Source organism: Nicotiana attenuata, chromosome 2, assembly GCF_001879085.1.
Source record: "Nicotiana attenuata strain UT chromosome 2, NIATTr2, whole genome shotgun sequence".
NCBI classification, from domain to species: Eukaryota; Viridiplantae; Streptophyta; class Magnoliopsida; order Solanales; family Solanaceae; genus Nicotiana; species Nicotiana attenuata.
In genome coordinates this window covers 29,807,946-29,863,479 of record NC_031990.1, presented here as the reverse complement: position 1 = coordinate 29,863,479, position 55,534 = coordinate 29,807,946, and the positions used below count along the sequence as shown (strand labels likewise).

At 39.4% G+C, this 55,534-nt stretch overlaps 3 protein-coding genes across 5 annotated transcripts; 1 reads left to right on the top strand and 2 right to left on the bottom strand.

The window, feature by feature from the left end:
* On the top strand, positions 6,413 to 8,451 carry LOC109206379 (U3 small nucleolar ribonucleoprotein protein IMP3). The gene is made up of 4 exons (XM_019369209.1): positions 6,413 to 6,639; positions 6,741 to 6,848; positions 7,477 to 7,551; positions 7,770 to 8,451. Exons 1-4 carry the CDS (start codon positions 6,506 to 6,508, stop codon positions 7,999 to 8,001), a joined length of 549 nt encoding a protein of 182 aa, XP_019224754.1. The 5' UTR covers positions 6,413 to 6,505; the 3' UTR covers positions 8,002 to 8,451.
* On the bottom strand, positions 9,676 to 30,101 carry LOC109206359 (auxin transport protein BIG). 3 transcript variants are annotated; one of them, XM_019369198.1, is made up of 15 exons: positions 29,953 to 30,101; positions 29,582 to 29,826; positions 29,391 to 29,497; positions 29,120 to 29,285; positions 22,946 to 29,025; positions 20,646 to 21,263; positions 20,364 to 20,544; positions 20,003 to 20,237; positions 15,353 to 19,903; positions 15,044 to 15,266; positions 14,087 to 14,494; positions 13,740 to 13,883; positions 12,442 to 13,467; positions 11,087 to 11,593; positions 9,676 to 10,845 (listed from the first exon to the last, which is right to left on the bottom strand). In XM_019369198.1, the coding sequence occupies exons 2-15, from the start codon at positions 29,820 to 29,822 to the stop codon at positions 10,024 to 10,026; spliced, it is 15,309 nt and encodes a 5,102-aa protein (XP_019224743.1). In that variant the 5' UTR covers positions 29,823 to 29,826; positions 29,953 to 30,101; the 3' UTR covers positions 9,676 to 10,023. The 3 variants fall into 3 exon arrangements, with proteins under 3 accessions (XP_019224743.1, XP_019224735.1, XP_019224748.1); XM_019369190.1 differs by having other exon boundaries at positions 29,582 to 30,101; XM_019369203.1 differs by having other exon boundaries at positions 14,087 to 14,491; positions 29,582 to 30,101.
* LOC109206348 (vegetative cell wall protein gp1) lies at positions 32,009 to 34,060 on the bottom strand. Its single transcript, XM_019369180.1, has 2 exons — positions 33,593 to 34,060; positions 32,009 to 33,285 (listed from the first exon to the last, which is right to left on the bottom strand). Exons 1-2 carry the CDS (start codon positions 33,780 to 33,782, stop codon positions 32,264 to 32,266), a joined length of 1,212 nt encoding a protein of 403 aa, XP_019224725.1. The 5' UTR covers positions 33,783 to 34,060; the 3' UTR covers positions 32,009 to 32,263.

Genomic DNA, 55,534 nt, shown 5'->3' with positions numbered 1-55,534 from the left:
GGGTCGTCGAGGTTTACTTGATCTAACGGCTCAGAAGTGAGGGCCACTTGGTATATAAGTGTCTGAAACCACCCCCTACCCCCAGTCATCTCTCTCAACTCCTCAGAGACTCCGCCGAGCTCCGCCCTAAAACCACCACCTGCCGCCCGCCGGAAATCGCCTACGGCGGCGGCCGGCGGACAATCGTGCCCAAATTTACGCCAGAGCATCTCCTCACTCCCCTCTTTCCAAATCTATAGCCCTTTACCCTCGAATCCCCCCTGAATTACTCAAATATTGAATCCGAGGTCGAGTTCTAGATTTTCAAAATTAAACCCACGCAAGCAAGGTCATTTTTCCAGATTGCTTGGTTTAGTCAAGTTTGTTTCAACACAAAATAATGATGCTCGTTTGTTCTCCACCAAGAACAAACGTTTGACATTATTTTGGGTTGACTCGGAGGACCAATTCCAAGTTCGAGCATAGTTTGGTGAGTTTTCTCATTCGTTCTTGCATTGCTTCAGTCTTCCTTCCTCCTCATCTCTTCTTCTCTCCTCTGGTCAATTTCAACTGAAATTCGATTAATATTCTGGTTGTGAATAAATTTTGTTCTTATGATTCCTCGTTAGTTTTATTTTTTATTTTTTTGTTTGTTCAAATCTATTTCTCGGATTCTTTTAGTCCGAAGTTTTCTGGTTTGCTTTTGCTTGGTCATTTAGGTAGATTAATTAGGCCCATGATTTGGTTAATTTCTTGTTCTGTTAGTCAAGTTGATAGATTCATTCACACCTGTTTTTGTTTGGTCACATTTCTTAAAAGGCTTCCGAGTTTGTTCTCTTGGGAAAACTTTGGTTAGATTTTAAAGTTGGAATATTTGGGTAATTTGAACTGGACTCTGAAAGTAAAGGGCCTAAGAGGGATTCCCACTTGGGTTACAAACCCGCATCAGTTCTGATTTTGGGTTGACTTGGCCTATTTGATCTGCTAAAGGTAAAAAACCAAGGGTTCAGGGGTAATTTGGGTAGATTAAGTAGGGAATCTTGCAATAACCACCTGAAGAAGCTTCTTAGAAGCTGAAAAATAGACTTGCTTAGCAAGCAAGTCAGTAATTTAGGGACTAAGCTGCAAAAAGAAAAATTCACAAAGGGCTCAAATGCAAAAAATGAACCATTTCAGCTGCCCTAGTAGCTTGCCTATAAAGGCACTGCTAAGGGAAAGCTCATTGGAGATTTAAGAGCTGAAAACACAAAAAAAAAAAAAAAATACAGATGTCTAGAACTTTGAGAGAAAAAATACTGTTCTATTGAATTTCCTTCTTTGATTCCTGAAGTTTTCAACCTCTGAAGCAACTTGTTATTCATTTTGGAGTTTTATAATGGTTTGAATTAGAAGTTGGGACTGATTCTCTGGGATTTGAAAAAGATTTGTCATTTTATTGGTTTGGATTTCAAAAATGGACTGAATCTGTTTGGTTGAAGAGTTTTTACTTGAGTTTGGTTTTGTCTTACGATTCTCTTGCTGGGGGAGTTGATTTCTGCTGATATTGTCTCGTTGCCGGCATGTTTTTGTTGTTCATTGCTTTCACCTCTTCTTCCTTTTGTAATTTCCAGGTACACTATCAAAACTTGTCATGGAACTAAGTATTGACTAGCATGTATGAAGATTTGAAAGTTCAAGTTGAAGTTTGAATAGACATCTTAAATCTCTGATGTAATTACTGTTAATTACTATCATTATATGTGATTAGATGCTCCAGTATTGTGTAGTTCAATTTTTGGGTTGTGCTGAGTGTTGGTTCATGCTAATAGCTTAAGGTGATTTAGTTGCTTAGATTTAGTGTATAATTTCAGAATATTGGGTGTTGTAATATTGTCGAACTCTAGTTGCATGAATGGACTGTTCATAACAGAAGGACGAATGCATTCCAGAATTAGTTAAGGTTTAGATGTAAAGTTACTCAGTTAATTCTGTACTTGATTGCATTTAGATTTTTGCATCTGGTGTGTAGCTGTTGAGCATGAGTTTTTCTCATTCGACAAAGCCATGTATTCCGTGCATGTAATCAGGTCTACTCCTTCGGGAAGATTTGAAATTATCTATGATGCTATGGTCTTTTTAGCTTGATGAATATTTGAGCTTTAGTTGCATCCACTCCCTGTTCAAAAGCATTGTATTTTCGCCATATCTATCAGAGATTCATGTTATACTTCCCTGTAAAAGGATGCACCACGGCCAAATATTATGGAGCTGGTGTTTTGAGTTTTTTGTTACCTGTCATATGAATGCTCTAACCTAGATAATTAATTGAGAAAAGTGAATTTGATGGCCAGGTGACTTTAAAACTTGAGTTCTTAATGGCAGTGCATTAGTTAGAGAAAGATGGGCATATTTATGGGATGCATTGAGTTAAAATGTGCCGGAGTTCTGTGTGCTTAAGTGAAGCCATATGGTTAATAGATACGAGTCTTGGTCCTTGCACATATTGTAGCTTAGTTAATTAATAATATTCGTAGAGCAGCCTTTAGGGTCGTTAAAAATATAATCCGGAGTATGCGTTCGCGTAACATGATCACGATTCTAAAAATCAATTCGGAGTATGCGTTCGCGCAACTTCGATCAAACTTTTTTTAATAATAAAAAATGGGTTTTCATGGGCTATTAATTAATTTTAGTTTATATAGCTCGAGGTGTTCCATCATAATTAAATCACATATGGCCCTCGTATTAATTTCTTATGACTTAGATATAAAATGACAAAATATTCGTAGTTTGCTTTAAGCACGTTTAATATACTATCGTGGTCGTGGACACGTTCTCGTGACATGATTACGATTCCTAAAAACAAAACCGAAGTATGGGTTCGCGCAACTTCGGTCAAACTTTTCTTAATAATAATAAAGCGTTATTAATTGTGGACACGTTCGCGCGAAATGATTTTTGACGCGCCAAACAAAAGGGGTACACGTACGCGTGACCCATTTCAAGATAATTTTTCTTAATTAAAAGCGGTAAGAGGTAAATGCACATGGGTTCTAAAATCAGTAATTAAATAATTTAATAGGCCAAGCATGATCAAAGCGACCGTGCTAGAACCACGTAACTCGGGAGTGCCTAACACCTTCTCCCGGGTTAACAGAATTTCTTACCGGGATTTCTGTGTTTGCGGACTGTAATACAGGGTCAATCTTTTCCTCGATTCGGGATTCGAACCGGTGACTTGGGATACCCTTAATTATCCCAAGTGGCGACTATGTTTTAATAAGATTGTCCTTTAATTGGAAAAACTCCTTTATACCCCTCCGGGGTGTAGTAAAAAAGAAGGTGTGACAGTGATTTTTGACCCTCCCCAAGTTTTTTTTATATTTTAGCATGTAAATAGTTAATTTATGCCTAATATCGCTATTTCAACTAATTTCGACTCTTTTACTTTATTTTATTACAAGAAAAGAATAATTACAAAAAAAAAAAATAGTTTCATTAATATTTTGTAGTCATTTTTAATCTTAAAAAATACAAAAAATAGTTTTGTTTTAATGGTCAGTCTTATTTTAATAGTTATTTTACTTAAGTAGGATTAATAGTAAATGAAATCGTATTTTTAGTCTCATTCGCGGGGAAAAAATAAAACTTGGGCTCAAACGACCTATTTTTAGGTTAAAATAGCATGGTCTAGCCAATTTTCGGACTGGTCATTCAAAATAGCCAGTGTTTACCAAGTCAATGAAAAATAGCCACTATTTTGCTACAACAGAGACCGCTCCTGCATAATATACTGGAGTTCGGTGCACATGTGTATGAACTTCCAGCATGTTATGCTAGAACTCCAACACACGGAAAGTTCCAGCATAATATATTGGAGATTCGAGCACTTGTGTATGAACTTCCACCATATTATACTGGACCGGTATACTTTGCTGGAACTCCAGTATATTATGCTGGAGTTCTAGTGTATTTATGCTGGAACTCCATCATATTATGCTGGAGTTCCAGCATACTTATCCTGGAACTCCAATATAATATGCTGGAGTTCAAGTATACTTATGCTAGAACTCCAGCATAATATACTGGCGTATTTTCCGGGTTTTAAACAATGTTTTCGCTCAGATTTATCTTTACATGAAAAGTGGCTAAATTGCGATTACTTTTGAAACTGGGCTATTTTTGAACGACCACTTGTAAATCTGGCTATTTTTAAATTTCTCCAATAGGCCTAATTTTCGAATCTAGCCCGTAATTCTCAGGGATATTTTTAAAATAGCCAGATTTACAACTGGTCGTTCAAAAATAACCCAATTTCAAAAGTAATCGAAATTTAGCCACTTTTTATGTAAAGATAAATCTGAGCGAAAACACTGTTCAAAACCCAGAAAATACTCCAGTATATTATGCTGGAGTTCCACTGTTCCAGTATAAGTATACTTGAACTCCAACATATTATACTAGAGTTCCAGGATAGTATGCTGGAACTCCAGCATAATATGATGGAGTTCCAACATAAATACACTAGAACTCCAACATAATATACTGGAGTTCCAGCAAGTATAATGGTCCAGTATAATATACTAGAGTTTGGAGCATTAGTGCTCCAGTCTCCAGTATATTATACTGGAGCCAGCAAAGTATAACGGCCGAACTCCAGTATATTATGCTGGACCGGTCTCTATTGCAGCAAAACGATGGCTAATTTTCATTGACTTGGTAAATACTGGCTATTTTTGATTAACCAGTCCAAAAATTGGTTATACCGTGAAATTTTGGCTAATTCTCAAGCTCATAATCCCTAGGCCCATACCCTTAAAAAAAAAAAAACCTAGAATCCTTATACACTTAGAACCCTAGTGGCAGAAAAACAGATCCGTCGTTACACAGATTGGGAGCCATATTTTTTTCTTTTTTTTTTATATTCAAAACACCCTAGATCGGACCCAATACAGACAGTAAGAGAGAAGCTGCGCGAGCTCCTTCCAAAAAGAACAGAAGCGCCATTTCCCATCCCCCTTCTTCTTATCACACAAAACACATCAATACAAGACCTAAGCCTTGAACCTAGGAGACACACCCACAGACCCGTTTTCCAGCCATCGCCACCCCTCGCCGGAAACCACCAGAGCAACACTGTCCAGTAGCCTGTCACCCACCAACGCACCACTGGCCCGTCATCTTTCTCACCACAAAAACCAACGGACGCAGCAACAGCCGAACCAGCTCACGGACGTCTCCATAAAATCAGTGGCCTAAAGCCAATTTTTAATAAGATACCTTATATTTTTTTATTAGTATATATACACACACACACACATATGCAGAAAAAAGTTAGTGTTGCCAATTTTTTCCTACATGTTATTTATAGTATAACATTCTTAAATGATAAAACCTTTAACTTCACATAGTAGTATTATTATTATCTATATTAGTAAGAGATAACTTAAATAAAAAATATGTTAGACATGTATTTTCAATATATTACCTTTGATATTGTTGTAAAAAAAGTATTTACTAATATGAAGATTTAAGTAATTTATTTCAAACTTCTAAAGTATTTTTAGTATTAAAGAGTAGATAATCTTTCTTTCTTTCTTTTGTCCAATTTTTTTTGTACTTTTTTTTGGCAAACTTTAATAGTCTAAGTTGAAATAAAAACATAAAATCCATTATTAAGAAATTTTGGAAATCTAGTCAATGCGTTACTAATCACCTACTTGAGTATTCTCAATCAAATTTTATAGAGTCTCAGTTAAGATAAAACGGCAATCAGTGAATGTGTTATTTAGTTACTAGATATGAATGAAGCTGGTTGAGTAACACGTTCATAGGACAGTGATCTATAAATACTTGTTGATAATTAATCATCACGGCTCAACGGAATTGGTGGCTTAAAACTAAAATATATTAAAAGACCCTGAAATTTCTTTCATAAAATTCACATAATATTGAGACAAAAAAAAAGTGTGAGAGAACAACATATAATATGTGGGTTAGGCGCACGTTATATGGTATTGAACTCTCCCCTATAAAAATATAGCATTAAGTGAAAATGGTAAAAGGGTTGAGCCTATAATCGATCTTGTTTTGAACCTTATGACACGTGTCTCGTGGATTTCTTAGTTTAAAAAAGTGAGACACAAAAGAACTTGCTTTCTGATATGTGAATCAATCAAATGTGACAAAAAAGAATAGCTAATTTAGAGAATCTGAGTTGAAATTAGAAAGTAAAATAGTAAAAAATATGAAAAAAGAAAGAAAGAAAAATAGAATTGCTGAGAAGATAAATATATTATTTAATTTAGCGAGAGAAATATTTTATCCTATTAATTCATTCAGCTACCTCTACCAAATTTTAAGAAAATTTAAAATATTTTATTAATAATTGTATAAATATAAATGACATACTATATAATATTATAATATAGCAGCACTTTATATTTTTTGGGCCTTAAATATTTGGGGGTTAAGGCAAAAGTTTCATTTGCTTTGCCCTAGAGCCGCCCTTGTCGAAATCGATAGCCAAACTTTCCGATAGCCAAAGATGAGGAAGCTAAAAGCTCATGAACAGAAGCTCCTAAAGAAGGTGGACTTTCTACAATGGAAGAGAGAAGGAGGTCACAGAGAACCTAATGTCATGCGTCGCTACCACGTTACTGGCCGAGACGACTACAAAAAGTATGTCTTTTTGTTCTCCTATTTCCATTTTAGTGGCTTAAAGAGCTATTTCTTTATTTGTTTATGTATTTATGTTTTTTTCTTTTGTGTGTGTATGTTAGGTACTCGGGTTTATGCAGAATGGCGCAGAAGCTGGTGAATATACTGAAGCAGATGGACCCAAGAGATCCTTATCGGATTGAGATGACTGACGCCCTTCTAGAAAAGCTGTCAGTGCTTTAGCCTTATGTTATTCTGCTTTGTGTATTAAGTTTCAAATTTTGGAGTGCCTGAGAGAGGATTTGCCAAGTGATACTAGTTAGGGATGCGATATCAACTTGTTATCGTCCTTGTGTAGGCTAATTGCTTTAGACCTATGATTTTGTTTAGGATATATAGTTTAATGTGGCACGATGAGAAGAAAATGTTGTAGGAGTGAAGAAAACCTTAATTTGTTGTAGCTATTTAAAAAAAATTCTCCAACTATTAAACTATTGTTTTCAATAAATAAACGTCGGATACTAGGCAAACATGTAGTGTTTTTCTGAAACGGTCGACAACTGTATATCTCGGCCTCTGATCCTCCTTTTGCTTGGTTTCTATGTATTATATCATATGGGCTTAATGTATAGATGACGATTAGCAGTATAATGTATGTGCACAGATGTTTCCCCATCTCCCTCTTTTCTAGTTTGAGAGATGAGATTTTATTGCTTTTGATAGCTTATAAAAAAAACAATTGCTTTTGGTTTTTCTTTTGATAAAGATCTTTTCTCAATCAATTTCAGTAATCTGTCTTTATTATTGCCACAGATGTCATGTGATTACAAATTCTGATAGATGTCTCCTTAATTTCAGGTATAACATGGGTGTAATAACTACGAGGAAAAGCTTAGCTGTGTGCGAGAACTTATCAGTTTCATCCTTCTGCCGGTAAGTGAGTTCTATATTCCATATTAAGCAGTTCTATGTGGATGAGAAAAAGCTCTAGCCCACATATCTTCCAAGCATAATCAATCATTCTGCAATTCTTTACGGATTACTGATTGAGACAAAGTTTCAAGTCACCGTTAGTTGCCCATAAATGGGATCGTGTTGTTGCATGATATTATTATGGGTGGTAAATAGACGGATGTGTTCTTCATTTGCAGGCGTAGGCTCTCCACTATCTTGGTGCGGCTGAAGTTTGCCGAGCACATGAAGGAAGCAGTGACTTATATAGAACAGGGTCATATTCGAGTTGGACCCGATACAGTTACTGATCCAGCATTTCTTGTGACAAGAAATATGGAGGACTTCATCACGTGGGTAGATACATCCAAGATTAGGAGAAAGGTCTTGGAGTACAACGAGAAGTTAGATGACTATGATGCAATGAATTGATGACCAGTCAGCAATTTGTGAAGCATTCCAGAATAGAATGATAGAAAGGGAAAATATTCTTGTTGGCTGGTGTGAGAGTTTTCCTGTAAGTTTACCTCATGCTAGATTGTCTTATGCAACCACTCCACATTTTTGCTCGTTTATGTTGCAAACACATGATATTCAACAGTAAAGTTCAATTGGAACATTGTATCTTTTCAGTTTCTACTGAATGGTAGTATAGTAACTTAAATCAGTCTACCTCCAGTTGTGGCAGATGTGTCGTGATTTTGTTAATCATCCAGATTGGTCATTTGGAGTTCAATTTGCTACCTTAGTACTAGCGTCATCTGCACTTGAATTTCAGCCGTCATCTTGTATTGTATTGTGGCTGAGGATGTTTACATTCATCTATTGCTGCTAGCTGTGTTTTCGTAGTCTATTATTATTATTTTTTACTGGTATTCTCCAGGCTTTTCTTTCTTCTCTTTTATATTTTTTATATCTTTATTTTTGCGAGGGTTGGTTTTGCTAGCAGTTGTTTTGGTACTTTGTAGTCGCTATGGGATCTTATTTGTTTTTCCCAAGTAAAGGTACTTTATTTGCTAAAATTGGTGATTTTAAGTTATGCTGCATGTTCTTTGGTTGTCGGTTTTCTTACCAATTCTGTGCTTATGCTCTCTAGTGCCATTATTTTTCTTGTGCAAGGGTCTCCTTGTTGCTCGCTTGGCTGCTAGAATACTGCAGTCCATTTACTTAGGATTTAGGGAGGATCATATGTACTTTCTCAAGGACATGAAGAACGCTACACTCAAGGTTATCCCATTAAAATGCGCTAGGTAGGCAATATAATAGCAAACTTACATTACTATCCATCCATTAACACTCCTTCAATGGTAACTTAGTTATGAATCCTATCCTACTTGGTCAAACTAAAGCTAAAAATCCAAGTTGAAATTGCAACATATGATGATGGACATGGTGAGGTGAGCTGTGTACAGTGAAGGGCCATATATTGAACTATTGCAAAGTATTGTCGAGTAGATAACATCGCCTATGAGGGCAACAGAAGCAGCGCAGGACCTGGGTATAAAGAGTCAATCCCTATATCCATGCTATCTCTAAGAATTGTAATCCGTCTATGTCAATGGTGATAAGTGACTATCGTGGTCCTGATGTTGCTGGCGTTATGGCGGCGTGAGCTGATATGCTGCAGGCTGTTTAACCTTCGTTCAGGAAGCAACTTCTGAAAATGGAAGGATCTGCGATTGGGGTGATTCAATTCCAATATATTGAGGTGGAAGAATCCAATGTCAGAGCTCCTCTTGATCAGACTTCATCAAGTCAATTTAACAGTCTATTATACGTATTGTACACCTATTTCAATGATTTTCACAAATTAGGAGGGGAGGACTCCTGTCATTATTATCTTCATTCGCTTTAGCTGCATGACTGAATATCGGACATGCTCATCTGAAGTTAAATTACAAAGCTTCATATTGCTCTTAAGATAAATAAATTCAACAAACAGTGAAGCTAGTTGTTCATGTAATGCTGTTACTGTCATGAAAACTAATATTTACCGTATCAAAATACTAATGCCCGCACAATGAAAATTACTAATAAACGGTAGGCAACTATCTAGATGGGTAAATCATTCGCAACATACATCAATAGATTTAGTACACGATGCAGTAAACAAAAGAACTAATTGAAGATCGCATATTTGCATTGACAATTATTCACAGCATCAAGAATGATGGCAAGTTGGAAACAAAACTGGGGGACTCTTCGAGGGTTCACTCGCAAAATCATTCCAATTACTATACGAGCAATCTGTGTATACAGTGGAACAAGAGATGCACCTACAAAAGAATATGACATACACTCAAACCAAAACTCTTGGGAGTACAATACCGAACCAAGAAACAGCCTCCGGCAAATCTGCAGTTCTTCCCACATCTGAGTGAAGCATGTACATAATACTCACATTGACTGAACCCAGAAGGCCAGAGAACACATCAACAAGACACTTCTGATAGATCAGTTTTTCCCACCACTGATTGCAGCATGTACATAATCCTCGCATCGACTGAACCCAGAAAGCACGTCGCCCAAAACACCAAGAATATCAAATGCCTCCTGGAAGTTCGTCGCCGATGTCATGTCATCAAGCCACGATAATAGTTCCGAGGAGAAATCTGCCATTTCCTTCACATTTAATAATCTATCTTTCATGACGACCTCCCAGCCTTCTAACTTTCTGCTCTCGTCATCCTCTTCAACATTCTTAGAAGTACCTTGGGTTCTCAAGATGGTCATACTCGATAACTTTTTGACCTTGAAAAAGCGCTGCATCTGTTCTATCAAACCAGTGTAGACAAGCATCGGGTGGATAGTTGAGAATAACTCAACTGACCCCCCAGCCTCAGACGCAGATGCACTTGTACTTCCTGACTCTGGTTTCAAAGCCCCAGACAGATTGCGTGAAGAACGAGGCACAGGCCTACCGTGAGTCCGCTGGATATATGCATGGTATATACCTCGTTGTAAAAAGGAAGAGCGATGCTGCAACCACGACTCATAGGATTCTGAAAGAAGTGAGGTAACCATCATGAATTGGACAGTTTCCTCTGTACCAGCAGATGTCTGAGTTCCAGCAGTAGTGGAGGCTCTGGATTCTGATGTGGGAGAACTTAAATAAGTTGATATAGACTTAATCATGATATGCCGCTGAGAAGAATCATGATCAAGAAGGTGACGAGCCATTTGCATCATGAAAGGCAAAAATCGAGCATTACTCTCTTTTCCACCACCTCTGCAATCTGCACTAAATGAAGCACCAGTTGCAAATCGAGCAAGCATCTGCAAGTCACCAAAAAAGATTTGTATTTGCATCAACAGTCTATATTGTAAGAACCTTCACCTATCTCATTGTCCAAAAAAAACCACTAATCCCTCGACCCCATCCACAAAGAAAGGGAATGATAAAAAAAGAAAGGAAAAGAAAAGGGGGGTGGGGGGTGGGGTGGGGGGGGTTGGGGGGGGGGGGGCAGGAGCTGATAGATGTAAACATGGAAAGGAATAACGAAAAATGGCAGCTCACCAGAACAATGTCGTAGGTTAACAACCGGAGCCGACTTCCATCAGCACGCCCAAGAGCATTGAGGTAATCCCAGTATTGATCAACATAGCGTATATATTGGCCCATTGGTACTGATGGACCTCTCACTGGGAATAGATTATTGCATAGTGTCTCGTTGTTTCTTAGGGCCGCTCCATCCCATTCTTTTTTAGGATTCTTTAAGGCTGCATCTGCCCGTTTAGCCTCCTGATGGCACTGAAAATGTATTATGTTGAAATGGCTGACTGTTGTGTAAACACAGTCTCCACGAGCATTTCCAGAGCTTCCAATACCAAGGTTAACCCGTTTACTGTAAGTGTAAACGCCAAGCAAGTCTGTAGGGCGCAAGCGGTAGCCTTCACGACAAACCATGCAAGCCAATCCTTCCTCCTCCTCGTCCTCAACATCTTCCAAACCTTCCAAGACCGGTCGCGCAACAACAATACGTTCACCACCATCTGAGGACAGTTCTTGCCGCATACCAAGTCCCTGGTATAGAAAACGAAAAAAAGCTCCATAGTTATGATATTGGCAACTGAAACAACTTTAGAGAATCTATATCTCAATTAGATATTAGATGTTGATCCTGGACAAATCTCTAAGCTTCAGTAAACAGAACTCAAGAAACACATGAATGTAAAGAAGCATATCGTGCCACTAGACCAAAAGATATTTTTACAAGAGAACAATTAGATGCTTGACAGAAAACATATCAGAGTTAAAAGATCAAGTTGGGGAAAATACCACAGCTGCTACCAAGAAAGTGAAAAATTAGCAAATGACATGCTGTGCCACAGAACTATTCTCTGTTTTAGCATCTGCATATAACAATATGAACTGCCTATGCACGTTGAAGGAGTCCTAGGTTCAACTTCAATTGCTTCCTAAAAGATAGATACTGTTGCTAAGCTTCTCTACTATCTCTGCAGCATCTCAATTATCTTTCTCAGTTCTTACATAAAAAAAAACTGAACTTCTATCTTCCAGTTTAAACATATATTTAGTAACATGTTTCAGGTACTTAGATATATTCTAAGTATTACTCCTGTTATGTCTATTCCCCTCGGATCTCTAGTGCGGGGAAATGCTCTGATGCCAAAGAGGAGACTATTGATATGCAATTTTCCTGGAAGACGCTTTCAAACCAAAGAGGAGGCTATTGATATGCCATTTTGTTGGGAAGATTTGACCATAAAATATGCTTCAGATGAAAACGGGTAGTCTTTTATCATTACTAAGCAACAGATCAAAAGCATTAAGCCAAGACAAAGATGAAGACGCAAAGGACATTAACAAACAGCATAGTGGAGCGAAGTGCAAGTAGTATGACAAGGAACCTGCAGCAGTTCTGTTCTCTTCCTCAATGCTCGTCGCCTCATCTCATCCCGCGTTGCATGACGTAGTTGGTGAACTTTCTCGGCTAAGAACCCATCACCTTTTCCCTCCTTATCAGAAAGTGTGTCCAACAAGTTTTCAGCCCTGGCTCCAATCTCATTTTCACCCGAGACACCCTCCAAAGCATGAAGCAATGGCAAGATTCCTCCTTCATCTATGCACTTTTGAGTGGCCAAATGGCCCATGGACAAACCCCTCAGCATGGATAAAATAAGAGGAATAGATGGGAGCTTTAAACCCGATGCCCACTCCACAGTTGATTTGAAACCAGCCTGTCCAGTGAAAGCAAAACTTTCTTTTAGATGGCTGACTGCAGCCCCAGTAATCCCCTTTTCCAGTATAATATCCTTCAACCTCTCCCCACAGGAACTTGTCTTGAGCGATTCTGAAACTCTAACAAAATTCTCCAGGGTGTATTTTTGCTTTGAGGCTTGCTGCGCAATTGTTTCATCTTTCATATTGTCTTCGTAAAGTTTTTGCAGCCTATCAAATTCGCACCAATTCTGCAAACACGGCTCAAAATGCTGTACAAGAGCTTCCATTGCTGCAGGCTCCCCGTAAGTCAAGTAAGGCAATATTCTTGCAACCATCTCAGTGTTCCTCTGCTGCTTATTTGACTTTTTAAGTCCAGACGGATGGGATAATCTTTCAAGGAAAAGTAGTACAATTTTCTTGGCCTGTTCACCAGCACCTGCTTCATCACTGGAGACTACATTAACGCCTGGAGTAATGCTGATGTTATCACTCTCATTTGCTTCTAGCGTTAAGCTCTCTACAATCAAAAGAATACCCTCAGCTGGTTCCATAGCATCCACAAAGAAAGCACGCCTAGCTGTCTCAAGAAGTAAGCCTAAAGCACCCAGCTTTAGCAATGCTTTTCGGTTTTCTCTTATCTTGCAACAAAGCATGAGCAAATTAAGCACTGCAACCAACTGCTCTTGATTGGACTTGAAATCATCTTGCAAACGCTGCAAAACAAACCAGTAGAAAGACATGAACAAGGTCATAAACAGAATGTCATTATCATTCATCACCAGTATGTAATTTGTTTAAGCTACAGAAATGAATGTCTTTCTTGGGGAGTTTCTTCAACTCAACATCCCAAATACATCCCACTTCCAACAAGAGGAAATAAAACTGAAAGAAAAGGGAATATCAGACAACAAAAGAACAACTAGAAGGAAAATGAGCTACATGTATAAAAAGAATAACCTGCTAAAGTTTGGATCAATACTTTTACCTGAACCATCCCTAAAAGAATTTCCAGTCCACCACATTCCCGCACTGCACCAGCTATGGCAAACTCCACCTCTGGATCTTGGGTCTCCTCTCTATCCTCATCAATTTCTTTAATCATGGGCTCAGTAGCTTCACCATCTAATCCCTGAATAGAAGATAGGGGAACTGTTAAGTGTATCAAAGAAGCTATAAGAATGCCGATTAAGCATAGACGTAAATCAAAATTTCGAAGGACAAAAAGAAAAGAAAAAAGAACATAACAGAAAGCCATGGGAAGAACCATTTTTTCTTTTAAGGTGTCATCAAGTACATTCTACAATAAAATGGCAGCAAAAAGAGTAAGAGAACCTGTAGTCGGTAGGTCACTGTCATTGGGGGACAATCTCTGCCTGATACAGCAGCACTGGAAGAAAGTGAAGTTGCCGCGGCAACTACACTTGCAGACTGACTACTGGATTTCTTCCACACTTGCTCAAAGACTTGAGCAATACTCAAATCTAAAGAAATAATATTCCCAGCTACTAGCAATTCCATGCCATAATCATCTTCAATAAGACCTAAGAGATCAAGCTGTTGGCAGATTTTATTTTTGACATCACGCATCAATGGACCAATTTCAGCACTTGAATATGGATTCTTTGTCATCGATCCCCTGATAAATTCTTCCTGTGTATGAGCCTTGTTCAAGATCAAAAGATACACAGGCTCTGGTTTTGAAGGGCTAATCAGATTGCAGAGCTGCTCCAAGATGAACTGCTTGTAAAGACAAAATAGAACAGTGTAAATCCACTGATTAAAATACTATGCACCAAACAGATAGTGGAGGAAGACGTCGAAATGACTCCCTATATAACCAAAATATATAGGAACCCAGGCAGTTAGTATACTGCAAAAGAAAAAGTAAGGACTCCGCTCTGCCTTATAAAATGGGTCCTTCCCAATATCAACTAAAGAGCAAATATTACAGCATTATACTTTACACTAACAAAAGATGTGAACTGATTCTCATCTGGAGCTGGGAATATCTGATGCAGAACCTTGAGAAGAAAGAAATTCAAGAGATCATGGACAAACTGTTCCATTGGCATTGAAATTACCATCCTTAATTAAGTAGCTTGGCATGTACAATCTGATTCTCCAGCAAAAGAGGAAATAAGATCTCCTACTCACTTTTCTATTGTGTGCCCAAAATAAACCGAAGAAGAAACAGAAAAGCAATAGTTGGAAATCACTTCAAAGACCAGAACACTTTACTAATATTGCAACTTTTTTCTTTCGGGAAAAATTAAGAAATTCATTACGTACCAAAGAAGTTCGCCCTCTATTCTCATCTCCGTGAATTTGTAGACCAGAGATGCATGCCTGGATGAACTGACGTTTATTTTCATTACTTTCTAGCAAAAGACTATCAAGAAGATCTTTGAGAAGTCTATTACAGTCATTTATTAGTTTTGTCTTCTGCACAACCAACCCCCTAATCACAATGAGAGCCTCAAGAACCTCGGAAAGCAAATGCTCTCTCATGAATCTACAAGTGAACAGTCAAGAAAGATTGATCAGCAAATATGTCAACAGTGAATAATTCAATATATTAAGGATGTGAAGACTACTTGCCTGGATCTGATGTTTGGAACCTCCAAAAACTTGCCAAGGAGCTCGATAAGTTTATGAAGAATAAAGCCCTGAGATATGTCAACATGCAGGCTCCTCTCCAACTTTTCAACATTAACCAGTTCCTGAGTGATCAACTTGCATATTGTTGTCAAGCAACCACGCACCGTCAAGAAAAGACGAGCATCCTCTGTGTCTATCATTTTAAACAGCAGTTCAAAGTACTCAGCAGCATTTTCTCCAGCAGCAAGAGTTGCCGATAACAAAGACATGAGCAAGTTTAGCAAGCGAAACCGTCGTGATGAACTCTGGCCACAGAGTAAACTAATCAACATACACATCTCTGACCTAATAGACTGCGAACAAGCACTCAGTATGAGTTCTGTAACCCATGAGCCCAGTTCAAATGATGATATCTCATTTCGAGCTGTCTTTGAAACACGTCGCTTCCACTTGAGAAGATATTTCAGCGCCAGGTAGTCCTGCCTCTGAAGACGGGATCTTTGACCACTTTTCCCAGCCTGAGAAACCTTATACTGTCGCCTCACAAAGTCTAGATAGGAGGCTCCTTTTTCCCACTCTGAATAGCTTAACAGTTGTATATCTTGAGCCTTCTGAGAACCATTCCAACTTTTCTCTGACGACTCTGACATTGACTTACTTCCACTAACAAGGCTGTTAGACCCAGAAACATTTGAACTGTCATCTTTCACTTGCGTGACATGAGAAGATTTTCCAGCTCCTTGCTCTTTGTCAACACCATCAGGCTTTGGAGGAGTACAAGCCTGAGATATGATCCTCAGGCAAGGAAGAATCACATGTTCAGATATTGCAGGATGTTTTGCTCCCACCTTGATAGATGCAAATAACAACTGGAAAACGACCCTTAATCTTGATTCCCAGAATTCATCCGACAATGAACACACATCAGAAAGCAGGGACAACTCTTCACGTGTAGCCAACGCGATGTCCATGGAGCGGTGATGTTCAAGGCAATACATTACCTTCTTCTGTATTAGACTGTTCAACTCAGCTACCGCATTAGTGTCACCCTCAGAGAAGGCACAAAGAGCTCCTCTAGCTTGGACACGAGCAGTTTTGGGGCCCTGATGGATGTTATTTTCGAACAGCTCAGACAGAACACCAGCAGCAACAAGTTGCCTCTTGGATGCTGGATTTTTTGATAGCACCTGTAATATCTCCAAGCATTGGGTGACAAAAGTGGAAGCACAACCATAGCAACTGTTAGGTACCCTCGAAACAACAAATCTGGAGGCTGGACCGACATTATCTGATTGTTTCTGATGCAAGTAATTCATCAAAACTCGCCTCAGACCTTGGAGGGTCTGAACACTCTTACTGACAGAATCAAATGCTGCTTTGCATTTCTCACCATAAAGGACACCAAGAAGAGCAATTTTACGGTTTATCTTGCATGAAGGTCCAGGCAAAGAGACCATCATTTGTTGAACCGAATCCTTTTGCTGAGAATCCATCTCATTTTCACCAACACTAGACACAATCTTCAGCAAAGGTTTTTTGAATCCTAAAAGCTGCTGATATCTACGATGAGCATTTTCTGACTCTGCCTCTATTGCAGTCAATCCCCTCTTCATGTCTTCTTCATTTTCCATGCTATCAAAAGTGAAACTTGGCTTTGCCATAAAATTAAATTCAAAGCGACCATATTTGCTGTACCCACACTCATTGCATAAGAAGGAATCAAGATTTTCATAGTTGATGTTCCTGCACTGTCTGCATTGATAAGCATTCTCATGACAATTACTGCAAATACCGTGCTTATCAGTCACAGCCCGACTGCAACGGGGACACTGCAACGGCTCGAGGGACAAAGCTTGAAGATTTTCATAAAATGAATCCAATTCAATCATAAAATTACACGCTGTAATTGGGATGGCAAAATCAACTTTCAGCTCAGTTTGATTAAAAGCAAGATGGCAGCTTTTTGCACGCTTCCAAAGGGACCAATTGTTTTTCAACTCTGACAAGTCAGCCACAGGCCTGTTATTGTAATAAAGGTTTAGAACTTTCACTGACTTGGATTTACGAGCATCATGAACATTCATTGCCACACTCTGAATGGTGTAGCTACCAGTACATTTTACTATGATGCGGTTGTCGGTAAACTTCGTTTCTGACTTCAAACTTTCAAGCTTCATCCTACTATACGGTACCTCGGGGGAGCTGCAAGCTACACAAGGCTCACTCTCAAGGTAGTAACCGTCAAATTCCACCAATCCACTCAAAGTGTTGTATATTCGAGAATTTGGATGGTTCGCCAAAAGCTCGTTTTGTGAATGAAGTGTCTCAAATATGCAATTAATCACATCGGCAGTCAAGCATTTGTCAACAACTTCAGCACTCTGTAGCTTCGCACCATGATCAGGGACCTTCCCTAGCAAGAATGTAACAAGTTCTGTATATTCAATGATGTTCTGCCCATACATTGGTAAAGATTTTACCTTCTCCAAAAGTGCAGTTAACAATGTTTCTCTGAATGCCGGGTTCCCGTGATGCCAGACACCGAGGAGAACTGATTTGGATTCTGAGCGCACAGAGCTTGAATTCCATTCCAATAAAAAGCAGTCAATAAATTGTTTCAACACATCACCACCTTTTCCAATGAAAACATCAACCACTGCTTCCATATCCAACTGAGTTTTCTCAACACCAGATTCACTGTCTTCCCCCTTCTTCTTCTTTTTATATTCAGGAGCTTGTGACCCTAACTTACTCGCAGTTGTTCCAGCTTCCGCTACCTCAGCTTTCTGTGATGAGTGTGTGCTATCTTTCCCAGTATAGAAGGCCAGATTCAGAAGCTTCAATGCCTGAATAACACACTCTTCCCCAAAGTAAAATATTCCATTCAGAAGGAAAGGAAGAAGATCACCATGCCTTAAACAATACTTTTGCCAATTTCGAGGACGAGCTGCAGCCACTTCAGCCATGGTCGTTAGGCACCTTACTATCTTCACACTTCTTTCATATGAGATAGACCTTTGAAATCCACCAGATTTATTTATGTGCTTATAGAGCTTTTTAACTTCAGTTGAGAACTGCCAAGAGTCTCGAACACTGTAGTAGTGTGTCTTACTACCACAGAGATGCAGAAAAAGCCTCCTGGCGTACCTTCTAACATAACTGGTGTTAGGATTGTTGATATAGCTGCACAGGACATCTTGATATCCATCTAGCTTCAAATCCTTACCAGAAGTCATCTTGTGGATCTTCTCTTTCTCCCCAGCCTTGTCGTGCTTTTCTGGTCGTATCAAGCTGTAGAGCAGACGGAAAGTGTTCTCCAACAACAGCCTATGGTAGTCCACAAATATGTCCGCACGGTGTGATTTTGCATACGAGTCTGAAAAGAATGGAGAGAAGTTACCCGCAGGCACTTCCCTACGGATTGTCAACAAAGCACCACAACCAGAAGCGGTGTTCAACCCAGAAGATGCATCTGTGCTAATAGGTGGAGATTTAAAAACTTGAGTTAGCTCCTGTAGAATGTTCATCAGATAATTGACAAATGCTTGCTGCCTAAGATAGCTACAAGCACGAAGTAAATGGGAGATAAAGTCAATTTTCTCTTGACCATCTAAGGTAGGTGAAGCAGCAACACAAGTGGAAGGTGAGATATGCAAGGCAGCTTTGTCATGCGCTTCAGTCACACCACCAGATTTAGTTGCCGAACCATCAGTTCCTGGCTGGTGCCAGTTTCGCAGCATTAAGGTAAAGAACATAAGTACCAGGATTGTAACTTCTCCAAATGGGGTACGGCTTCTGGCTACGAAAGGTTTATTCAGATTTATCTCATCCAAAAACCACTTTATCAAATTCTCCAACCCTATGCTTTCAGGTTCTGAACTGTCAGCAAAGGGTCCACCAACCGCTGAAGACAATCTGTAGAAGAGCTGCATGACTGGAATAGCCCCAGTTCCTGAAGTGGTTTCCATCCATCCTTTCAGTTGCTCAAGTAGTTCAGAAAGAAGAAGAGAGTTAACAGCTCTTTTGGATGCAGAAATAGTAACAGGATCAAGTATCGACGGTGAAAACTCTTCCGATTCATTTGGTTCCAACTCGTGGATTGATGGCGCAGAATTTTGCACACCAACATCAGATGCAACTGTCAACAACCCTGGATCACTTAAATCATCAGTAGAGAAATGAATTTCACTTCCCTCACCACCAAATGTTTCCACTTCAATTGGAATAGCTGTCATAGGATGATCTCTAGAATGTGGTGGTGCGAGACGGTCTGCATCTAGCACTTCATAGCATGCCTCACACAAATCGAAATCTGGGCAAACAGTACAGTGCCATCTTCGCCTTAGGATAGGAACAGTAGAGCAACCATCGCAACAGTATTGAACAGATGATGTGATGGAGTCTTCTTCAACCATGACCTGAGTACTTCCACTAGCTCCAGCGGAAGCATCAACTCGCGTAGGAACACAGGAAGGGTTCTCCACGTCATCAGTACCTATCATTGTTTGCTTTGGGAACGGAACCTGAAGGAATCTTGAAGATATAGCCAAGCTGGAACCAAAGAATAGAAGATTTGGAGACATAAGCGAATGAAAATGGGAATATCACAGTTATGCTTTCACAGAAATTGGTTCAAGAGCTATTAACAACCTGCTGGAAGTTTGAACAGCCTCATTGGTAGAGAACAACAGTTTCTTAAACAATGAAACAGCAGGAGCAACAGAAGACCTGCCTCCGTCTTTTCCATGCAATGCTAAGCACTCGGCGTAACAGTAAATAAGTTCGACGGACGATACAACAATATTGTTCATAGTCTGTGTGTCAGGTTGCTCTATGTCTAAAATTCCCCAAAGGACGTGCATAAGTCCATCAACCACTTCAGAACCTACATTCAAAAGAATAAATAAGGAATTGCCCACGCAAGGAAGCCCCAAAATTTGTTTTGTGAAGGTAAAATTCGCTGAACTCTATTATAAAGAGTAGCTGTAAACAAAAGAACAAGAAAAAGTACAATTCATCTCGAGAAAAGAGGCAAGGTTTGAGCGACGATGCAGCGCAATCTTGGAAACCACGTGCATCTGTGCAGTAAATTCCTCAATTATCCACCCAGCAGCGGTCCCATCCACACCAAGTTTTGATGAGAGCATGGCAGTGGATTTCACGACACCAGCCAGGCGCATGGCATCCTTAACCTATTCAGATACAAATTTCCGGTCACAATAAAATATTTGGCATAAATAGAGAAAAAGCAAGATTAGTTCACTCATTTCACACATATAGCCTGGGCAGTTACTTGGTAATATATCTCCCTCTTTGGGAAGACGGATTGCAGGACACGATTGGCAGCTGCCTGCAACAAAGGCTCTCTGTCACTTTCAAATATAACTTCTAACAAGGGTTTGCACCTCAATTTGCTCAGCTCCCCCTTAGCTTCCTCAACTTTTGAGCATCCTTTCGGTTTGCACAAAGAGTAGATTCTTGACAAGAGCTTCAATCCAGCAGCCACAACCAGCTCCTGCAGTGGTGCAGACTGTGTTGCACGGCACTTCCTCCTAGATCCAGCAGGCCACGAATTACAACCAAGTACACGAGCCTCCATGTCCAGAACAGCATCCATCTTTTCTTTCCAACCAAATTCATCCTTAGCTCGGCCATAAATTTCTAAGGAGTCTATTCGGGGTAAAGCAGCTCCACTGAATGTTGGTCCAACAGATACTGTAAATTCTTCATCAGCAAGAAGTGATTCGGCGACTGTAAATGCAATATCATACCAAGAACGCATTCCCTCATCTAATTTTATCACTCTCTGAAATACAGTAATCTCAGAAGGAATGTGATTCGCAGATGTGTTACCCACATGCAATCGCAGACCGACCATGACAAGGTCGGGATTCGAATTGGAAACAGTTATCTGGAAAAATGGCACACATTATAAAGCTGAAATATACAGAGCTATGATCCAGATTCCTAAGTAAAGTGCTAGATACAAATCAAAGAAAACAACGACAACGACGACAAAAAGTGGAACATTGGGGAAAGTAAAAACCAAAAACACAGAGCTCACAGGAATATCAAACTGTACAAGTAAGAATACTACTGTATTAAAATGTTAGTATTTCTCTCCTTGAAGATAATAACCCCTCACGAAAAAAGGTAGAGATGGCTGAAAAGTGATTCCTAATTGTGTTATCCACATTGCCAAAAGAGCGAAAACTGATGAATTCATATTCCTGGAATGATCCTAGTCTACTTAGCCCCAAGTTTACCATATTCTCCAAAAGGAAAGGATGAATGCATATTCCTGGAATGATCCTAGTCTACTTAGCCCCAAGTTTATCATATTCTCCAAAAGGGAACGATAAGTTCTTAAAAGTTAAAACCAAAGTGCACTAACATCACCAATTCAACTCACTTCTGAGAATACCAGCTAACATATTCATATGTTTATTCAGCTCTCCCCATCAATTATTACTTACATTTTTATCCTAGTTGATAAAAATATGAGTTTGCACAATGCTTCTTGACAAACAGATCTGAAGCAATTACAAAGTGAAATTGAAACAATTGCAATGTCAGAACTGCAAAGATGCACAGAGCATCTGTTAAATGAAAAGCATGGAGAAGGGTAAGTTATACGTGCATGTTACGCTTCTTTTACACCAAAACATTATCAACTTTGTCCAATCACTTGAGTGCAAAGGAACATACCCTAGAAGCTAGAAAAAGGCTACCCTAAGCATTTGTAATAATTGGTTTCATTGCTATCCCTGGTATAGAAAATGGCAATATGGTTATGATTAGTGCTGAACTGGTTTAGCGTACAGTGGATAATGGTGATGCTACACCGTTGGGACTACGGAAGAAAGACGAGAAGACGCGAAGTATGGGATGTTGCCTGACTAGCTCTTATGTGGGTTACATGGAAAGAGGAAAGAAGAGCCTTTGACGGTGTGCAGAATGGCTTTGTAGATACAAGGAATAACCTCTTGCTTCTTGTTTCCTTTAGGTGCACCCATGAGTGGTTCCAGTCTGTACAGAAGATAGGTTGCACTCATAAAGAGCCATTTTATGTGTAGGCTCTCTACTTGGTATACTTTTTTGTACGGAAAGCTTTTCATATTAATGAAATTATTTTACCTTATCCCAAAGAAAATAGTAAATGCAATCACACAAACAATCATATTCAATTCAATGGATTCGTTTAATCTTAAAGTGGATCCATATAACTATGCATGTAAGCCTTACTTCTTGGTCTCGTCCACACTTCACCTGGCACTCTCTTTCCAGCAAATAACCTTAGCTAAAATTTTATCAAAACACTAGCACTTCAAGTCACTTAGAATTCAACAGGCAAAAGCAGGGATAACAACCTCATATAATCATGCTCTCATCTCTTCCCAAATCTCCTGGTCTGTGTAGTCAGACCACCAAACACAAAAGTTGGGACAGGCAAAATCACTTAACTCCGGCTTGACATTTTCATATGTGAAAGATTTTCCACTTAAAGAATGAATCTCAAACAGTCATGTCCAGAGAGAGGAAAATTTAATGAATTAGGAGACAAATATAACAGAAACAACAAGAAAGTAATACCTTGAATCCTCCGGGGTTAGGACTCTCTAAAAATCCATCTTCAGAAGCCAGGGTTTGTTTAGCTAACTCAGAGTCACCATTCCTTATAGCATCACTGCTCAGCTTCACATCTTGCGTTATACACACAGTTTTCTCAAAAAAATCAAGTGGAAATTCTGGTTTTGCACCTCCATAAGCCTTATTATTGAGTATCCCAGGGCCAAGCTTTTTAACCTTATCACTGATGGCACTAACACCAGAGTCTACACCAGCAGGAACATGTGAGTATATCTGAAGGCTTCCATCTTCATGTAAAACAAGACAGTGGATTTTGTCTTTTGACAAAGGCTTATAAGCGGCAACCCCTACAACAGGAGAAGCTGAACCCACTGAATGTCGCAAGTTCTGTACGAGTACTTGATGTTCACCAAACGAGACAGCACATGCGGCATTTGAATTCAAACTTGAGAAGGAAACAAACAAAGCACTGCCACCAAATAAATCTCTCCACCGGTGCAATCCTGCTGGCCGAAGTTTACTGTCTGTTTCATTCTCCAATATGGCAGAGACCTCAGTTAGAGAAGTAGCATCTGGATTTACTCGGCCAACCAAGGTGGTCCCATCTTGTAAGGACAGAAAGAGTAAACGATGCATTGATGAAAAATATAAGGAGGAACCTTTCGCGTGTCTCTCTTTACCCTCGATTTGCATGATTTCCTTCAATGGCTTGGCCCCAACATTCCCTTTTGTTGACAACTCCAACCTGTACAAGCTACCATGTTCTGAAAGGACAATCAGAAACATCCTACCCTGTGAAGCCACAATGAGTGCAGCATCCATAATCATGCCATCAGGCAAAGTGAAATAGTGCACAGGACTAATGTTGTCAAGGGATAAATCATATATTTTAACAAATTTGTTGGTGACCACCATTAGCTGAACTTGAGATCCAGGGACCCAGTCTACATGTTTGATATAAGCACCTTGTAGAGCGAGTTCAATGGCTAAACGATCACTCACCTCACCTCGATGATTTACTGTGAGAACCTGGCAATCTTCATAGCCAGCCACCGCAAGGTAATTTTCCACAAGTGGATTGAAAATGAGATTTACAATTTCAAAACGGACAACATTCTTAGAAAGAGGCTTCACATTGGTCTTGTCTGCAGTCACAGGAGCAACAGTAGCTTGTCCAATAAGTTGTCCAACATCAAATATGGCTACCTTGTCACCCTCTCCAACAGCAAGCCGACCTCGTGTGCTAACACTGAGCAAAGATTTAACAAGAGAACCACTAGCCAAGTGGGATTTAAGTTCTTTGGCATTTGAATAATCAGCCTTTATCTTCAAATCTAACGATCCACTTTTATATGCCTTCTTCAATTGCAAAAGATCAACACTGTTACAAAGTACTTTCTCATTACCCAGGAAAATTTTCCTCTCTCTCGGAAGGCTAGAATCTCTCCGGCTTGTAATAGAAGGCAACAGTGAAGAGCAAAGTCTCACAACACAACTTTCAAGATCAAGTTCGTCTAATAAGATCGGCATCCCATCTTGAAGGTCCTTTGGAATAGACATCTTGATAGAGTTATCTGCTTCCACCAAAACATCCTCATCAATATCTGAATCACTGTCAGGAAGTTGATCTCCATTTTCCGTGAAAGGCAGAAAAGACTGGAAGTTACTAGCACCACGACTGGCTGTGTTGTTACTTCCAGCAAATTTTCGAGGTTTCAGACATTGACAATTGCTACCACGAACACCTCCCGCACCACAGTCACAGAAGAAGCGACTGGACCTAGAATAAACCACACGATGACCTCTGTGACAAACTTTTGCACAAACAGAGCAACAGCCTTTGGACACGGTCAGATCACATGTATAGCAGAAGTACCAGTGTTGCTCCATAAAATTGCTACCACTAGATGTAAATGTACAAACTTTAGAGGCGAGGGCCCTTTCACTGTTATTATCTTCCTCTTCATCCTTGTCCAGGCTACCGTTCTCGCCATCAGATGTTCCATCATCCTCGTCTTCATCAACAGAAGTTGCATCACACTCAATTGCGGACGCACCTTGACTGGAAGAAAGGACCACAGCATCAGCATTCTTCCTGGAACATATAGATCTAGTAGGTGCAGACCCCACCGCAGAACTACTGCTAGAGATAGACTTTATGAAAGATCGTTCAGTGGCACTTTTGGCAGAGCAGCAATCACTCAAGACACTTGCAAAGAAACCAAAGAGATACTTCAGCCCTTGAAGCAGATTCTCATCATCAGCCAGCTTCTCAGTCAGCAACATCGTCTGCCGCATAAGTTGCTTGATTAAATTTTCACCTCCAGAAAGCTGAACAAGAAAATTGAAATAACATTTGGCAACAGTGAACTCAAATAGCAGAAAAGCCTTATCAAGTGAAATCAGCATAGATTTCACCAAATGCTTATGTAGTTCCTGTGAAAGGATTCCAGAGGACGGAGACAACAGGCATGTGATAAAATTCATAGTTGATTCTCTTAGAGAAACTGAAGCTCCTGTTGCACATGCAACTCCACTAGATTCTTCAGTCACAGATCCTAAAAGCCTGGTTTCAAGCCACTTTGACAGGTAGACCATGTCGATGTGAAGGAACTTCTTCTGCAACTTCTCTTTGACATGAGCATACATATCTCCAGATAAAAGATCAACAAAAAAGTTGAGAACCTTTATAGAGACCTGCTCAGAGTTGCATCTGTCTAAAGCATCAACAAGAACCAACAAATCACCGCGTTGTGAACCATAAAGATCCTTTATCTGTTTGGAGCCATCCTCAAGAGAGAGAAAGTATTTCAAAACCCCAGTACCAGAAGGCTCTCTTTTTAAGCTATCAACAATATCAATTACCTTGACAACCAGAACTTCATAAATGCCACTAGTATCTCCACCATCTCTCTCATTGACACACCTTAAAAACTCCTCCATGTGCTTTAATACGAATAAGCTACTGTAGTCAACTCCTCCAGAGCCTTCGGTCAACCGTTGATAAATAGCATTACATTTTCCATGAAGGTCTTCAAATATACTGTCACACTTGATCCTACAGACCAATTCAAGAATCTGAGAGATGGCCTGTGTCTCCAAGCAAAGAACTCCTCCAGCATCAATGACCTTCATTAGCCCATCTATACAATTTACTACTCCTGCAACATTAAGGATAGACGAAAGCAGAGTTCCACTTGGAGGTTGAAGAAGACAAGGGAAGCCATGCAGCAAAGATTCCCATAAGATTTTAGAATGACTTCCTAAAGATAACTTGTCAAGAGCAGTATCCAGCCTTGACAAAGTTCCATAGAGAGGCTTATACTGGCATGGATCAGAACCCATCTTCTCAAGGAGTTCGTCCTGCTTGCATTTGTCAAAACCAGCATGCACAAATGACATTGCAGGTGAAAGTCGGTTGGGTGAAAACTGATCACCGTCGATCGTCATAATTAAAGCTTTCTGATAAACTTGTAGGTATCTCTTCAACAAAGATGACAATACTCTAATCAACCGCTCAACTTGATTAGTACCAACTAAAGTAGAAATAACACCTTCAGTGAATGCATAAAATTTGCCATCTCTTGATGTCTGCTCTGGTAACATAGGAACAGCAGAAGCTAGTGCCTTATCCATGCAGTGTCCAGTAGTACCAGCAGTAAGCAATGAAAGTGACAGAGATAACCAAGATCCAGCCCTTAGAAAATCCCATCCGAGTTCTCCCACATCCTCTGATACGTGTAAATCATGCAACCGATGAATCAAATCCATCAACATAACAGAAAGATGACTGTAGTTAATTTTCCCCATATCACCAGAAAATAATTGGCTAAAGTAAACAAAATGCTCAGCATTTGAGAGTTCAGGAACTTCAGCACTAGTTAGCCAACGATGCAGATGTTCTGATGTGGATTTCACGACTGGTAGATCCCAACAAAGCACAAAAATGTATCTTTCAAGTATCAGGTCCTCCACTTTTTCAGGTTTTTTACCTTCCCAAAACCTCAGAATCCTGGAAAAAGAGGCACATATGTCATTCCAGGACAAGCCTAGGCATTCTATTGTTGGATCATCTCTACATGAAGATGGAGGAAGAGGTGTGATATCAATCAGATGGCTTAGCAAGGCATTGCAGGTAGGTGTTTCTTTAATGAAGCCACCCATCACACCTTCAAACAAAATTGAGACCCAAGATGAGGCACGACTGCCACTGACACGAGGTCTCAATCTTGAGGAGGAGGCTTCCCTCAGCTTGGTCCTGAACTCCAAAAGCAGGGATGATGGACAAACAAGAGGATAAAATAGCATGTGACGAAGCATTACTATCAAACGTGAAACTAATAGAGCCCAACATGACAATTGCGTACTATCAAAACCAGCAGATGGGACAGCAACGGCTTTAAGAGCAGAGAATACCACATTAGCCTGAACAGCCTTTTCATCTTCTGAAGACAGGTGAAAAGCCATTAGCAGTATCTCAACATGAAACAAAGATGGAAGGATCCCCAAAAGCTCGTCCAAGTTAGGACACTTTGAACATATAGTCTTTGCCTTCTCACAGACAAAATCAGCAAATATATTGTACATTTTGGTCCTCAAGCTGCTGCCAGCAGAATCTACCAGACAGACAACAGCATGCGCAAGTAAACCAAGAGTTAGATCATTGTAAAGAAAAGCACCATTTTCAATAACAAGGATTTTCTCGACAAGTGATTCTTCAACTCGATCAGACAAGACATGACGCGATAGGAGGTTATGGAACAGATCAAGGCAAATTTCACTGAGATGCCGATGACCAAGTTTCATTTGTTCATTTAGAGCTATCCCAGCATCATGACCTGTTGCTTCAGCATCACATCCTTCGGAGCTAAGTACAGAAAGCAAAATATCAATGTGGTAGCTTGTGAATTTTCTGCACCCATCTTCATATACAGGACTACACCATTCAGGTGATAAAATGCAATCATTCAAAAAGCTGAGCAATTCGGTAGCAGCCTGAATGGGCGTGCTGCTTGTATTTGAACTATGTGCAACAGCAGGTTGATCATACCCATCCACAGATCCTGCTGAGCGACCGCCCTCAGAGAAAAGGTCCCCAAAGAGGGCTTCATCTTCATGGCAAGCTGTGTTTTCAGACTCAGAAGTAACGGATGTTTTGGTGACACTGGAACATGACCTCTCCAATTTAGGCTTCAATTTGACACCCTCAGAGTGAAGGAACAAGAGCAGTTGCATCACATTATCCACCCATTGGACTGATGGTGAGAATATTATTCTCAAAAGTTCCTCCACTGAGTACTTCTTCAGCAGGTTGACCTTAGCTGAGTGAACCTGACATAAAGGAGGCTCCAAGAGTTGGCTGGTACTCACACCTTCAACATCGAGGCCCTTGTACTCGAATAGCTGATATGTTCTATTCCTGACGTCTAATATTAGCTTGAGAACATAAACAACCACACGGGGGCAGTAGGCCAAAGGAGGCCTTGGGTTAACAGCACTACTGTACTTCCACACGTCAGGATCCAAATGATCCAATATTAAAGCTGCAATGCATGCTTGGATGTTTTGAAACACGTTGGTGTTGCAGAAAATTGTCTGTACAATTTGAATAAACTCTTCCAGCAACAGCATTACTTGACTATCTAAGCCACTCTCAACTGCAGGATATCCACTTACGAAATCAAACGGCAGCTTGAACAGGGTGGGCAATACCTCAGTGAATGAAGCAACAGCCCGGAATAACTTGGCATCAAAGTGAGTGTATGAGCTATTTTTAGTAAGATTACCCAGTAACTTGAATACTTTCACACAAAATGAAAATCTCTTCCTCAAATTAGGAATGGCAGATTTCTCATCAGATGGAGCGGGAAGTCTTAAAAGGTCCTTGCAAATAGTAACAAGACGATGAACACACTCCAAATGTACAACTGCCCAATGCTGGGACACATTGATCAATTTATTACAATCATAAGGAACAGACTGCCCAAGAGTGGTTGTATTCACATTGTCAGGGTGCATCCATTCAGAAGCTAACGTCATTAGAAGACTATCAGCTGCTTTCTCTTCCTTTGAACATCTCCCCCCTGCAGAAGCAAACCGAAAAAAGAAAGGTAAAAACACACATTATAGACCATGTAATTCAACATACAAGGCGGCTTTAAATGGATCCAAGAATACCTTGAAGCATGCATCTCGTACCGTCCTGCCATTTACTACAGTTATCTTCAATTAGAGATATTGGCAACATATCCATGCTAGCATTAGACGAACATGGCTGCAACAGATCTAGCTCTTTATCCGTTTCATCAACTAGTGCTATTTCCAGTAGCTGCAGGATATAGCTCTAAATATAGAGAGAACGCGAACATTAAATATAGCACAAAATATGGTGCATAAACAACAGCCTAACAAACTTAAAGAACAGATTCCACTACAGTAAATCCAATACCTGAAGCATTGAATCATCACTGTTGCAAATCCATTTTTCCAGATAGCATAACGCAAACTCTACAGAAAGCTGAATAGCCGCCACAATTACAGGTTCAACTCGCTCGACTGTAATAATATTAAATTAAGTCACACGCATAAAATTTCTCGCAATTATATCCATGAATACATAAATTATAGTGCTAAGAGTACCTGATAAAGATCGAGTGGAGTTGACGAGTGCAAGTGCGAGGGAAGTGACTGCTTGAATCTGCGACTGATCCCAGAATTGAAGCCCTAGCTTGTTGCCATCGCCAGCGACGGGTTCTACGGCTTGCCGGAGAATTGAACAGAGTTTCCGGAACCCTAGATTGAGTGATGAATCAGCGCGAAGTCTTTGTGAGAGATCATCGCCAGATGAGAAAACATCGACGAGCTTGGCGATCTCAGCCATCACTCTGATTATTATCACAGAGAAATCAATCAGTGCATTACAGTATGATTGATCGGAGAGCAGAGAGCTCTCGCGATTAGAGAAGAAATATAGGGTTTGAAATGGAAATGAGATTGAAATATGCACTTACAGTGTAAGATTTTATTGAATTGGGAGGGTTTAGAAGTTGTGTTGATGATTTCTTGGGGAAAATGAAGAAAGTTCCTACGTTTTAAATTACTGCCTTATTTCCTCCTGGTAAAGTCATGAAAAAAGGAAAATTACTTGTAAAGGCGGTTTAAGGCAAGAAATGGAGAGATGTCATTGGGCACTAGTCGACTTTTGGCATTAGAAAAATGCGACTTTAGTGTAGCCTCCAAGTCATTCTTTGGAATTTCTTTGTCACCTCTTAGGAAAGTGTGCTGCTCCTGTGATTTGTTGTCTAATAATTCAGCATTAAAATTGATTTTCTTTGTTTAAACCGACTTAATCAAAGTTATCTCAAACTTAAGCCTTAAGGTGCAAAATAAAGACAAACGTCATGCATCTAGAGGAAAAATAAGAAGGCTACACCTCTTACATCAGTGTGTGATATTTTTAGTCCCGAAAATTTTGGAAATACAATAGTTTATCAAGTTGGTACTTCTAGACTCATTTAAATTCCAAAGTGTACCATATTAATTTATCATACCATTGTATTAATTCAAAAACCTTGCAGGGGATGCGTATAGCATTTTAAGATCTCAATACGAGAAAGAAATCAAACATATAACCCACTATAGTGGCTTGTAAATTTGCTTTGCTGCGGAAAGCTCAAGTGAAAACCTATTAGAACTGTGGGCCTCACTCGTCTACTACTCGACCTTAAGTAACTACAGTTAGGAGGACTAATAGCTACCATTCCATTTTTTTCAGCTCAAGAAATGAGCAACTCTTAACGCATTCAAACTTGAAAGTGCACTATGAATATCTATCCTTCCATTGTTTTAGTTCAAGAAATGAGCTTTTAATACAAATAGCCTCTCTTAATTCTAAAAATATACACATGTATTTGAGCTTGAGTGACCTAAATCACGAGTCATATATACTAGTGTGTTATGTTTACACACTGACAAAGGTATCTCCTCTTATTTTAGTACTAGCGGGGAGCTAACTTGAGTGTTTAACGTAATGCCCTATTTTTGTGCGCGATTTGGAGAGAAAAAAATGTACACTTGAATGAAGTTTATTTGATTGCTAATGGAGTTTTACCCATCCTAAATGGGTCTGCCTGATTATGCTTTAGTTAAATTGATGGCGCCATTAGGCTCATTTTGGCTCAGTCGAAGAAAGAGTTTGATTCACATTTCCAATGTAACTATTTTAAATTGAATTTCATCAGAGCATATTAACTTAATTTTTTCATAATCTTTGCCTAACAACTAGAGGAGGGTTGAAACACGAATTGTATAAGAAATTAGTAGAAAGACTACTAACAATGTGTTCTCAGCAAAATCGTTTTATAATATAATGCCAAAAATAAACCGCTGAAACTGCTACATTCTTTTTGGCTAATTGTTTTGTATGAAGGGTAGGCTATAAGATTATAAAATAAAAATAAAAATTCAGGAATAGTAAACTTTCTTATTTGCCCACCAAGCTACACTAGTTGTAAGTGCAAAGCCTTCAGCACTTGTTCATCTAAGTATTACTAACTCAATTCAGCTCGCACGAGTTGTCAAATGGACTTCGGGATTAACTCAACCCCAAAAGGTAGTTCAAGAGGTGAGGATTGTCCAAGTCCATATAAGGAGACCACCTATAGTACCCTTCATTGTTGATGTGGGACTCAACACCCCCTCTCACGTCCAGGACCGGACATCTGGAGCGTGGACAACTATGGAGGTGTTTAATGGACCTTGGGCCTAACTCAACCCTAAAAACTAGCTTTTAGAGTTGAGTTAGGCCCAAAGTTCATCTAACATGGTATCAACAGTCAGGCTCATTCCAGCTCATCCCAATGATTGTTAATGATGTTGGGTCCCCATTTATGTCATTCGCGCTCCAGGTTACAGGCCTGGGCGTGAGAGGTATTGAGTTATCCCATATATGGTCTTGGGCAATACTGACCTCATAACCTGGCTTTTGGGTCGAGTAATCTAGATTCAGGCTTCTGGTTCCTGAAGTATATATGTACCAGCAATAGCCATTATTTGCTGCATGTTCAGTTACCAATAAGTTTAAGCTTTTATTGAAGTAGTATTACATATCATACAATCACCTTGGTTTCCTATCTAATATGTCTAACAAAACATAACAGGAAGAAACTGTAGCACAATAAAATTACAAAGGTAAAGAGAAAGCAAGTGGAAAAAAAGGTAGTAAACAAAATGGAGTAGGTTTATTTGAGAAATTACACACAGAGCGTAATGAAAAAGTAGTAGCTAGCTATATTGCAGGTGTTTGTGTAATTGTATTTTGGACTAAGGAGAGGGGTTCTTCTTCTGTGGAGAAGAAGAAGTGGCAGCTGGAGGAACTCCGGGGAAGCCAGGTGTGGGTTGGAATGGAAAAGGAGGGAAGAGTGAGCGAGGCGGTGGTGGAGACGGCGTTAAACCAGGTATCACTGGTGGGAAGAGTGGAGGGATCACAGGTGGGAAGAGTGAAGGGGGCGGTGGTGGTGGAGATGGAGTTAAACCAGGTATGAGTGGTGGGATAAGTGGAGGAAATAGTGAAGGCGGAGGGCTTGGAGGTGAAGGGATAATTGGAGGAATTATTGAAGGTGGAGGAGAAGGGAATAAGGGAGGAAATATTGAAGGAGGAGGGGAAGGGATAATTGGAGGAATAATAGAAGGTGGAGGTAAAAATGGGTTAGGAGGAAGAATTGAAGGTGGTGGAAGAAGTGGATTTGGAGGCAAAGGAAGTCCTCCACCTATTGGATTGAAAAATCTTGGCTGAGCTGCAGCTTCAGATTGAGAGTAGTGTTTGTTAGCATCTTTAGAAACTGGTGGTATTGGAAGTCCTAATCCTGGAAGATCTGGCAAAGGAGGGAGCAACGGCAAAGGCGGTAGCCTGGGAAGAGGTGGAAGTAAAGTACTTGGCGCTGGTGGATCTTGAATTGGTGGGTAAAACGTAGGATCATTAGGATTTGAAATTGCAGACTTTTGAGGATCTGTTAGTTTCTTTTTGGAACTTTGAATGCTTGGCTTTTGGCTACAAAGATCTGGTTGGTTGAGAGGTTTGAATGTGAAGAAACCAGCAGAGAAGATGTGAGTCCCTTGTTTTCTCGACTTGAGATGAAGAGAGGATGAAGTTGCTGTCGACGCCACAGCGCAATACGGCTCGCTGCTCTTAATCAGCTTCACAGAACATCCCTTGATTTTCTTGACATGTTTGCTTACAGAGATAGGAAGGTCTACACTGAATTTTCCATGCTCATTGGTTTTCACTTCCTTGTAAAAACGTGATCTTGTGGCTGAGTCTGCACATTCTACTGCAACAGTGGCTCCTAAAAGCAGAGATTTAAATGCACATTAATGAACTGAAAAAATTAGGAAGGGAGCCTTGGCGTAACTCTGGTAAAGTTGCTGCCATGGATGAGGAGGTCACGGGTTCGAGCCGTGGAAACAGCCTCTTGCAAAAATGCAGGGTAAGGCTGCGTACGATAGATCCTAATGGTCCGACCTTTCCCCGGACCCCGCGCATAGCGGGATCTTAGTGCACCGAGCTGCCCTTTTAATAAACTGAAAAATTAAAGCTCGGGTGAGACCCGAGAAAAATTAATTTAGTTAGAAATTTTGACAAGAATGATGAACCTGAAATGAAATGACTAGCTCCCGAGAATTGCTGCTGGAAGCAAGTATCACAGAAAACAGTTCCCTCAACTACTGCAGTTGGGTGATGTTTATGCCTAGTAGTCCTTGCTTGTGAAGTCGAAAAGTTATGGAATGTGAGACCAAGAAAGAGAAGTGCAATCCAAACCCAAGACATTCTGCTTTTCATCATGTTTTGGATTATATAAAGTTTTCAGTTTTCAAGATCAGAAAAAACCATATGGATTTTCAGTTTGTAAAATAGAGAATTCAAGTCATTTGCTTGGCTTTGTAGTTAGAAAGGTTGATAGTGTATTGTGGGAAGTTGAGACAGGAAAATGAGGAGTCTTTGACATTAATTTATAAGGGGAGTGGCTAAGCCCTCTTTATTTCATTCATACTGAGACCAGTGAACTGCAAACTAGCAACAGTAATTTCACTCGTTTCCTTACTATGACCAAACAGAGACAAGAAAACGAGAAAGTTTTTGGGACAGATAAGCAGAAAAAAAGTATTAATTGAAAAGGTTGCTGACTTTCCTGTGTTTATTTTCTCTTTGGAAAATAAGGGAGTTTGTTTTTTAGTTGGTAAGAAATGAAAAATACAACAAAGAGACAGTTGGGGTCCCAGTTGGTTCACGAGACCTCTGTAGCAGCCACAATATCTGGACACCTTGTGAACAAAAAGAGTTGTCCATTTTCTTTGCCAAGTAGTAGTTATAGAATAGGAACAAGAGGGAGGGACATGCATTTGTATGATATTGTGCTTTCGCTTATCCACACACACTTTTAGGTTGGTCATGACCACGAGAATGATGCCTATTTTGATTTTTACAGTTAGGAAATTATTTCTGCCTTTTAACCGACAATGGAATTTCAGAAAGCCTCTGCTGTCATATGAAACTTTTATTTACCTTATCCTCCATTTTTACTTTTCCACACGACATGTAAAGGCGGATAATACCTTTATATATATATATATATATATATCACTAAAATTTCAACAAATATGAATCGTAAACATAAGTGAGATTAATAACCAAATACATGCATGACTTCTTTGGGGTTTGGCACTGGTTGATATCAGTGAAGTAATCTTTCACAGTAAAAAACAAAATAACATAATTGGCACAAGAGGTTTCCCTAATAAACACTGCGTGAGCAGTGTCGCAATAATGATTTAGTAATTTGTGGTGCAATAATTTCAATGAGAGTGACATGATTATTCTCTTTACCATATACACTTAATTAGGAGCTGAAATTGATGATTTTGTCCCACGTGATCTTTCTCTTTCTCTTCACGGGATTTAATAAGAAAATCGAGGTCGTCAATCTTTTTGGCAGAAGGTATACTATTCTTCTTATTTGTCTTCTGGCCAAGAGCGCCCGTAATACCGTGTTCAGAAAAAACAAATGGATGCCTCTGATTCTATCAAAGCAATTCAAAACTTTGGAATTAATTGGATGGGGCAGGTAATAGAATTCATCATTATATTTTTGAGAAAAAACCAAATCTCAATAATAAAGGAAAGATCGTTGTGGATTAAGTTATGAGTCCTAATTTAACTACTATTGTTGTTCTCAAATAATGATTCATATATACATTTATCATTTAATTATAACTAAGTAATATGTAAACTCACTTTAATTTGTACTTCAATTGTTAAGGTTAAATTTCTTGGTTCAGGCGTGTGAGTGTGACCATGTCATGATACTGTGTTTGCTTATGAACGTCATAGTTGCATAGCGAATTTATTAAAAATGAAATTAAATTTAAAAGAGAACACATGTATTAAGGTAATAATCATGCTGAGGTAGCAATTCTTTCTTCTCCTTTGTTATTTAAGCCTTTCATTCATGTACGTATAACCAATTGTGATTGTATGCTTGTTAGGAAAGTGCTCGCTTCACTCGGCTCTTTCGGCTTCTTATAACGCGAAAAACTCAAGGAAAAATGATACTGTATAGCTGCTATAAAAATAATAGCTGGAAAAGTGTATAAAATTTATATATATATATATATATATATATATATATATATATATATATATATATATATATATATATATATATATATATATATATATATATAGATAGATAGTAAAAATAGCACGGTCTAGCCAGTTTCGGACTGGTCATTCAAAAATAGCCAGCGTTTACCAAGTCAATGAAAAATAGCCACTATTTTGCTGCAACAGAGACCGGTCCAGCATAATATACTGGAGTTCGGTGCACCTGTGTATGAACTTCCAGCATATTATGCTGGAACTCCAACACACGGAAAGTTCCAGCATAATATACTGGAGATTCGAGCTTGTGTATGAACTTCCACCATATTATACTGGACCGGTATACTTTGCTGGAACTCCAGTATATTTTGCTGGAGTTCTAGTGCACTTATGCTGGAACTCCATCATATTATGCTGGAGTTCCAACATACTTATCCTGGAACTCCAGTATAATATGTTGGAGTTCAAGTACTCTTATGCTGGAACTCCAGCATAATATACTGACGTATTTTCCGGGTTTTGAACAGTGTTTTCGCTCAGATTTATCTTTACATGAAAAGTGGCTAGATTTCGATTACTTTTGAAACTGGGCTATTTTTGAACGACCACTTGTAAATCTGGCTATTTTTGAATTTCTCCCATATATACAGCCTAGTTTTGAGTAGCCCAATCTCTTCTAGCCTTTTTGAATCGATTGTCTTTGTAAATGACCTTTTTTTATTTCTCTTGCAAATGATAGACATTTCAGATCATGATCTTGTTAGGACCGAAAAAGTCAGGTGTCACGTGGAAGCCAGCAAAGCAAACCTTGAAAGACGATAAGTCCGACAACAAAGAGAAATCTACCAAAAGAGACACAAACACATAACGTGGTTCGGTCAACTGACCTACATCCACGGCGGAGATGAGGAATCCACTATATAAAAAGAGAGTACAAAATATCGAGAGAACAACCTCACAAAGAGGCAAACACAAGTGACACACTAATACTTGTCCCATAAAGTTCTCCCCCTAAACACGACTCTCAAACCCCATATGGCTAAATTGTGGATGATGTTGAATGAGAAGGACAGATCTTCAATTTATAGAACTCCAAACCTTTTCCTACAAGAAAAGGGACTAGCCAGATATGGGAGATTTGTAATTTGCTTCTACAAGAAGGAAAACCCAATTAAGGTAAACATGTTGCCCTTTCCTTCAACAAATAAGAAACCCAAATATGGTAAGAAAATTAGGACAACACGTAACAGATCTAAAGATACTTTTTGAGCAAACTGAAAATCTTATGAGAGAATATAAGATTACAGTTTAAAATTTTATAAATTATTGCATCGGAAGAACAAGTTCTTTCTTTGACCTGCCCACGAGCTTCTTCTAGTTTGTGGGGAGTATATAGAAGTCGGATTTGATATTTGGATATTTTTTGTATCAATGATCTGGCGAATTATCAATGATTCGTTCTTAGATTTTCTAAATGGAAATTTGTTTCTAAATGATTAAGAGATAAAAAAATTTAACTATTCTGAAATGTTGATTGTAATAGTAATTAAGGGGTAAATCAACCGAGTATTCAACTTTTTAAAGTCTTTCTAATTTCTATAAGAAAGGAACCAATGTATACATAGGGAAAGCCGTGTGCAATGAAAAATGCAAGCACGGCTTGGGGAGGGGTCTTTACTTATTTATTTAATTTAAGATTAACATTTATTTTATTTAACAAGGAACTTATCTACTCCATTCGACTAGTTCCGGTTTAATCGATTCGTAGGGTCTTAACAAGAGAATTCCTATCAATAATAAAAAAAGAAATAATAAAAGCCATATTCCACAAAAATAAATTCTAGAAAGAAATAGGGAAAAAGAGAATTCAAGAGGCCCATAAGTTTCAAAATAAAGATAAAGATGACTGCCAACTTGATATTTTGGTATTATTGCCACAAAGAAGAGCTTTCGGATTTTCCAGGGAAGATGGGATCAGAACAAAATAAATTTAAAACTTTCTATTCCATATCCGTTGCAACTAGTATTTGGGTATTTTTGCTTGAGCTGTACGAGATGAAAGTCTCATATACGGTTCTCAGAGGGGGAGTTACGCCTATCTCAATAAAGTATATGATTGGTTCGAAGAACGTCTCGAGATTCAAGCAATTGCGGATGATAGAACTAGTAAATACGTTCCTCCCCACGTCAATATATTTTATTATTTTGGGGGAATTATGCTTACTTGTTTTTTAGTACAAGTAGCTACTGGGTTTGCTATGATTTTTTACTATCGTCCGACCGTTACTGAGGCTTTTGCTTCTGATCAATACATAATGACTGAAGCCAATTTTGGTCGGTTAATCAACGTTAAATCAAGTTTTATTATTCTATGAGCAAACTGAAAATTATATGAACAAATATTAGACCCGCCTTATCCAAGAGGAAGAATTTTTTAGGGGCTTATATTTGCACAACTTTTCAAAATAAGAATAAATTCCAAACAGTGACCTAAAAAAGAAAATTAAACATAAATCAATCCAACTCACGACTCGCACGTAGATTATCAAAATACGTCTTGAAGTAAGTTTGGCAAGATAAAAGCACCCAAAAAGAAAGAAGAGGAAGACTCAATTGACACAATTTTTTTGTTTCCCAATCGGTGTCCGGTATACTTATTGGAGCCCGACTATATCCGGATTCGCGTCGCATAAGGCCCCAATATTCTGGAGGAAGCGCTTCCTACCAAGGATTCAATATATAAGTGATTAAATTTATATTTTAGTAAAGTAGAATGGCAAACATAGTTAAATATTTAGTTCTCATCCTATGCTCTTGATAAGTGCATTGGTCTTTAAGTGTAATTGTGTATCTTTGTGTTTGATTCTGGATTTGTTTTGACAGTGAAAGCAAATCAATCGTAAGCACAAGTTGCAAAGGAGAAATGGTTATATTGATTGGTCTGTAAAATCAACTCCTCATGTACTTGTAGTGGAGGGGCGTCCATGATATATCGACGGATGTGTTTAACATAGGGTTGAAGTGTGGGAAGAACTGTCTATTATTTTGCAAATCCTGGAAACTATTGCCAATTTGGATTTCATTTTTCGACCGTTTAATTTCCAGCAGTCAAATATGGCTAAATTCTCTTAAGAATTGCCAAACGTACAATTTGTTTAAGATGTCAAAAACGAAATACATATTTATGACCAACTATAAACACGTTAGTTGCCAAATAACTGTCATTTCTTTGAAGCAATGTATCATTTTCAAATTTCTCGCATCTGCTTTCTTGCTGGATCCGGTAAAAAGTGGAGGAAAGAAAATAGTTATATTCGCTTTTGCTGAATTTAATTTAAGTCATATGCCGGATAAAACGAATATCGAATTACTTAATTAATAGCTTGCATTTAGCATGACATTGTGAATGCTGACGATTGTCATTTTGAGTTAAGCCTTGTAGCACAAAAATCTTTTTTTTTTTTTTTATAACATAAAAATTATCTTTCTTAAGCCTAACTGACAGAGATATAAAAGTGGCCCAAAAACGCCATTTTTGGTGAAAATGTGACGAGGCTATCTTAATTTGCTTAATACAAAATTTATTTAATCAAATCCATTTTAATTAACATCCATATTTGAAGTTAACACAAACCGAGAGGGAGAATTCATGCAAGGATACATGTTATATTTTCACTGGTTCGATGTAACACGCATCAAATGTAAAATAAAAAATAAAAAATATCTCCCACTTTGATAGTGGATATTTAGAAATGCAAATGCTAGACTGGATCTCCGTCTGTTTTGCTTCAAATCCTAGCCTTGGTCTTCACATTCATTATTAGCACCATGTATTGTATAATTTTGCCGTTTATCACTTCTTTTTTTTTTTATAACTTTTTTCTAATTTATATTTAATATTATTATTTGTTCTTTCAAAATATATCTTACGATTAATTATCCACTATATAAAAGATGGCATCGCCATCTCCTACTGTTTGTAATTTGGTATAACTCCATAAAATAAATAAGAATGTGTTATTTGGTTTACCATAGATATCAACTAGATTGCCAGAGCTGTTTGACCAAAATGTGATGAACCTTTTAGTTAAATCAATTAATGATGAAATAGAGAGTAAATCCTAGCCAAACATAATTAATTTTAGATCTAAGCATTTTGGATACTAGAATCAAATGAGGTTGAGTTTATGTAAAGTTTCTCAGAATGATTAAAAGACATCAAACGTAAATGATAAACTTACATCTTTGATATATTGTTCTGTATTTGTAAGAAAAGAAGATAAAGAGGGAATCTCTTTGATAACTATGAGATCTAGCTTTATTGACTCAACCATGGTGTTTACAAAGGTTTGTAACCCGTAATCTAGACTTCTTGCTTTGTTACTCAGAGGTCTCCAACAAGTCTTCTGTTTCTTTTTCTTTCCTAGGATCCCCCTTTCTTTCTGCTTTATCCTCCATATATATATATATACTTCCCAACTTCCCCTTTATCCAACGGTCTTTGACCTGCATACCCCTTCTCGACTATCTTCCTCTTTACTTGCTCAAGCACGACCGCATATATTCTGTTGTGCAAGCCTTCTCGATGGCTCGATCTCGGCAGTGGCCGAGACGCTCGTCGCCATTACGCCTTATGGGTATGTCCATGGCTTGGTCGACCCCTTATTGTTTCCCTTAATGGTAATCCACTTGTGGTCAGATTTTGATCCATACAGTTAGTCTCTCCGCCTGTTGGGGTCGCCTCTTGGCGAGCCCAATGGGCGGATTCCGTTGATTCAAAAATTGGGAGAAATCTGTTCATTATGCAAGGGTCGAGGTTCTTATGGCGAGGTAACGACGTGACGATCCAGAAACCTCATTGGACCGTTACATCAGTTCAGAGTTGGATTGTCACATCAATTCATGATATCATGAATGCTTATTATGCATTATCATGGAGCACGTTTCCCAGGCACCGTATCATTTCCTATGCCCTTTACGTTTTCTGATCGGCGGCTCTTGGTTTTCCCGCTCAAGGACTTTATGTTTCTATAAATAAGGGAGAAAACCTCTATTTGATTGTTGCACTTTTCAATTATCAGAGAACTTTGCAAACTTCTTTCCCCTTCTATTGCTTCCCATTCTTCTACTTCTGCTAGAGTTCATTGTGACTATTACCCCTTCTCACTTCGTCATCCTTGTTTATTTCGATCAAAAAAGACAAATGGCTGGTGCTCCTTCCCATACTGATAGAGTTGTTGAAGCTCCGGTGCCGGAAAGTGACTACCCCTTCTTGAAGAGGGAGTGGAGGTGCCGGAAGACGAGGGATTTCCCACGGTGGATGAGATAGTACCCCGCCCGGGGAAGATAAGGACTGACTTTAACAGCCTTGCCGGAAACGAACCGGAGCCTGCCCCTTCCACTATGGATGAAGCGGTGATTACGGCGATCAAGGCCAAGTAGGGAATCCTTGCCCATATCGAAATGGTACCGGCAGCGGGAAGGACATTGTACATTTGCACCATCCGGGGTACTGCGCATTTTACGTGTACCCTTTTGTTATCGAGTACACGCTCCCTCTTCCCTCTCTGGTGGTAGACTTCTGTTGTTTCTGCGAAGTGTGCCCGGCTCAACTCTCTCCGTACGCATACAAACTCTTTCTTATGCTTATCAAGTACGCGGAGCTCGCCGGCCGAGGAATTTCTTTCGGGCACATGCTTCACATCTTTGCACCTCATTTTCTTCGGGGTACGATGATCCACATGCGCCATCGAGGAACCAAGAGTTTGGTGGTGAAGATGGACGATAAGGCTACTCGCCCCTTTTGGAAAAGCTACTTCTATGTGTGGATGATGATAAACTATAATTACGTATTTTAGTCGATTATTACACTCTAATTTACTGCACTTTAGTTGAGTTTGCGCTTTAATCGCTAGTGTTTTGTACTAAGTGTGTGTTTTATGCCTTGTAGGAGTGATTCCGAGCTATATAGATGTTATGGAATGAATTCAAGTGATTTGGAGCTTTGAAGTCTGAGTAAAAGCCCAAGGAATTAAGCCGGTATCCTATTCGGGGATCAACGGATGATAGAGCAACAAAACAAAGAATCGAGTAGGCATATTGCGCACTGTCTAGTAAAATGCATATAACTTTTTTCCCAGAACTCTATTTAGGCTCCACAATATATGGTTGGAAAGCAAACTCAAAGGGCTACAACTTTCATGTTTTACGTTTTTCCAAATTTCAAACGTAATAGGGTGCAAAACACGGTCGAAACCGCAACCACGGACCTGAGGCGGGCTGAGGCAGTATACTTGCCAAATACCGCGTTTGTACCGCGGTTGACCGCGGCCGCGGCTGTCCAGACGTGAAAAAATTGTCCTTTTTCTCGTAGGAGAAGGTATAATAGTTTGGTCCCGACCCTACTTGGTATATATACATGGAAAAATAATATTTTAAGAGGTTGGACACACTTTTGACATAATTTAGACCTAAGGAGCCTAAGGAGACCGGAGATTCGACCTAAGGAGGCAAGAACACAATAGGAGCAAGGCGGGAAATTCTTCTACGAGTTTTTCCTTCCTCTTCCTATCTTTTATTGTTGGTTATGACTTTTAGTTCTGTAGTTTTACATACTATTATGAATAGCTAATTCGTTTTCTAGGGTTTTGATGGAACCTTTTGTAGAATAAATTCTTGTTATGTTTTTATATAATTGAGCAGTTGGATTTCTCTACTTGTTCAACTACGTGTTTATTGTTGTTGATTGAACGACCATCGATTGACTGTGCCTATTTATTATGTGTTGCTTGAGAAAGGATACATATTTAGGTGGTTGTTGAACAACGTCACTCCTAACGTATGTGAGAAATCAATACAGTGGGTTTAAAGGCAGGTTTAGAAATAACAAAGCCTTGACGTGGTCATAATGAGCGGTTAGATAAAGCCAACTAGTGTAGTTCGAGAGAATATATCTAGTAAATTGTTGTAGTTGCTCGAGAGAGAATTACGGCATCTAAAGTGCTCACGATCTGTAGAGAATACATTGGCAAAATTGTAGGGAACATAGCTAGAAGGATTCCTACAATTGGGGAAATCATAACTCTAGACCTCCTTAATTTAGTCTCCAACCCTTTGTCTCGTTAGTTGATAATTTTACCGCTTTGTAGTATTTGCTAGTTAATTAGCTAGAAATATAAATCTCAATCTTTATAATTTAGAAAATTGCTCAATCTTGTCTTCTTAGTGATATTAAATAGATACAGCTAAGCCTTAGTTCTCTGTGGGATTCGACTCCGGACTTTTAGACCTGATTATATTTGCAGCGACCGCTTATCCTTTTTAGGACTAGAGTTGGGCGTGATCAAATTTTGGCACCGTTGCCGGGGAACTAACGGTGTAGTTGTAGCTGTATATATTGCTAGGGTTCAAGTTTGAACTTTTATTTTTTTTGTTTTGTTGTTTGTATTTTTTTTATAACTGTTGATTTGAGAAACATGACATCTTGGAATTATGGGAATTTAGGTGTAGATAATTCTACTATTGATCTCCATACATATTGTGAAGAAACCACCCGTGGCAAAATTTTCAAAACGTTCCTAAAAGCGAGTTATGTGCACCAACTCAATCTTATTTGTGGAGTGTGTGTAATGTGTGTGATGGTAAAAATGGTCACCTTCATGGTTGTGCTTATATTTCTTATTTTCCCCCAACCCCTTACTATGATGGTTCTACCTTTTCTTGTAAAGTTAATAGGAACAAAGAACCTGGGAATGCAGACCTGAAGGAGATCAAGGATATGTTAAAGCGCCTTCTAGAACAAAATAATAAAAAACAATTGCAGATAGAAAGGCAAGAGGAAACTATTCGCAAGTTGGAGGCTCAATTGAGTCAAGTGGTTGGAGCTTTTAATGCTCAACAAGCCAATATTGAGGATAGTAGCCAAGAAGAGCATGAATTTGAGGTGTTAACTGGGGAGGTCAGAGTAGAACATCAACAACCTAGCCAACTACAATTTGAGGATGTCAATGTTGAAGAAGTTAGACTAGAGCCAGCCGAAACTTTGAGGATATAAATTTTGTTGACTCTAGTATCACTGATGTTGAGGATGTTGAAAGTACTGAAGTTCATGTGTTTGAGCGCATTGGTCCACACTCCAAGCATTTTTTCACATTATGTTTGGATGATGATATGGAAATAGAGTCATCCGAACAAATTGAAGAGTCAAGGAATGAGGAACAAGGTGCATATATTCTGGAATTCTTCTTGCCAGAAAGTCAGGATTACATACCTCATATAAAGGACAAGGAGTGCAGAATACTACATTATTTCCTTGGGCCAGTTAGATTCGTTCCACCGCCTCATGACCATAATCATAAGCTTGAATCAAAACTTGGGGTTCAATTCATAAGCTCGAGGTGAAGGCAAAAAGTGATTCGCGTCGTGCCGCGACGTTAAATCAGCGCTTGTTGGGAGGCAACCCAGCTTTATTGCTTTCTTTTATTTATTTTTTATTTTTTTTAATTGTATTATTTTTGTAGTGTCAATTTTTTTATTTTCTAGGAGCATGGAAAGCAAAGGTATTGGAAGGATGCAACAGCAAACCAAATGGTTGGAACTAAGTGTGAGGTACCCGTACGAAGGACCAAGCTTGGGAGAAGTCTAAGTACCCCATGAGATGTTAGTGCTTCGGCCTTTGGCCTACCAGGGAGTCTCTTTTACCCTTTTATTAGTTATGGCGTGCATTGGGGATAATGCACAATTTTAAGTGTGGGGTGAAGAGATTGTCTGGGTGACTTTCTATGCTATTTTAGTTGTGTTAGTTTAATTGAATATTTTTTTTTTATTTTTTTAGAAAAACGAAAAAAAAAGTTTGGACTTTTCCCGACGATGGATCTATTAGACAATTTTCTTGAGGGATTTAAGTCTAAAGAAAAAGGACAAAAAGATTTTCTTTTGTTAGGTAGTGTAGCAGTTCCCCCTTGGTTTTTCTTTGTGCCGCGGTTCTTTTCCAAGGGTTTTGTTTGAACCGGATGTAGTTAGTCTTTTTTTTTTTGGAATAGGAGCCATTGTGTTGTGTTTTGAAATGAAGCAATATCTCTTGACTTTGTTATGCCTTGAGAATAGTGAGTACTTTGGCTGTGACACTTAGGCTCAGTTTTTAACTCTTGTATAAGTACCTTAAATTGTATGATTTTAACTTTGCTTAACTGCTTTGACTAGTGTGTTATTCTGTGCATTGTATTTGATGCCTAGAACTTACCCCGTGTATTTGCAAAGCGAAATAGTAGTTTTGTTCAGTCTTGGAAGTGATATAGGCGTTTCTTTGTTGAGCCAGATATGTATATTTTACCCGCCTAATTGTTATGTATCGTAGTTAACCCCTTTGAGCCTGTAATCCTGTTTCTTTGGCAACCACATTACAAGCCTTACCCATTTGTTTGAATTAACTATCTATTCGAACCTTTTAACCTCTCATGAGCACTTGAATTGTTATGAATTGTGTAAAAGTTAAAGTGTGGGGTGGTTGGTTTGGCTGTTGAGTGGAACTAACGAAATAAGGAGAAAGGTGCACTGTTTTGAAAAAAAAGTAAGAGCCACTTGAATTGAAAAAAAAATAGTTGAATTGTTGTGAAAAATATTACTTGATAAGTGGTGGCTCTTGATGTAGGTGTGCTTAAAGAAGAATGGAGTTAATATATAGTGATGTGAAGGTGGAGTTATGGTTTGACATAAGTATGTAGTTTGAATGTTAAAGTATATGTATTAAAGTGCTTAGGGAGGTGTAGTCACTCTTATATCTAAATGTATCATACTCGTCCCGCAGCCTACATTACAACCAAATAAAGTCCTACTTAATCCTAAACTGAATGAGCTCGATTAGTAGAGTAGTACACTACGGGCAAGCCTATGGTGCATCTTTTGTGGCATATGAATGTTATTTCTGAGAGTGAGTGAATTTTTTCTATCTTGAGTTCCTAAGTGTTCTTAAATTTTATTGTGTGGAACTACTCTCTTTTTTTTGTGTGAGGGCACTTGATTCATGAAGGAAAGGTAATATCAGTGACCTCTATGTTAGAGTAAGTGAGTGGGTTGTAAATAATGCGTGGTACTTGTGAGTCGAATCTCGAGGTGAAGATGTTACGCTTTCGTGCTTAGTCTATTTTAAATATTCTTGGTGTGATGAGTTAGGAGAATTGTTTAAAAAGGTCGTGTCTATATAAGGTGTAGTTGATTGCTCGAGGACGAGCAATAGTTTAAGTGTGGGGTGTTGATGATAGACTATAATTACGTATTTTAGTCGATTATTACACTCTAATTTACTGCACTTTAGTTGAGTTTGCGCTTTAATCGCTAGTGTTTTGCACTAAGTGTGTGTTTTATGCCTTGTAGGAGTGATTCCGAGCTATATAGATGTTATGGAATGAATTCAAGTGATTTGGAGCTTTGAAGTCAGAGTAAAAGCCCAAGGAATTAAGCCGGGATCGTATTCGGGGATCAACGGATGATAGAGCAACAAAACGAAGAATCGAATAGGCATATTGCGCACTGTCTAGTAAAATGCACGTAGCTTTTTTCTCAGAACTCCACCTGGGCTCCACAATATATGGTTGGAAAGCTAACTCAAAGGGCTACAACTTTCATGTTTCACGTTTTTCCAAAGTCCAAATGGAACAGGGTGAAAAACGCGGTTGAAACCGCGACCACGGACTTGAGGCGGGCTGAGGCAGTATACTTGCCAAATACCGCGTTCGTACCGCGGTTGACCGCGGCCGCGGCTGTCCAGACGTGAGAAAATTGTCCTTTTTCGCGTAGGAGAAGTTATAATAGTTTGGGCCCGACCCTACTTGGTATATATACATGGAAAAACGGTATTTTAAGAGGTTGGACACACTTTTGACATAATTTAGACCTAAGGAGGCTAAAGAGACCGGAGATTCGACCTAAGGAGGCAAGAACACAATAGGAGCAAGGTGGGGAATTCTTCTACGAGTTTTTCCTTCCTCTTCCTATCTTTTATTGTTGGTTATGACTTTTAGTTATGTAGTTTTACATACTATTATGAATAGCTAATTCGTTTTCTAGGGTTTTGATGGAACCTTTTGTAGGATAAATTCTTGTTATGTTTTTATATAATTGAGCCGTTGGATTTCTCTACTTGTTCAACTACGTGTTTATTGTTGTTGATTGAATGGCCATCGATTGACTGTACCTATTTATTATGTGTTGCTTGAGAAAGGATACATATTTAGGTGGTTGTTGAACAACGTCACTCCTAACGTATGTGAGAAATCAATATAGTGGGTTTAAAGGCAGGTTTAGAAATAACAAAGTCTTGACGTGGTCATAATGAGCGGTTAGATAAAGCCAACTAGCGTAGTTCGAGAGAATATGTCTAGTCAATTGTTGTAGTTGCTCAAGAGAGAATTACGGCATCTAAAGTGCTCACGATCAGTAGAGAATATATTGGCAAAATTGTAGGGAACTTAGCTAGACGGATTCCGACAATTGGGGAAATCATAACTCTAGACCTCCTTAATTTAGTCTCCAACCCTTTGTTTCGTTAGTTGATAATTTTACCTCTTTGTAGTATTTGCTAGTTAATTAGTTAGAAATATTAATCTCAATCTTTATAATTTAGAAAATTGTTCAATCTTGTCTTCTTAGTGATATTAAACAGATACAACTAAGCCTTAGTTCTCTGTGGGTTTCGACTCCGAACTTTTAGACCGGATTATATTTGCAGCGACCGCTTATCCTTTTTAGGACTAGAGTTGGGCGTGACACCTTGTGGCGAACTCGGCAGGGTTTCTAGAGACGTGGAACTTCGCTCGTGAGTTTTCCTTTGTTTACTTTGTGATTTTCCTTAAGACGGTCGTCGATCTTCCTTCTTTAGGTGACATTACTAAAAACTTGTTTTTGTTTTTACAACCAAGAGACTACCTCCCCCGCTAGTTGCCGATATCTGCGAGTGGGTGAGCGCAATTCTCCCCCATACGATGGGGATTCGTGAGTGGGCGTCCTTTCATGAGAAGTATGGGCGTAAGCCTCTTACTGGTGAGTCGGCCTGCTGCAGTCTCTCTTTATTCCTTACCTCATAGTTTTGCCTTGTCGTTATATGATCTAATCTTTCCTTGTTGGCAGGTAGGAGAACGCGAAGGACGAAGGCTTCTCCGCTGGCATTCCGTCAGCCGGTGCCCCTCGCCAGGCCTGCGCTGAGGGCTGCTGCCCGGCCTACACTGAGAGCTAGTGCACGATCTGCGCCCACGGCCGAAGTCGTGTGCGCTGAGGCTACTTCTTAGCCAGAGACTCCGGTTCCCGCAAATCGTTCAACGGGTGAATCTTCCTGCGCTGGTAGTGGAGAGGCCCCGTCTAAGAGACGACGAGTAGTGTTGGAAGAGACTCCTCTGGCCGAAACATCTTCGAGAGGCGACCTTGCCTTGGCGGTACCCAAAACCGGTGGTGGTGCCAACCCAGCCGGGGGGGGGGGAGGGGGGGCTACGCCTGTTGTGATTGATCAAGAGGTTGATGTGGTGGAGAGATAGAGTCCTGAAGCTTCCGTTGCTATTTCGGGAGGACCTTCGACATCTCGACCAAACTGCACCCCTTCTTCGGCCGATGAGAGGGGGAAGGGCATCATGGTTGATGATTATGAGTCTGAATCCGACATTGATCCTTATCGACGCCCCCTTTTTCTCGCGAAATCGGGTTTACGACATTTGGAAAGACAACTCTATTCCCGTGTGGGAATTGGGTTTTTGGATTTGAAGGGTCGCCACCTAATGATTAAGTGCATTAGGACACTAAGGGTTTTTGAGTTGGAAAACCAGAGTTCGGGTAAGAGCTAGAAATTATCTCGAGGGGAAGGTGTTAGGCACCCCTCAAGATCCACTAGTGTGGTTCCCGGCCATGCTATGTTGTGACTTTAATGCAAATATATAGACAAATGATTTTACACATAAGGGTTACAAATAGATACGTGACAAGTATGTGGGATCAAGGTCTAGATGATCTACAATTTGTTTAAAGGGGGGGACTAAATGCAGAAAATTAATCAATACATTGAATAAACAAAAAAACAAAAATTTGGAAGAAAAGGAATAATGCAGTAAAATTAAGTAGGAGTTTTGAGTAGTTGAAAAGACAGGATTTTATTGATATTAAACAAAGTTGTATAAGGAAAGGGGTCCTAGGTTTATAAATCACATGGATCATCCACACAACACCGGTAATCAATCGTACGCGTAGTGTTATCGTGTGATCATCATCTCCATGTCTACCCTTCCTACCCCTTTAAGGTATTAAGCGCGAAATAGTCTCGTTTACTTATTGCATGCTATTACCCATCCCACCTGTCAGTCCTGGAGGCTTTTAGGACTACTAATCCTAAAGGGAGGAAGCTTGGCTTTTCAGAGGTTTAAAAAGGTTAAAATACTAAGGCGTCAAGCAAAACACATGAAAGCAGTTATGGGAGCACAAAAACAATTAAGGCTAAGATAAACCTCCTTTAATCACAGAAAATCATGTAGCTTAGCATGTCTTACATGTACTGATTAGGTCGAAATTATGCTTAACGTTAGGCAGGCTGGTTCATTACATATTTTCAGGCAAGAAGTTCGCATTAGGCTCGCCTGGCTGCAACTTATCGAAGACCAGTGCAATTAATTAACTACATACTTNGTTGGTGTGATTTTCGGAATTTTTCGAGAAGTGGGCCCGGGCCTCGGGTTTTACCAACTTCGTGAATTTTAGTACTTTTTGAGTATTTTTGATTGGGTTATGTTTCTTTAACCCATATTTATGTATTCGTTGTGATTTTGACTAGATTCGACGCGCAAGGAGGTCGATACGAAGGAAAAGGCATTGCGGACCATTCTACAGCCGGATAGAGGTGTGTAGTTGGTGTATATGATGGCCTGAGGGTTTGAAACCCCGGCTTATCACATTGCGACGCTATTGTAGGGCGTGACTCGCACCCCATGGCAGGTGCGGGATTGGTTATGACTGGGATTGAGGCTTAGTCCATCCCGAACAAGAATGTTCTATATTGGCGACTGATACGCACCCTGTATTGAATATATCTAGGCTTATTGCCGTGTTTGGGGCCTTGTGCCGATCTGTAGCATCCTTAGAGGATGAATGTCATTGTGATAGCATGCTTTGTATAATCATTGATCTCAGTCCTGTGTTTAATCACTGTTATGAAATGCTAAGTCACTTTTCCTGAAGTTAAATATCTAAAGTATATTCTTCTTAATAAATTGGAAATTGGGAAATTAATTGAATCTGTTACGTGACTCATATGCATATTGTGGACTGAGTATGGATCGGGCTGCACGCCGCAGCGAATGGTATGATTATATTGCGCTTGGGCTAAAGGAGCCCCTCCGGAGTCTGTACACACCCCCAGTGAGCGCCGTCGACGTTAAATGGATCGGGCTGTACGCCACAGCGTGTTCATGTGCATTGTATTGCATCATTACATTTTACTGACTGTTATGTTTGAAGTTGTTTTGCTGGGTTCGTAGTAAGGTGTAGGACTGTTAGTGTTAGCTTTGCTTTGTGGTATTTCGTGGATTTCTTCTCTTCAGACATTTTATATGCTTATTACTCACTGAGTTGGTAGTACTCACCCCCTACTCCCTGCACCTTGTGTGCAGATTCAGGTACTTCGGGAGCTTAGTTGAGCTAGCCGCTGGTTTCCAGAGTTCCAGGAGTGGTCGAGGTAGCTGCTATGACGTCAGCAGGACCCGACTCCTCCCTTATCCCTTTATTATTTCCGTACTTTAGAACATACTTATTTTGAGGATTCTTGACTCTGTATTAGTTAGAGGCTCTAGACTCATGACCCCAGGTCTTTGGGAGTTACCGTTTATGTCAGTATTTTGTATTGTTTTAATTGAGTATTTTAACTATGAGTATTAATATTTGATTTTAAGTATCTGATTAAGTGGTTTTGAGCTTTGTGCTCGGGTTGAGAGAGTAAATGGTCGGGCTTGCCTAGCATTAGTGTTGGGCGCCATCACGACCGGGTTTGGGGTCGTGACAATCACTCGGCTCTCAGCCTTCAGTACTCACACTCAATAGGTACCTGCGCTCACTGAGGGTGTGCCGACTCCGGAGGGGCTCCTTCAGCCCAAGCGCTATATCACTGGGGCATGCAGCCCGATCCAATCTATATAAACAGCCATAAGGCTCGTTGCAGCATGCAACTGTCACGGCCCAATTTTCCCTCCGTTGGGTTTCGTGATGGCACCTAGTCTTAAGGACTAGGTAAGCCTACTAACATGCGGAATAACAACAATAACTAATAACAGCTAGAAATAAATCCTTTATTCAATGAACATCTTCCCAAAACCCGGTGGTACAAGTCATAAGCTCTACAGAGTTTCGCTACCATTTCAAAACACAACCGTATGGAAATAAGTACAGCAGTGAGAATATAAAATAGGAAGGTGACTCCGAATCCTGCGAACGCAGCGGCAGGGCTACCTTGACTCTCCTCGGCAAGGATCCGCACAGCTACTAGCGAACAATACCTAAATTTGCACAAAAAAATGTGCAGAAGTGTATGTCGACGCCCCCTTTTTCTCGCAAAATCGGGTTTACGACATTCGGGAAGACAACTCTATTCCCGTTTGGGAATTGGGTTTTTGGAATTGAAGAGTCGCCACCTAATGATTGAGGGCATTAGGACACTAAGAAGGGTTTTTGAGTTGGAAAACCAGAGTTCGGGTAAGGGCTAGAAATTATCTCAAGGGGAAGGTGTTAGGCACCCCTCAAGATCCACTAGTGTGGTTCCCGGCCATGCTATGTTGTGACTTTAATGCAACTAGATACACAAAGGATTTTACACATAAGGGCTGCAAATAAATACGACAAGTATGTGGGGATCAAGGTCTAGATGATCTAAACGCAGAAAATTAATCAATATATTGAATAAACAAGGAAGAAAACTTGGAAGAAAAGGCATAATGCAGTAAAATTAAGTAGGAGTTTTGAGTAGTTGAAAAGACAGGATTTTATTGATATTAAACAAAGTTGTATAAGGAAAGGGGTCCTAGGTTTATAAATCACATGGATCATCCACACAACACCGGTAATCAATCGTACGCGTAGTGTTATCGTGTGATCATCATCTCCATGTCTACCCTTCCTACCCCTTTAAGGTATTAAGCGCGAAATAGTCTCGTTTACTTATTGCATGCTATTACCCATCCCACCTGTCAGTCCTGGAGGCTTTTAGGACTACTAATCCTAAAGGGAGGAAGCTTGGCTTTTCAGAGGTTTAAAAAGGTTAAAATACTAAGGCGTCAAGCAAAACACATGAAAGCAGTTATGGGAGCACAAAAACAATTAAGGCTAAGATAAACCTCCTTTAATCACAGAAAATCATGTAGCTTAGCATGTCTTACATGTACTGATTAGGTCGAAATTATGCTTAACGTTAGGCAGGCTGGTTCATTACATATTTTCAGGCAAGAAGTTCGCATTAGGCTCGCCTGGCTGCAACTTATCGAAGACCAGTGCAATTAATTAACTACATACTTGTTTGCCTACGTGATGACCTATAGGCATGGCATCTACTGGTTTCAGGAATAAAGAAACAAACTGATTAAGAAAGTTTCCAGTTTTAACAGAATGGTGCGAGTTCTGTAATTAGTGCTAATCTTAAAACGAGTGATTCGGATTTGATTGATAGTTCGTATAGGCATGCTTTCTAGCGTCGTTAATTTAAACACTTTTACAGGCGTAGCAAGAGCGCAAAAATCTTGTAGGCATGGTATCTGAATACTGTTAGTTTTTAATCCTATAAATAGGTTTGCCTAGTGACCAATGCATGCGTAGAGTCTGGATTTCTGGTTACTTATAGGCGTGGTATCCCTATGGAGATGCAAAATCCCTATAGACATGGTATCTATATGGATGCATAAACCTATAGACATGGTATCTATATGTGCAGAAGTGCAGAAACCCTATGGACATGATATCTATGTGGAGAAGTGCAGAAACCTTATAGACATGATATCTATGTGGATGCATAAACCTATAGACATGGTATCTACATGTGATATGCAAATGTGCAAAGCTGTAGGCAAGATACATGAGTACAGAAGTGTGGTAATTCCCTATGAGCATGATATCTATGTGGAGAAGTGCAGAAACCTTGTAGACATGATATCTATGTGGATGCATAAACCTATAGACATGGTATCTACATGTGATATGCAAATGTGCAACGTTGTAGGCAAGATACATGAGTACAGAAGTGTGGTAATTCCCTATGAGCATGATATATACCCCTTTGCATGCATGGTTACCCTTCCCTTTTTACTAATCACCCCAGAGGTTATTACAAAATTTTATTACAGACCAAGATGAACCGAAAACGGGAAATAAAATTACAATCAGAACTCTTAAGATGCATCCAAGGAGCCTAATTCAAACCCAAGGTCTAACAATATGATATGAGCCAACTGCCCGGATCAGGTTCCAAAGCCTTTCTCTTATCCGGGATGTGTCAAAGTTCCAAGGAGTTTCAAGAACTCCAGGCAATGCTCACACCCAGATATCATTACAGAACTAAATTAAAGTGCAGTGTGGAAGGGCCAGCCTTCCAATGTCCAAGTTCAGAGGGAGCTCAAGGTCCCAAGGCAAGGCTCATTGGAGGGGGGCAGAACTTAGAGTCTAGGAACAAGTGTAAGTGCAATAGAGGGATATAAGGGATGCCAAGGCAGGCTGGTGGTCATGCCCAGTAACATAAAATGTTGGCACACCCCTGACCAACCCACTAGCCAAACATTGGAGAGTCCAGGACCTATTGAAGGTCAAACCATGGCCTGGGCAGTAATTGGGATACTGTCAGGCCAAGGTTTCAACTCAACACATAAAGGGGGTTAGGGGTAGGGATTCATATGAAAGCAGAAGCAAAGAAAGAAAAATACTCAGCATAAGCTACGAAGCATGAACAGCAAACCACACAGAAGAATGAAACTATAGAATAAACATATAGGGATGGGGCAAAAGTTTAAATGAAAGGGCATACCAGTTTTCAGAAACAAGCAAGTAGGGAGAAGCAGTAGACTTAGGGAAGCCAAGTTGCAATCAGGAAGCAAGAGTGTAAGCTTTTAGAAGAGAGTTGTGATGATTAAAAAATTGTGTGTGTGTTTAAAAATTGTGTCATGTATTTATAATGCAGAAGAGAAGCAGAAATATGTAAGAAAATAGTTTGAAAATCAATCACACAAGGTTTCCCTTTAATTAAGGGATTCTGATTTCAAACGGGCAAGGTAAATAAGGAAAGGAGTTAATTAAATACTTTTCAAAGTAATGCAAGAAGGGTAAATACATAATAATTATTTAAGGAAAGGCTTGTGACAGTACACGGTCATGCAAATTAAGGAAAGGAAATCAGTTGACAGCCAAGCAATCAAGGGTCGAAAATTTTATGTGAATGAACCAAGTCAGAAAAAGGTGAAGGGAGGCTTCACTTAAGAAGAATCAGTAGCAATCAATTAACCCCAAAAAAAAGGATTCTGATTCGAACACAAATTGGAAAACCTTTTGAAGAAAGATTTTAACACATATAAAAGGGGTTGTCATGCTAATCAGAAGAACTCATACACAAAAGGATTCAAACTTATTATATGGATCCAAACTGAATTTGAGAGAGTCCAGGGCTCGAATGGAACCCTAGTCCAAACATACAAGACCACACTCGTCAAAAAACCCCAAATCCTAGGGTTTTCGACTTGAACCAAATGCAAAGAAGAGAAACAAGCAGATACAGTAGAAAGTTTAATGTAAAATAGAGTAAGGGAATTAATTTGAAACACAATGAGAGTAGAAGAGACAGTAGAGGCAAATACGCTTAAGCAGGCATAGTAGGAACACTTAATGAACATGGTTGAAAAATGCAGTAGACGAATCATATCAAGTCATAGTGGAAGGCAAGTAGCAGAACATAGCATGTGAGACATAGCATAGAAACATGGCATATAAACATAGCATGTGAAAACATAGTAGAGAGAAGAACAAAATACAGAAAACATGGTCAAAGAACATGTATATATGAAAACACATAAGAATATAAAACACACACAAGAAAGGAAGAAGAAAAGTCGGAAAACACTGAAGCATTTTCGGAAAGCCCTAAACCAGAAAAGAGGCGACTTTGAAAGTAAGATTTTAAAAAGAAAAATTGGGGAAACCACTTGAAAACTCAAGATAAAGCATGAATACACACAGATCCGGAGATAACCGGAGAAGAACCTCGATAGGTAGGATTTTCAGATGAACCCCAGAATGAGAAAGGCTTCGAAAACGTCCGATCTAAGTCGGATGAGACTGGAAACATGTCAGGAGGCTAAGATGTGCCGGAGCCAGGCCGGAGATGGCCGGGAACCTCAAGTCGGTGGAGGTCTGGGTGGAGACCTTTGAGGTCTAGCCTCGAACCTTCGAGTACTAAGCACATAGGAGCGATAGGAGGTGAGCATAGATCATCTATGGCCTGAGAGGCCATGGGTTCTGGTGAGTTAGAGGTCGAAAATGGGGGAAAGGTGATTAGGGTTTCAAGAACACTCGAGAGAGTTTGAGAGGGAGAGGGTGTTCAGGGGAGGCTACTGAAATGAAAATGAGGGAATTAGGGTTAGTCATTAGGTTTAATTAAGGAAGGGCGAATTGAGGCCGTTGATCTTTGAGATCAACGGTTCAGATCAAAGGGGGCTTGGGTCAGGCTGGTTTAAACGGGTTATTGGGCCATTTGGGTTTAATTAAAAATCTGGTGGGGATGGGGCTAAATTGGCTATAATTGAAATAATAAGGGTTGTTTGTTAAATAACCAATTTTCCCCTTTTATTATTTTATATAAATAGTAAGAAATGATTTAAAAATAAATTACAGGTACTGAACTAATTAATAACATATAAATATTAATGTAAAAATACTAAAATTAGATT

Excerpts from the sequence above, each read along its gene's own strand:
- LOC109206379 (XM_019369209.1), top strand. The coding sequence starts at position 6,506 with ATGAGGAAGCTAAAAGCTCATGAACAGAAGCTCCTAAAGAAGGTGGAC. Across the intron at positions 6,640-6,740 it reads GGCCGAGACGACTACAAAAA|GTACTCGGGTTTATGCAGAA; the intron begins GTATGTCTTTTT and ends TGTGTATGTTAG. Across the intron at positions 7,552-7,769 it reads TCAGTTTCATCCTTCTGCCG|GCGTAGGCTCTCCACTATCT; the intron begins GTAAGTGAGTTC and ends CTTCATTTGCAG.
- LOC109206359 (XM_019369190.1), bottom strand. The coding sequence starts at position 29,822 with ATGGCTGAGATCGCCAAGCTCGTCGATGTTTTCTCATCTGGCGATGAT. Across the intron at positions 29,498-29,581 it reads CTCCACTCGATCTTTATCAG|TCGAGCGAGTTGAACCTGTA; the intron begins GTACTCTTAGCA and ends ATATTATTACAG. Across the intron at positions 20,545-20,645 it reads AGAGGGAGATATATTACCAA|GTTAAGGATGCCATGCGCCT; the intron begins GTAACTGCCCAG and ends GTATCTGAATAG.
- LOC109206348 (XM_019369180.1), bottom strand. The coding sequence starts at position 33,782 with ATGATGAAAAGCAGAATGTCTTGGGTTTGGATTGCACTTCTCTTTCTT. Across the intron at positions 33,286-33,592 it reads AGCTAGTCATTTCATTTCAG|GAGCCACTGTTGCAGTAGAA; the intron begins GTTCATCATTCT and ends CTCTGCTTTTAG.